General features: G+C 41.8%; 1 protein-coding gene across 4 annotated transcripts; it reads left to right on the top strand.

Annotated features, from left to right (window-relative positions):
* Nucleotides 1-21,570: 21,570 nt before the first annotated feature.
* Nucleotides 21,571-65,347, top strand: rfc3 (replication factor C (activator 1) 3). 4 transcript variants are annotated; one of them, XM_041198552.1, is made up of 11 exons: nucleotides 21,616-21,748; nucleotides 31,141-31,244; nucleotides 33,955-34,104; nucleotides 34,349-34,486; nucleotides 42,119-42,186; nucleotides 48,511-48,608; nucleotides 50,651-50,832; nucleotides 53,871-54,007; nucleotides 54,471-54,569; nucleotides 62,670-62,739; nucleotides 64,947-65,347. In XM_041198552.1, exons 3-11 carry the CDS (start codon nucleotides 34,069-34,071, stop codon nucleotides 65,136-65,138), a joined length of 1,020 nt encoding a protein of 339 aa, XP_041054486.1. In that variant the 5' UTR covers nucleotides 21,616-21,748; nucleotides 31,141-31,244; nucleotides 33,955-34,068; the 3' UTR covers nucleotides 65,139-65,347. The 4 variants fall into 4 exon arrangements, with proteins under 4 accessions (XP_041054488.1, XP_041054485.1, XP_041054487.1 ...); XM_041198554.1 differs by lacking the exon at nucleotides 33,955-34,104 and having other exon boundaries at nucleotides 21,571-21,748; XM_041198551.1 differs by lacking the exons at nucleotides 31,141-31,244; nucleotides 33,955-34,104 and having other exon boundaries at nucleotides 21,577-21,748.
* Nucleotides 65,348-72,089: the final 6,742 nt, after the last annotated feature.

Raw genomic sequence — 72,089 nt, 5'->3', positions numbered from 1 at the left:
ATACAGCATCGCTTCAGGGTTAAATAAAAAGTCAGAAGAGGAACAGTTGAACATGCTGTTTTACTTGGTAGGCCCAATTGTGGATAACATTATTGCAAGACAGGGAATTAATGAATCCTTCCCAAAATTCGAAGAGATACTAAAATCATTAGACATCTGTTTTAATCTAAGAAGCAATAAAATAATCAAGAGAACTTCAATAAGAGTCCAATAGCCAGGAGAGCTTGTTGATTCATTCAACAATGATCTGTACAGGATGGCAGAAGGTTGAAAGTATGGAGAATTAAAGTCAGAACTCAGCAGAGACAGAATAGCAGATGATGCACTCTCTTGCAAGCAAAGGAAGATCTAACTTTGAAAAAGGCAATCCAGATAGTTAGACGGTCAGAACTCTGAGCAGCACAGGACCATTTTAAGGGGAGAGAATAACTCATGGTGCAGAGGCCAACCCACCGTCAAGCTGGTTAAACAACAAAGACACGTGGACATTTTAAGCTAGGGAAAGAAATACCCAAACTGGCCAGCAGTGCAACCATGCCAACGCTGTGGAAAAAAGTGCACCCACCGGTGAGATTAATGTCCTGCGAGTGTAACCCAATGCTTCCAGTGTAATAGGATTGGACACCTGCAAACTGTGCAGGGCAAAAACTCTGAAATGCACAGAAGGCCCAAAGATTATCCATGAGGTCGAGGACTGCAAGCTCGGAAGACACAGAGCATGCTTCTTGGGTGAGGTCAAAAATCTCTCACTTTGGAATGCGGACATTTCAGTCAATGGTCATTTAAACAAATTTTAAATTAGATACAGGAACCAGTATAACAGAAGAATGGAAGAAAAGCTTGAAAACACACCAGATGCCAGGACAACCTCCAAGCCTACAGGAAGAACCAGCAACAACAGAGCCTACCACTCCTCTCGCAGTAGTGCAAACAAGATATGGAAGGTCACTCCAGATTGCCTGAACATTTTGACTTCTAGGACTTGTGCCTCTCCATGAGGGTCGCCGCTCTCTCAATGGAGGAAGCAACATGTTCACATGCCCAAGGCATGGCACCACTCATGGCATGAATGGATTCCTTCATCGTTTGCATATGGGAGTGTACAGCCTCTGGAAACTCTGACATATATTCACATTTCATGGTTTTGCTCCAGCATCTGTTGCTTTGCTGCTTAGCTTCATGTAGATGGCCTGCCATGAGCCACTTCTCCTTCCTCACGGGAAGTGGCCACTGCTGCCACTGCCTCCATTGTGTGTCTGTGCAGTGCTCACTAGCTGGTAAACATACAACAATGCCCACTGTCAGGTGCTGGTGGAGGGCATGCTGAACTGAAGTGATGTTGTGTCTTCAGATGGCAGTGGATCCTCAAGTGTTCAGTTGACCAGAAGCCCTCATTTCTGTCTCATCCACTGCTGCCAACTGCTGATGAGGCATCATTTACGTGAAAGACCTGCGCTTTCAACTGAACCCTGGATCAGGAGCTTCTAGGGGTGCAAAAGAGCCACAGGCACCATGTGTCCATCATTCCTTCAACCATTTATGACCTAACTATCTACTCACTCTCCATATGTTCCGTACCTGCTCACCCTTAGCGACAGGATATCCTGAACAACTCATCCGACCTCCACTGGCATGACCACAATAATGAATGGCACTTCACTCCTGTCTATTAAAACTCCTGGCATTGTAAGTGTGCTTCTCCTACAAGCACATACATACGCAGTGTCACTCTTAGCCAACTGTGCTACTCAATCAGAGGCACTGTACATGTACAGCAGCACACCACTTGGAAGACAGCAGCAGCCTGCCAAATAGCTACCTCAAAGCACCGCTCGCCTCTGATTGACCACAGTGTGTGGATGCATGGAACCTGGCTGCCTCAATGTGGATGGTGGTGCCTGGTCATGCTCTATGCATGGGTCAACCACCTGCCTTCATAGGTGCCTCTTCATTCATGCTGGCTTGCTAGTTTGCAATTATGAATGTCACTCACCTTTCCAGATCAGATCATTGAATCTCTTCCGGCACTGGGCCCATGTCCTTGCAACAACCTTGCTTCCTTCATGAGGTTTGGTGGCCCCTTCCCCCTGTCATTTGGAAAACAGCATCATTCTCTGTTCCCTTGCCTCCAGAGATACATCACTAAATCTTGGAGTGACCAATCCTCGCGCTGTAGCCATTGTTTCACAGGCTCCCTTACTTTCCCACCCACTTCTTACGGACCCTGTGTCTGCATCCCAACTTCTCTTTAAAGATGGCACCTTCAAAATTATTTTCCGGCACTAGCTCCTGCCTGCCACCCATAATGGGCCAGCTACCCCGCTTACCAGCTATTAATTTGTTCTCCATGGCAAGATTGGGGAGGATGCGTAACCAACCAGCTGCACAGCTGGATGACCCGGATACGACCCCGCCTTTGAGTCCTTCACACGAACAATTACATCTATTCATTGGGATGGATTTATGTGTGTTTGGTTAGGGAGTATACATACAAACATGCATACAAATTAGGGCAGGAGTAGGCCACTCAGCTCCTTGAGACTGCTCCACAGAGTATGGATCCAATGGGTGTAAGAAGCTCTCTTGGGGCTTCAGTTAATCACAATTTTCAGCACAAAGTGACTGTCAGCAGGTTATTCGACATTTTAAAGGCATCACAGCAGAGTTTGATCTCGTCTTCATGGCCAGAATTTTATGTCCCACAGGCGGGTGCCCAACCTGTCCGGCCACGAAATAACGCGAGATGACGCCAGGTGAGCATCCTGATGTCATCGTGCACTCATGTTATATCTCACTCGGTGGGCACGCGTGGCAGGCAGAAGCACACCCGCTGACAATTAAGCAGGCAATTAAGCCCATTGAGGCACTTGAAAGCAATTTTTCATGGCCCGTCCACTTTTATGGTTGGCCAGGCAGCTTTTGGCTCAAACCTCAATCCAGGGTGGAATTAAATCTCCATGGAGAAATAAAATAAAAAGATATCTGGGGGCTGTATTTTATGTGAGGGGTGCTTTCAGGTGCATTTTTGTTGTTTTGTTTATTCTGCTGAGGCCTGTAGCTCCCTGAGGCAGCTGTCTGCCTTCAGTAAGCTCACCTGGAAGTGCTCACCAGCACCCACAGTGACATCGGCACCCACTATCTTCCCACCCCCACCGAGAGTGCTGAGGCTTTCTTAGCAAGTGTTTCATGCTGGCCGGCTGTTAATTGACCAGCCAGCATGAGATCATGGCCGGGGGCCCATTTCCCTTCGCTCCCGCACCTGCCGATCATGCAGGCCCAACAAGTGAAAAATTCAGGCCCATCTGACAATCCTGACTATTTTACTCTTTAGCCTAAGGCTGCTGAGGTCTAATGCAGTGCCCTTACCACCACCCAGCTTGGGATTAAACCTAGAACTTTTTTGCCTCAGTACAGCAATTAGAAGTTATCAACAACATGGTGTTTAAAAAGGGGAAATGACAGAGTGGCAACACCCAGGAATAGTTGATGAGAAGCAGAAAGAAAGATGGTAAGTAAGCTAGGAGGTCTACAATTAGAATAAGAACCTTCCTGAGCTGTTACTAGCAGGTCCTTCTCAGTTCTGGAATATGAGGAATTGTTTAAGGATCAGTCTCCAGAAGAAGGAAGAAAATGGTTCTACAACTGGCAAACCAGAACCATATAGATGTGCAGCACAGAAGGAGGCCATTGTATCTATATCGACTCTTATTTAAAGCAAAAACTAATCCCAAAGCCCTGCTTTTTACTCTACCATGTATCTTCCACATCATATATTCACCCAATTTCCCATCGGAAGATGCAATAGTCTCTGTCTCAACCACCACCTGTGGCAATACAATGCATTTTCCAACAATGATTTATGTTTAAAAAAAAATAAATCCTAATGTCTTTCCCTGTTCTCTGATGCCCCCTCATCATTGCCTCAACTTGAAGAAATTCACTTTAAAAAGAACTCCTCCTAATTTTAAAAGTCTCTATTAAATCTACTTATACCATTTTCTATTCCAATGGAAACAGTTCTTGCATTTTAAGTGTCTTCTCATAAATATAGGGTAGAATCTTATGGAGGCAGAGATGATGAGAGACCTTTGTTGCCTCCTTTGGGAAAAGCTTGCTGAACCACAAGCCAATCAAGCAGTTAGAGTCCGCTGGTAGGCCTTCCCCAGGGGTGGGAAGCCTGCCTGCCAAGAGCTGCTGTCCAATTAGAAGTTGGCAGTTTTTATGATCAGCAGATCAAACAGTCTTAAGATGCCCAGGAAAGTGGAGCAATCGAGGCCTGGGAATTGCGGGAAGGGTTTTGTAGGGTGGGGATTACAGGGTAGGGGAGTGTGGGGGTGTCCCTCGATGAGACACTGAGTGCCTTTGAAGGAAGGATATCCCCCAGGAGACAACAAGCAATCGGCACAGGTTTACTCGTCGTGCTCCCTGCGTGATGATAGGCCCATTCGCAGCTGGGTTAATGCAAGCGGCAGCAGGATGAGGTCATCAAGTAGTCATTAATTATTTACAATTGGCGGTAAGGCGGGAAGGCCAAACATGGGCAGTCCTGCCCCAGGCTTAATTGGGTTGGAGGCGGGAAGGTGGCAGGATGCTCACCTGCCACCCTCCCGCCCAATTAAATGCCCTCCCACCTCCAAACATGCCACTAGAGAAGGCAGAAGATTCTGCCCATAGTTTCCTCCTACTGGCATTATACTGGTGAATCTGAATGCTCTCTCTGATTTTAATGCCCTTCCTATAACAGGGAGCCTAAAACTGCACACAATCATATGATGATGTAATGATAATTAGGCCACTTTTTCTCTTATGTCCCATAGCCCCAAATTCTATTGCCATTTTATTGCTCTATCCACCTGCATTCAAACTTTAAGGAGTATTTGAAACACTCAATCTTTTGGTTTAAAGAATGCCTTTCCATTGAGTCTACACTCCCATTCTTCCCCTTTTGTCAAAATGACTGCAGTAAAATAAACACAAACTTCTGGAGGATTTTCCACCATTGCACATGGCTTTAGGGTAAATGCAACAGCAATATGGGGCAGAAATCTCTTCTGCTGTTGGTTCTGTGTTGACTTCATGGCCCTGTATTACTGCACATTCTTCTGTTTTAGCTGCCATCTAACACTTATTGAACAAAGACTTATTGTATACAATCTTATTATAACCATGAATATGCAGGACAGTCACTTACCATTTCATTTTAGTCAGCCGAGGAAATGCTGAGAATTAACAGCTTAGCAGCTATTTCAGGAATATAGCTCAACTACAGACTTCTCCATCACTGTTGTCAATTTTGTTCCATTACTATCAACAAAAAATGTGCTTTATCAAGTAGAATAGGTCTGCATCCAGCTGATCACGGGTTCCATGCAGCAGTCCAACTGCCAATAAAGGTAGTTACAATCAAAATATGTCAAGTTGTTCCGATAAGCACTTCTTGGAATAGAGAAACTACAGTTCAGTGGTTTTCTTGATCTAAAAAGTAATTGCAAAAAGTTATCCATTTCAGATTCTCAATGTATAAAGTGTTCAAGATACAAATACCTTGCTGCTTCGTTATTCCCTAATAACAAGACACAGTATCTGTCAATTTTGTTGTCGCCTTAAGTGTGGAGGATGAGACTTCTGCTTGCCTATGTGAACTGTTGCTGACCCTGGCAAGTTTCCCAGGTTAGGCTTATAGAAATTATAGATGCTGGAAATCTGAAATTAAAACAGAAAATGCTGGGAAAAACTCAGCAGGTCTGGCAGCATCTGGGGAGAGAAACAGAGTTAACATTTCAAACCTGAATGACTCTTCTTCAGGGCTAAAAAGGAGAAATGTGATGGATTTTTATACAGTTTGAGAGGGTGGAGCAGGTGAAGCAAAATAGAAGGTCATGAATAGGTGGGAGTTCAGGGGAAATTTGACAAAGACGTCATGAACACAGGACAATGGGAATGTTAAAGGTAGTGTTAAAGGCTAAAGAAGGTGCTGATAGTGGCATAAAGGCAAGATAGCAGAAGGTGTTAATAGCAGAACAAAGGTCAGCGGTCTATAAAAGCAAAACTTAAGAACAAGTGACAGATGGCCCTGTGGGGGTGGGGTTGGGGGAAAATTATTAAAAAAAATAAAGAATTTTTTAAAATTGGATTAAAAATGGGGTAAAGGTGGAGAGTGTTTATGGTCTGAAGTTGTTGAACTCGATATTAAGTTTGGAAGGCTGTAAAGCGCCTAATTGGAAGATGTGCTGTTCCTCTAGTTTGCATTAAGCTTCACTAAAACATTGCAGCAGGCCAAGGATGGACATGTGGGCATGAGAGCAGACTGGGTGAACGCTTTGCGGAACACCTTCACTCAGTCCACAAGCATGACCCAGATCTTCCTGTTGCTTGCCATTTCAACTTACCATCTTGCTCTCATGCCCACACGTTCGTCCCTGTTCCAGTGAAGCCCAACACAAACTGGAGGAACAGCATCTCATCTTCCAATTAGGCACTCAACATTGAGTTCAAAAACCACAGACCATGAGCTTTCTCCTCTATCTTCACCACTTTTAAAAATTTTACTCTGACAGCCTCTCATTGGTGGTGGAAGAGTCATTGTATTGATCACACTGATCCCCAGTATTTACTGGGGTGGGCTACAAGTTTTTAATTCTCTCCACCAGTTCTAATTAAGTCAGTAAAATGTTGACGATTGGTGTCCAGTGTTGGTGGATAATGTAATGCTGTCACTCCAACATTACCACTTCATTTCAATTAACCTATTTCCAGCATCCAGTAAAAGTGACAGAATAAGATCTGTATGAGTATAGAAATAGGCAGGAACCTGGCAGCACTGGGCCCTGCCAATATCTGCATCAAGTTCCACCTGGAAAAGTGATGTAACAGGGGTAGAAAGTCCTGTCTAATTGCAGTAGTTAGTTATCCAGGAGCAGTATTGCAGGGCTAATCTGATCCAAAATAGTAAGAGGTATTTCACCTCTCAATTTCAATATACATTTAAAGGACCCCTTTAAAACTTAGGGATCTGTCCAAAAAATAATGTAGCCTATTTTGTTTAAACTATAATTGACATCCATTTTTACACTTTATTTAAAAATAACAACTTGCATTTCCTTAATTTTCTTCAGCTTTCTGAGCTACATCTGATGAAGATATGAGATGCAGCATAGAAAAAGAGAACTTGCGTTTGCACAGCACCATAAATGAAGTGAAACATCCCAAGGTGTTTCACATGATTCTTACAAAACAAAACGCAACACCAAGCCATATAAGAAGATATTATAGAGATAACCAAAAGTTTAGTCAAAGAGGTACATTTTCAGAGCATCCTAAAGGAGGAGAGAGAGGTCAAGTGGTAGAGAGTTTAAGGGAGGAAATTCAGACCTTAGGGCTTCGGCAGTTGAAGTGAAGTCTCTGACGTTAATGACTCTATTATTCATTGACGGAATATGGGCATTGCTGGCTCAGGCAAAATTTATGTTCCATCTCTAATTGCCCTTCAGAAGGTGCTAGCGAGCCGCCTTCTTGAACTGCTGCAGTCCATGGGGTGTAGGTACACCCACAATGTAGTTAGGTAGGGAGTTCCAAGATTTTGACCCAGTGACAGTGAAGAAATACCAATAAAGTTCCAAGTCAAGATGGTGCGCGGCTTGGAGGGAAACTTGCAGGTGGTCGTGTTCGCATGCATCTGCTTCACTTCCCCTTTGATGTGGTAGAGGTCGTGGGTTTGGAAGGTGCTGTCGAAGGAGCCTTGGTGAGTTGCTGCAGTGCATCTTGTAGATGGTACACACACTGCTTCCACTGTGCATCAGTGCTGGAGGGAATGAATGTGTAAGGGGATGGATGGAGTGCCAATCATGCAGGCTGCTTTGTCCTGGATGGTGTCATACTTCTTGAGTGTTGTCGGAGCTGCGCTCACCCAGGCGAGTGAAAAGTATTCCAGCAGACTCCTAATTTAAGCCTTGTAGATGGTGAAGAGGCTTTGGGGAGTCAGGAGGTGAGCGACTTGCCACAGGATTCCCAGCCTCTGGCCTGCTCTTATAGCCACAGTATTTGTAAGGCTGAACCAATTCAGTTTCTGGTTAATGGTAACTCCCTGGATGTTGACAAGGGTGGGATTCAGCGATAGTAATGCCATTGAATGTCAAAGAGAGATGGTTAGATTCTCTCTTGTTGGAGATGGTCATTGCCTGTCATTTGTGTGGCGTGAATGTCACTTGTCATTTATCAGCCCACGCCTGAATATTGTCCAGGTCTTGCTGCATACAGACACAGCCTGCTTCAGTATCTGAGGAGTTGCAAATGGTGCTGAACATTGTGCAATCATCAGTGAACATCCACAGTTCTGGTCTTATGGTGGAGGGAAGGTCATTAATGATACAGCTGAAGATGGTTGGGCCTAGGACTCCACCTGAGGAACACCTGCAGTGATGTCCAGGGGCTCAGATGATTGACCTCTAACAACGACAGCCATCTTCCTTTGTGCTAGATATGACTCCAACCAGTGGGGAGTTTATCCCATGATTCCAATTGACTCCAGTTTTGCTAGCACTCCTTGATACCACACTCTGTCAAATGCTGCCTTTATGTCAAGGGCAGTCACTCTCACCTCACTTGAGTTCAGCTCATTTGTCCATGTTTGGATCAAGGAGGTAATAAGATCAGGAACTGAAAGGCCCTGGCAGAATCTAAATTGAGTTGTAGGGAGCAGTTTATTATGAGTAAGTGCCACTTCATAGCACTGTCAACACTGTCTTCACTTTTCTGATGATCGAGAGTAGACCGATGGGGCGGTAACTGGCTGGATTTGATTTGTCCTGCTTTTTGTGGACAGGACATATCTGGGCAATTTTCCACATTCCAATGTTGCAACTATACTGGAAAGCTTTGCTTGCGGCCCAGCTAGCTCTGGAGTACAAGTCTTCAGTGCAATTGCAGGAATGTTGTCAGGGCCCATAGCCTTTGCAGTATCCAGTGCTTTTCAGCCTTTTCTTGATATCATACAGAGTGAATAGAAATGATGAAGACTGGCATCTGTGATGCTAGGACATCAAGCAGAGGCTGAGATGGATCATCCATTCGGCACTTCTGGCTGAAGATGGTTGTAAATGCTTCAGCCTTATCTTTTGCACTGATGTGCTGGGCTCTCCCAGTTGTGGATGTGAATATTTGTGGCACCTTCTCTTCCAGTTAGTTGTTAAATTGTCCACCACCATTCACGGCTGGATGTGGCAGGACTGCAGAGCTTAGATCTGATCCGTTGGTAGTGGGATCACTTAGCTCCGCCTATTGCATGCTGCTTCTGTTTAGCATGCAAATAGTCTTACCTCATGGCTTCATCAAGTTGACATCTCATTTTTAGGTATGCTTGGTGCCGCTCCTGGCATGCCCTCCTACACTCTTCTTTGAATTAGGCTTGATCCCCAACTTGATGGTAATCAAGAATCTGGGATATGCCAGGCCATGAGGTTATAGGTTGCGGTTGTACACAATTCTGCTGCTGCTGATAGTCCACAGCGCCTCATAGATTTGAGTTTTGAATTACTAGATCTGTTCAAAATAGGTCAAAGAAAATCAAAAATTGGTATATCATGTAATCATGTCATAATGTCCTAAGTACAGGCAACTACATGAAAAACAAAGCCACTATTGTAAGATAGGTTCAGAAAAATTATTAATGGAATTTTGTAACTGATCTTCAATTTTCAAGAATTGTATTCTAGATTCAGCAATTTCCATTTTTAGCTCTAATTTGGGGGAAATTAATTCTTGTTTTAATTAAATGCAATTTGGTTTCAATTCAGCAGATGATGATCCAAATTGGCCGAAAGTTGGAATTGCCTAAATTAGGGTGACCAACCTTTTAGATCACGAGGTTGGACCCACATGAAATAATAGCATAGCCAAACCATCTGCATCAGGCTGGAACTCAAATGAAAATAGAACTTGGGCTCTGTACTGCTGCGCTACAGCAGCCTTCAAAAGTGCGCATAGAGCTTTCTGCTGCTTCAGGTCCAGTGCACACAGTGCCCAATACTGAGTAGCGCTAGCATGGGCATGCCATGTGGGCACCAGAACTGGTCAGATAATGACTTTGAACAACCATTCCAGCTGTTTTGACACATGACCTTGAAATTTGGACTGCATAGGTCCACTGAATGCAACTGTGTAGGTCCACTGAATGCATGTGCTATCCAATCATAAAAGAACATTCATTCAGTCTCAAGAGGGACCTTCCAGTAGCACCAGTTAAACAGCTATTCATCTAACTTGCAGGTAAGGTGGTTTAGACTAACTTCTGCTAATGCAACATTGGTGAAAGTACTGTGGAGTGTTTTTGGAGCTGTTGTAGAAGTTGCTAGATTTGGCAAGGAGCGTTGCTTCATCCTCTCCTAGAGGGCAGGGGATTTGATGACTTATCGACACAAACACTGCAAAAGTTTGCAATTGCAGTGCCTCTGGATCTGCAACACAATGGAGATGGAGCAGAGGCTGTAAAGAGGGAAAGCTCTATGTGGAAGAAGGAGGAGGAGGAACAGAAGAAAGCGAGAAGGCCATCCAGAGCCTTTGCTTCAAACAGACTGCCTGTACGTGCTGACTCAAACTAGGGTTCCCTTAGGACAGGATCCATTCATCATCATTGCTCCATTATATCTATCTTCCCATTCACCTGTGATATCCCGTCGCAGAATTCTTTTGGCCAAAATTCTGTAATAAAAGCCACCAACAAAACCCTTGCCATAATATTTTTATCAACAACACATCCAACCATACAAGCAAAAATGAACTATTCATCTCTGTGCATTCCCTCACCTGTCCCAGTGTTCCTACATTGTGCTATTCCAGTGGCTGCAGCATGGCTGGTGGAAGGTTGCGCATTTGCTAGCAGAGACTCAGATGGCCTTGCAGGATGACCATGAGCAGCTCTCTACCTTGAGGGCACGGCTTCAGACTGCAACACTTCAGCAGGGCTCATGGATGTCTAAGTTGGTTGGCCGACGGGTGAGGGCATGAGTGAAGTGGCAGTGGTAAGAGCATGAACGCTGTCATCCTGAGAGAGGACAGCAGGTCTGTGCTCCACAATGCCACCACCATTCCACCAGGTCGGCACCTCAGCAGTTCTGCTAATCTGCTGGAGGGCAGAATGCTGTCAGAATCCGCTTGCCCATTTGACCACAGGGATTAGCAGCCACAACGGCAGCAGTCTGAATTTACACAGAAGCAAAAGGATCTCGCGACTTCAGTCTGAGCTTCCATCTCAGCATTTCGACATTAGATGGCTTCCGCCTGTGCTGTAATGGAAGCTGTTAGTGCAGACACCGGGGCAGGATTTACTAACGATATTGGCAACATGAACATTTTTATATTATGGGAAGGGTAAAGTTCCAAAGACATATGGAACAATGGAATTTACAGATTAAAGAGAGAGAAACATATATAAAGGAGAATGAAAGGTTATGTTGTGGGGGGGCCACATAAGATCTAATAGGAATATGTGAAACAGCCTAAGGGAAGCCTCCAGCCATTTGTGCATAATCTGCTATGCCCAGAAACTAAAGTTGGAGAAAAGTCTTTGAGAATTCTACTGTCAAGTGGGTACTGTGGTAACTTACTGGTTTGCTCTTTAAATTTAAAATCTATTTTAGACTGTTGCCTTAAATGGGGTGTAACTGGGTGTCAGTTTAATTAGGAATTTTAGGATTTGTTATATTATTAAGTAATTGTAGTCTTATGTATGTGCTTGAAATTTTTTCTTTTGTTAATAAATGTTTTATTTAATTTTTAAAATCTCTAAAGGTCCGAGTGGACTCATTACTTCCGAATTCAGTGCACACATCTTGTAATAAATGCAAATTGCAAAACCGTGTAACAGCATGTTCAAGTTTCCCTTGTGGATTTGGCCTGCCTGCCATGTTATAACACCCTTCAGAATATCTTGCAGCTGCTCAGTGACATCCTTGACCCTGGCATCCTGGTGTCGCATCTGTGGCCGAAGAAACATCTATCTGTTCCCCTTACGATAGAATCCCCTATCACTATTGCTCTCTTACTCTTTCTCCCCCTGAAACTTGTCCAGCTGAACCACTCATGGTGCCACAGATTTGGCTCTTGTTGCATTCCCCTGAGAAACCACCTCCCCCAACAATATCCAAAATTGAAAATTTGTTAGAGAGGAAAATGGACCCAGGGGAGCCTGCACTACCTGCCGAGTGCTTTTACTCTGTCTGTTGGTAACCCATTCCCTTTTTGCCTGTGTGCCCTTTACCTGTGGTGTGACCAGCTCACAGTACATGCTATCCACAAAGATGTCATCCTTGAGGATGCTCCACAGGGACTCCAGCTGCAACTCCAGCTGCAGCTCCAGCTCCAGCTCCAAAATGCAGATTTCAAACAGCTGCAGCTGGAGACACTTCCTGCACCTGGACACCAGAAGTGCCCCTGACTTCCTACATCGCACAGGAGGAGGGTTCCACTTGGCCGAACTATCCTGCCATGAATTACCCTTAAATTACTCTTTACTTCCTCTAATTTAGAGAATATTTAGATCAGAAAAATACTTAGCAGGTTCCACTTACCAAGGCCGTCTCTCTTCTTACTGAGGAAAGGTAGAAAATAAAAGGATCCCTCCTTCCTTCTTCACTGAGCTCCCTCTGTCATCAAACTCCAACTTAAGCACTCTAATGCAGCCCAAAGCAGCACTCCAGTACAGACAAGGCAGCACTCTAGATGGCCTGCTTTTATGGTGTCTGAATCTAGCTTCCAAAAACAATGGGAAAAGATGTGGGAAGATAGCAAATTGCAACCTCTATGCCTGACAATGGGCCTTTATGCATTTTTAGTCCAACATTTTGGAGAACCTTAGCAAAGTATTAGATTATATTATTTTCTTATCTATTTTAAGTAAATGAGAGGAGGTCATAAGGAGATATTCAGCCCATCATATACCTGTGCAAGATCTTAATGACTATTGAATTAATTCTGCTTCTCTGCCCTTTACTCTTAGCCCTCCAACTTTTTTCCCTTTTCAGTATTTATCCAGCACCCTTTTGAAAGTTATTTCTGAATTGGCTACCACCACCCTTACAGGCATTGGATTTTGTGATTTCATCAGTATTCTCTTCTAAACTATTCATTGTTTAAGTGTACTTTTTTTAAATTGTTCATGGGATGTGAGCGCCACTATAAAGGCTCATTCTTAATTGTCCTTGAGAAGCTGGTGGTAAGCTGTCTTCTTGAACCACTGCAGACGATGTGATGTGGGTACACCCACAGTGCAATTAGAGAGGGAGACCAAACACGGATTGGGCGACTGCTTTGCAGAGCACCTCGGCTAGTCTGCAAGCTCACCCTGAGCTATCGGTTGCTTGCTATTCTAATTCACCACCTTGCTCTCATTCTCATATTTCTATCCTCAACCTGCTGCAGTGTTCCAGTGAAGCTCAATGCACGATCAAGGAACAGCATTTCATCTTCTGATTAAGCACCTTACAGCCTCTGGACTCAACATTAAGTTCAACAATTTCAGACCATGAACTCTGTCCCCTATTTTGATTTTTTTTTTGCCATATGCCAGTCATGTTTATCATGTTTTTGCTATTGGACAGAGTTGTTCATTATTTGGGCATTTACACTGACTCTGAAGTAATGTTTTGTTGTTTTACTACAGCCATCACCACTCCGTCTTTTGTTCAATTACATAATTTCCACCTAACCTCTCACTTTTCCAGACCTTCCCTTTTGTTCTCTCCCCCCCGTTCAACTGCATATAACTCATCACATTTCCGCCCTTCTCTAGTTCTGAAGAAGAGTCATATTTGACTTGAAACGTTAATCTTGATTCTTTCTCCAGATTCTGCCAGACCTGCTGAGTATTTCTAGCACTTTCTGTTTTTATGTCAGATTTCCAGCATTTGCAGTATTTTGCTTTAATATAAGATCAAACATTATTTAACTGGCAAATAATACCTCAAACTAAAGAAAAGGGACTTCTGCATTGACTAATTAATTCAACCGGGATTCTTCTTTCAACTTTTTTCTATGCACCGCAAGTCTGGCAGATGAGTGCAATACAAAGTCTCAAGGTACTCTCAGTTTCAAACAGGCCATGCCAGGTTGAATCTTCCAATGTCCTTCCAAAATTGTTCCACTCAGACTGAGTATTCCAGGACAGACTTCCACCAGTAAGGCTCATCTCAGTGACTCCTTATTCTTTAAATCTCAAAGTCCCAGCAGTCCTGTTCCCTTCCTTTTGAACAGAAAACTAACTTTTACAAGCATTCTGTTTAGTTGTTAACACAGTAAATAGTTCATCCTGCTCTCATAGCAGAAGCTGCTGTGTCTCCCCCAAAACAGTAAAAATCTTTATTTCTCCCTTGCATCTACCTCTGTGTCTGTGTCCAAAAAGCAATCGTGTCTCTCTCTGTCAAGGTGTGAAATCTGTCACTTGATCTTAAATAGATTTTGGTTTAAATCACATGGACCTTCTCCGTGCATGGTTAGTAGGATCACCATTCCCCCATCAGGATCTTAAGTTAAAAGAGACATCTTAAAACATAACTGTCTTGTGAGGTCCTGCATTCATAACACTTGTAGATAGTGGACAGGCTTTGGAAAATCAGGAGATTAGTTATTGATGCAGAATACACACCCTTGACTTGCTCTTGTAGCCATAGTAATTACACGGCTAGTCAAGTTCAGTTTCTGGTCAATGTAACCTCCAGGATGTTGAAGGTGGAGGATTCAATCATGGTAATGCTTTTGAATGTCAAGGGGAAATGGTGAGAATCTCTCTTGTTGGGGATGGTAATTATCTGGTACATAAGTGACATGAATGTTACTTGCCACTTATCAACCCAAGCCAGAATGTTGTCCAGGTTTTGCTGTTTGTATCTGAAGCAGATTTGGACTGCTTTAGTATCTGAGGAGTTGTAAATGATACTGAATACTGTGCAAACATACTTACTTCTGACTTTATGCTAGAGAGAAGGTTATCAATGAAGCAGCTGAAGAGGCTTGGGTATAGGGCAGTACCATGAGGGACTCTTGCATGATGTGCTTAGTCTGAGATGATAGGCCTCCAACTACCATAACCATTTCCTTTGGTTGCAGTCATATCTAATACAATGGGGAGTTTTCTCTCCAATTCCCATTGACTTCAATTTTGCTCGGGCTCCATTTTGCCACACTCGATGAATTGCTGCACTGATGTCAAGGGCAGTCATTCTCATCTCGCCTCTGAAATTCAGTTCTTTTGTCCATACTTAGACCAAGGCTGCAATGAAATCTAGGGCCAAGTGGCCTGGTATAAACCAAACTGAGCATTGTGAGCTGGCTACTGCTGCATACTGCTTGATAACCACAACCGCACCTTCCAATATTTTGCTGATGATTGACAGTAAACTGATTGATTGAGAGGGAGGTGGTAATCATAAGAATGGTCACAGCACAGAAGGAGGCCTCCACCTGCTTGGCACCCGCACAATCACCACCCTTTTCATTCTGTCCTGCTTGCTGCCCTCCCCTAAGCCCTTGCTTACAGCGACGGCTCGAGAGAGGAGCAGTAAGTTAGGCAAGAAGAAGGATGGAGAGCAGGAAGCATCAAAGGGGTCGCTGAGCGGGAAGGGCCAGGAGAACTAGCAAGCTGGAGGGTGTCAAGAGCTTAGAGTGTGAGGAGATCGGGAGAGTCAATGAGTGAAACGGGAAACAAATGGGAAGGGGTCAGGAGAGCCAGCAAGCAGGAGGGGTCAGGAGTCTTGGAGTGGGAGGGGGAGAGCTGGTGAACGGGACGGGAAACAAATGGGAATGGGTCAGGAGGGCCAATATGCGGGATAGCCAACCAGCAGAAGAGAGTGAAGAGTACTGGAAAGCAGGAAGCAGCAAGAAGGCTAGCGAGTGGGAAACAGCAAGTAGGTCAGTGAACGGGAGGTAAGTGTAAACAATGGTAAGCAGTAATAGTAGTAAGTATAAAGAGGATTTTCAGGCCAGTTAGGTCAAGGCAGGCAATAGATTTTTAATATAAAAAATAGAGGTCAGGGACTCTTATTACATGGTTTCTTACATGAAATTGATTTTCGTTTAGCATGTTTTCATTTAGCAAGCCAATTTTTAGGAACACATTAGAGGCGCTAAACAATAGGTGGCTGTACTGCAGTTGAGGCCAAATAAGTGTTTTATGAAGGGTCAGCATAACTTCTTTGGTATTGTACTCAATGCCTCTATTGATGAAGCCATGGATCCCATATGCTTTGTTGATCCCTTCCCACCTTCAATTATATGTGCACATACACCCCCAGATCCCTCTCCTATATCCCCTTTAAAATTATACCCTTTATTTTATATTGTTTCTCCTCATTCTTCCTACCAAAATAAATCACTTCACGATTCTCTGCACTAAATTTCATCTGCCACATGTCCATCCATTCCACCAGCCTATCTGTGTCCTCTTGAAGTTTATGTCTGTCCTCTCACATTCACGATACTTAGAAGTTTTGTCTCATCCTCAAATTTTGAAATTGCGCCCCGCATACCCAAGTCTAAGAGTCAGACTTTTGTGAAGGAGGCAGGAATGTCAAGTCGGAAAACTTCCCAACACGGGAGACTGGTCTCCTTTAAGAAGATCCCGTCCACCATATTTTCATTTTGAGAAGGCAGAGACAGGAGGTTGTCAGGTCCACTGTCTCTGGAGGTAGGCCCAAGGTGACAACGGAGGTGAACGGATGGCCAGGCCAAGGTTGGAATGCCCACCTTCGTTTACTGGAACATTGGCCTGACTTTAATAATGAATGTCAGGCTCTCAAATCCTCATTTACCCTCCCCCAACCAACCCTCCTGCCCCTTTATATTCCCCATGCCCCTCCATGCTCCTTCATATTGCACATGCCCCCTTCATGCTCCCTCACATTCCCTAAGCCTCCTCATATGCCCCCATACCACCTCCATATCCCCATGCCACCTCCATGTCACTATACCAATTTGATGTGACCATAAAACTATCATTGATTATTGTAAAAACCCATCTGGTTCACTAATGTCCTTTGGGGAAGGAAATCTGCCATTCTTACCTGGTCTGGCCTACATGTGATTCCAGACCCACAGCAATGTGGTTGACTCTTAATTACCTTCTGAAATGACCTAGCAACCCACTCAGTTCATGGACAATTAGGGATGGGCAACAAATGCTGGCCTTGCCAGTGATGCCCACATCCCTAAAAGAATAAGAAAAAGCTCTCACTCAAACACACTTAATACTGAAAAAAACTGTCATTCATAAAACCCATTCAAAAATTTTAATCCCCTCAAGTGGTCAATTAGTTGTAAAAACAAATATCTTTTTCAATAGCCAAATTAAAGATATATAATCCTTTGAAAACCCCCTAAAACTGTCAATATGTGAACACAGCCCTGCTGAGATAAATAGTTCTGAACATTTTGTAACTTATCCAAGCATTCATAATGTGCTCAGCTATAATAACAAACACTGAGAAATGTAAACAGTGGAGTTTATTGGAACTGAACTACTTAAATTGAAAATCCCTTTTTTCTTATTTTTTCTAAGCTACACCAGATGTCCTGTCAATCAAAGCAGTCCAGGAGCAGGTTGGGCTTTCTGAAGGCTTTTTTCTATTTTAAAAAGACTCTGGGGATTTTACTCACTTCAGATTATTGCACTAGATGCAATCACTGCAGTAAAACACATTTTATTTACAGTACAGCACTTACCTATTGAAACTAAAAGAACTTTTTTAGTATTTCAAAGCTTGCTGAAAGAATTACAGCAACAGATTACTTTTTTTTTAGTTTCCGACTTGGGACTGGGGTTTCCCTTGCTTCACACTTCCTCTGAGAAGCTGTGAACTACGTCTACTTACTGAAAGGGCCCAGCTCCACTAAAATTGCAGGGGCGGGGGGGTGGGGGGAGGGTGGGTGTTAAACTGCTGCTTGTGGGCAGCCTAATCCCATGCCTAAACAGATCCTTGTTAGGCAAGGGAATCAAAGGTTATTAGGGGTAGTTGGTAATGTGGAAATCAAAACACAAGAAGATCAGCCAGAAGATCATTATTGAATGGTGGAGCAGGCCCAAGGGGCTAAATGGTCTATTTTTGTTCCTATTTCTCATGTTTTTATGCCAATGAAAATTGCCAGAAATGGGATTGGATCATGAATTCCAGAATTGGGCCTAGCCCACCATTTTTAACAGGCCCGACACTGCGAGAATCTGTGCCTAGGTCATTAATATAGATCAAGAAAGGCACTGCAGTCGTCCTGCCTTGCGAAACCCCAAAATATACTTAGCAACAGTCTGAAAAACAATTGTTCACCAAGATGGTACTCTGTTTCCTGGCACTCAGCTAACTTTGTATCTACACTTCTTCTGGACTCTTTATTCTATGCGTTTTAACTTTGCTGAAAGTCTATTATGTGGTGCTTCAAATGACTTCTGGAAGGTACATCACATCAACTACATTACCCTCATCAAGCATCAAGAATGAAGCCAGATGGACCACACTGCATCGACCTCGGCACCGGAAATGACAACAGCGATTGCAGCCCTGTCGACCCTGCAAAGTCCTCCTTACTAACAAATGGGGGCTAGTGCCAAAATTGGGAGAGCTGTCTCGTATATCAGTCAAACAACAACCTGACATTGTCATCCTCACAGAATTATACCTTACAGATAATGTCCCAGACTCCACCATCACCATCCCTGGGTATGTCCTGTCCCACTGGCAGCACAGACTCGGCAGAGGTGGTGGCACAGTGGTATACAGTCGGGAGGGAGTTGCCCTGGGAATCCTCAACATCGAATCCGGACCCCATGATGTCTCATGGCATCAGGTCAAACATGGAGTAGGAAACCTCCTGCTGATTATCACATACCGCCCTCCCTCAGCTGATGAATCAGTGCTCCTCCATGTTGAACGCCACTTGGAGGGAGCACTGAGGGTGGCAAAGGCGCAGAATGTTCTCTGGGTGAGGGACTTCAACGTCCATCACCAAAAGTGGCTCGGTAGCACCACTACTGACAGAGCTGGCTGAGTCCTAAATGGCAGTGCTGCTAGACTGGGTCTCCAGCAGGTGGTGAGGGAACCAACAAGAGGGAAAAACATACTTGACCACATCCTCACCAACCTGCCTGCCGCAGAGACATCTGTCCATGACATTATCAGTAGGAATGACCACCGCACAGTCATTGTGGAGACAAAGTCCCGCTTTCACATTGAGGATACCTTCCATTGTGTTGTGTGGCACTACCACCGTGCTAAATGGAATAGATTTTGAACAGATCTAGCAACTCAAGATTGGACATCCATGAGGCGCCGTGGGCCATCAGCAGCAGCAGAATTGCACTTGAACACGATCTGTAACCTCATGGCCTGGCATATTCCCCATTCTACCATTACCATAAAGCCAGGGGATCAACCCTGGTTCAAGGAATAGTGCAGGAGGGCATACCAGCAGCAGCACCAGGCATACCTAAAAATGAGGTGTCAACCTGGTGAAGCTATAACACAGGACTATTTGCGTGCCAAGCACCATAAGCAGCATGTGATAGACAGAGCTAAGTGATCCCACAACCAACGGATCAGATCTAAGCTCTGCAGTCCTGCCACATCCAGTCGTGAATGATGCTGAACAATTAAACAACTCACTGCAGGAGGTTGCTCCACAAATATTCATCCTCAATGTTGGAAGAGCCCAGCACAGCGGTGCAATAGTTAAGGCTGAAGCATTCGCAACAATCTTTGGCCAGAAGTGCCAAGTGGATGATCCATCTTGGCCTCCTCCAGAGATCCCCAGCATCACAGATGCCAGTCTTCAGCCAATTCAATTCACTCCAAGCAATATCAAGAAATGGCTGGAGGCACTGGGTACTGCAAAGGCTATGGGCCCCGACAACATTCGCGCAATAGTACTGATGACTTGTGCTCCAGAACTTTCCGTGCCCCTAGCCAAGCTGTTCCAGTACAGCTACAACACTGGCATCTACCCAGTTATGTGGAAAATTGCCCAGGTATGTCCTGTACACAAAAAGCAGGACAAATCCAACCTGGCCAAATACCGTCCCATCAGTCTACTCTCAATCAGCGGTAAAGTAATGGAAGGGGCTCATCAACAGTGCTATCAAGTGACACTTGCTTAGCAATAACCTGCTCACTAATACCCAGTCTGGGTTCTGCCAGGGCCACTCATCTCCTGACCTCTTTACTGCCTTGGTTCAAACATGGACAAAAGAGCTGAACTCCAGAGGTGAGGTGAGAGTGACTGCCCTTGACATCAAGGCAGCATCTGACCGAGTGTGGCATCAAGGAACCCTAGCAAAATTGCAGTCAATGGGAATCAGGTAATCTCCGCTGGTTGGAGTCATACCTAGCAGAAAGGAAGATGTTGTGGTTGTTGGAGGCCAGTCATCTCAGCTCCAGAACATGACTGCAGGAGTTCCTCAGGGTAGCGTCGTTGGCCCAACCATCTTCAGCTGCTCATCAATGACCTTCCTTCCATCATAAGGTCAGAAGTGGGGATGTTTGCTAATGATTGCATAATGCTCAGCACCATTCACGGCTCCTCAAATACTGAAGCAGTCCATGTCCAAATGCAGCAAGACCTGCACAATATCCAGGCTTGGGCTGACAAGTAGCAGGTGTCAGGCAATGACCATCTCCAACAAGAAAGAATCCAACCATCACTCCTTGATGTTCAATGGCATTACCATCACTGAATCCCTCACTATCAACATCCTGGGGGTTACCATTGACCAGAAACTGAACTGGGCTAGCCATATAAATACTGTGGCTACAAAGGCAGGTCAGAGGCTAGGAATCATGCGACAGGTAACTCGCCTCCTGACTCCCCAAAGCCTGTCCATCATCTACAGGGCACTTGCCTGGATGAGTGCAGCTCCTATGACACTGAAGAAACTTGACACTGTCCAGGACAAAGCAGTCCGCTTGATTGGCACCACATCCACAAACATTCACTCCCTCCACCACCGACACACGGTAGCAGCGGTGTGTACCATCTACATGATGCACTGCAGGAATTCAACTAGGCTCCTTCAACAGCACCTTCCAAACCCATGATCACTACCACCTAGAAGGCCAGGGCAGCAGATAGATGGGAACTCCACCACCTGGAAGTTCCCCTCCAAGTGACTCACCATCCTGACTTGGAAATATATCGCTGTTCCTTCACGGTCGCTAGGTCAAAATCCTGGAACTCCCTTCCTAAAAACCACATGGACTGGAGCAGTTCAAGAAGGAAGCTCACCACCACCTTCTCAAGGGCAACTAGGGATGGGCAATAAATGCTGGCCCAGCCAGTGAAGCCAACATCCCGTCAATGATTAAAAAAAGCTTCTGTTACCTTATCAAAAACTCAATCAAGTTAGTTAAACACAATTTGTCCTTCACAAATTTCTCAATTAATTCACTTTTGTCCAAGTTAGAAATTGGCCCGATTAGATTAGATTAGGGAGAGAGTCAGGTAATCTGTTCAGGTTTATATTCGTTATTAAAATAAAACTTTTGCATCAGTGAAAAGGATGCTGCAAGGAACAAGGAGCTGGTTGGCTATCGTCTGTCACATGGGCGCCGTGCTGAGGCTGTGCGCGCGGAAGCCCGTTTAAGAAGAAGCGCGCGGAGAGGCAGTTGGTGAGCGAGGCCCGGAGGGATTGATAATGACCCTATGGGTGGACAAATACCGGCCGACGGCCCTCGGCAAACTCGACTACCATAAGGAGCAGGCTAGCCAGCTCCGCAACCTGGTGAGTGACGGCACCCAACTGCGGGGACCGGGCCCTGGGCTCTTCGGCCTGGCGATTTAACCGCATCCCTTCCCTGCCCCCCAACCTATTGAGTTTAATATGGAGAGAGATCGAGCTACTTCTGAGCCGTGTGGTCACGCAGCAACTTTTAAACTCACAATATTGTTGCTGCAAAGAAGAAGCTGATGCGCTGTTATCTTCATTTTTGCTTCGTCCTGTTCTTGGGTTGCTGCATTGGATTGCTAGCATCCTTTTTAACTAAAGACATCTAACTCTTAATTTTATATTTTAAAATGTGGCTTGCTTAAATGCATCTTGGCCTTTCTCATTTTTCCCCTTTTATCGGCTTTCTCCTAATTTGGACAGGTGAATGCTGGTAGCCTGTATAACAGCACTAAGCGCAATACAGGTATCGAATTCACAAGCCTTAATATTAAAATTCTCCCACCCTACGACAGGCAGGGTTAAAGACTTAAGCATGGGACTTCAGCATGCTGCTGCTTTTTTAAATGGTGATGGATATCAAGACAAAAGGGACATGTCATTGATATATTCAGATTTGACTCCTGTAGTGTAACTGGGAGCCTGATTTAAAAATTTCGTTACTGCATCGGTTTTGTGGGAAAACTGGCAGTGAAAGGGAGGAAAGAGCTGCTGGTTCCACCAGTTTAGTAGTTTCTTAGTATTCCCGTGGGCCAGCAGGAACTCCAGTGCTGTCTTGGTTCCACAAAGGTGCTATTTCACCCACCAATTGCGGGCTGCTTTTCTACCCCGCCTCTCCACGGTGAACACAGACCTCCCTCAACCAGCCCTGATGGCCTTTCTTTCCCTCCATCCCTGATAGTCAATATCCTGTGAATGACCTTTTCTTCCAATCCACAATCTTCAGCCTTCCCCAATCCTGATTGCTGGGGATTGTCTCCAAGTGCCCCTGGCTGTGGCCTTTGCTGATTTTTTTTTTTGCAAAAATATACCTTATTCTTAAATCTTCAAAAACATTTCGAACCATTTCAAAATCACCATTACAAAAATACAATCAGGTTCAACTTTTACAACATGAATCACAAGGTGTACAAACAATGAATATTACAATCATTGGCAGACATTCATTTTAAGCTGTACAGCCTGAGGGGCTCTTTACAGTTCCCAGTCCCTCAGTGCATTGTGGCAGAAAGGTCTTAGGCAGCAACCCTTCCCCATTGCGCCTTTGTGGCAGCTGCCCCAAGCTTAACTGTGTCCCTCAGCACATAGTCCTGGAACTTGGAATGTGCCAGTCTGCAACACTTTGCTGATCATTTCCGCTCACTGATCAGGCTATCATTTTGAATGACTGTCAGGTGAGAAACAGAAGAAAAAAGTGATAATGGGGTCCTGACATTAAGGTCAGCCTTTTTGGCCTCTCCCTGTAAATATTGGAGCTTAAATTTCTAGTAGAGTCTGCTGGATTGAAATCGGGAACTGGAACCTCACTTGATTATGATGATTAGAAGTCTCCATAGCAAACTAATTAGAAATATGCACAGGCAGAGTTCTTGTTTGCATAATAAACACACCCACTAGAACCTGTATTAAAAGAACCTACTTTCAGGATGTGGGTGTTGTAGGCAGGGCAGAAATTTTTGATATCCAGTTGCACAGAGTAATTTTTAAATTCTTTCATGGGATATGGGTGTTGCTGGAAAGGCTGGCATTTGTTGCCCATCTTTAATTGCTCTTGAACTGTGTGGCTTGCTAGGCCATTTAAGAGTGCAGTCAAGAGTCAACGATATTACTATGGATCTAGAATGATGTGAGCCAGACCAGATAAGCATGGCAGTTTTCCTCCCCTCAAAGATATTGGTGAATCTGGTGGAGTAATGGCTTAATACAGCTAAGAAGCTGGTTCGGTCATGTCAGAGCAGTTAACCTAGTTTCAGAGACATTCAATAATAAGGTTTACCGAAGTATGTACAGGGATACTACTGCAGAATAACTAAAACGGTGCAAAATGAAAGACTTGCATTTATTCACATTTTCATGAGGACCGGACATCTCAAAGCACTTTATCGCCAATTAAGTAGTTTTGAAATATTGTCACTTATAATATAGGAAGCGTTGCAGCCAGTATGCGCATGGCAAACTCACAATAGGAATGTGATAATGACCAGATAATCCCTTTTGATTGAAGGATAAATATTGGCCAGAAAACCTGACATAACTCCCCTGCTGTTGAATATGAATATTGCTGAAAAGAGAGACATGTTGTCAAAGCTTTTCGCCTTGCACTCATCAGGGTAAATGCAAAAATACCAAATTTCAAAGGATTGCAACTATTTACATGATAGGAGAAAAGGATGCTGATTGATTGGCAAGCCCACTCTAGCTGAGGCATTGCCATGGAGAAAGCAGTGGGACACTAATGGTAATTTTAAAAGGTGTACATCTTGAACATATTCATTTTTGTTTGCAGAGAATGGGTCCGTGTATGAATATATGTTGCTTCTAGCAAGTGTACAATGAGCCACTTTGAGTTCAACTGATTATCTTAAATTGGTTGTTAGTGTAGCTGTTTGCATGCTCAGAATTAATCAGCCAGCGATGCCCAATCGTGGAATCACACCTAACTGCAAGTGTTTTGTTTTGGGCTTCGCAAATGTAGGCTGGTTGAGTACGGCTTGTATTCTGCTTATTATGAGCAACTGAAGGAACCTGCTGTTGTGATAGTTTGAAATTTGGCATTCTTGCATTGTCCTGATGAGTGCAAGATGAAAAGCTTCACAACGTGTCTCTTTTCAGCAATAGTCTGTTCTGTACTACCCAAGTGACTCCTGTGCTTTTCTTTGAAAAAGTGCCGTGAGATCTTATATGTCTATCCAAGTAGGCAGATGGGACCTCTGTTTAATGTCTCATCCAAAAATCGCACCTGCAATGCAGGAGCGCCTCAGAACTGCATTTAATGTAGTAACACACTACTGGTAAATTTCTTGCATATTTATCCAGAACACCATCAGTCCATATGGTCTGCCTATTGCTATCCTCGCAGTCGTAATTAATTTGTTTTTCAAGATACTTTTCAGATGACCTTGAAAAGATCCAAGTTACTTGCCCCAACAAGCTCCTGCAGCAGTACAAAAGCCAGTTAGCCTCTCTGTTATGTCATGCGTTTTTATACCGCACCTAAATCTACCCTTTTTTGCAATCCTGTACCAAATCAGCTAGTCCTGACTGCTGTCTGTGAGCCTTATTAATTTTATTCCTAAAGAAAAATCCCAGTTCTCATGCTTTATCCTCCTGGTCTTCTAAATATTTTATTGACTATTCCTCTCTACTCTTTCAAGTTCGGATACATTTCCCTCTTCTGAGGGTTCTAGAACTTCTCAAACTACTTCCAAGTACAGCTTTACCCACAGTACTGCAGCAGAATAGTCTCCTTAGATATATGTTTTATTCATCTTTCATATAGTTAAGACCTCATTTGCTTTCTTGACATTTTTTTGACGCCATGAGGGATATGTATAGAATATCAAATATTTTCACTGATTTACCTCTTATATTTCTTCAGTTCCATTGATCCTATATTTATTTTCATTTTCTTATCCCTCACGATGCAACTTTACATTTGCCTACATTAAACAGCACTTGCTACCTCCTGATCAGCTCAAGTTCTTCTGTAGTTTTCACCATCTGCTGTATTAACTACTCTTACATTAATGCCATCTGCAAGCTTTGAGATACAGAAAGAACTTCCATTTATATAGTTTCTTTCACGCTCGACAAACAGCATTTTAAGATAATAGATCATTTAATTTGGCAGTGTTGCTGAAGGTTAGATTTTGGTCAGGACACTGGGAAACTCATCTATAGGATTTTTTACATGAACCTCAGAGGGCAGATGGGGCCACAAAGATGGCATTTCCAACAATGCAACATTTTGTCAGTTCTGCACCTGAGTGGAGTTTGAACCCGCAACTTTCTGACTCCGAAAGAACACCTACTGAGATGAAGCTACTGACACCTTTAAGAGAGTATCACTTCCACCACTGGCTGCTGAGAGCCTACTCACCATCTGCTTTCAAGGAAAGTACCTGTTTAACAGATCCTGTTTCTATTTCCCTGTTGTGATTTGATCTATTCCACCAAACCTCTGTTAACACCATTTCTGCTGATCCAACTAGTTTTTTGTGAGACCTTATTAAAAGCTTTACTAAATTCCACAAAAAAATGCTGTTGCATTTATCTACATTTTTACTTAGTGAAAACTTTCTATTGGTCTAGCATAAACTTATTGTACATCCATGCTGATTTCTGATGAATTAGTTGGTATTTCCCTAAATGGTCCACTAGCTTGTCCTTTACATCAGCACCAGGAAACAAAATGGATTGTAAGATTAACAGAACCATAGTTTCAGATATTCTTATAAATTAGGGTGATATATTTGCTGGCTGCCAGCCCTTTGGCACTATACACTTACACTTATCTAAGGAATCACTATTTATAAGCAGTTCTGTCAGCCCTCCTATGTACTTATCTGAATGTCTTTGCAATTTTAAATCCATACTCCTGCTTCACCATTTTAACTGTCCTTTTCAATTGAAGTTTTTCTTTCAACTGCTTCTATTATCTGTGGATAACTTGCTGTATTTAGTACATCCCTTTTATTCCTAATAACTTTAACTGCCATCCTGGACTTAACTTTGTCTCTCGCTGAAACTCCTAGTTACATATGCAATCACTGCATCCATTATTTGTTTTATATATTCTTAAGAACATATAACACTTAAAGGCAATATAGTACTGTATCATTAAATAACAAAGATGTCTGTGGTGTATAAATTGAATGTCATCATTAGCATTGTAAACAAAACTGAATAACAGCTGCAGGTAACTAGAACATGAGGCGGTGATCTGCACATTGATAATGCAGCCTGAAGGAGGCCTTTTCTGTTGGAAGATAACATTTAGTTTTGGAAAAACAGCTTTTGCTTATAGAATCTCGGCACACCACTCCCTTAAGAATAGAAATAGGATCAAGCTTTGTTCTGTTGCTCAGCAAAATTGCCGTGAAAAAAAAGCTTTTTGTTGTGACATTCCCTTGAGCTGGAGCTCATATTGTGATATAATTTTCTTTGATCACTTGAGTTTTAAGTAGTGCCAGATAAACTATTTGAAGATTAGAACCATAGAAAAGTAACGATGTAGAAATAGGCAATTCAGCCCATGTCTGCGCTGGCCAAAGAGATAAAAGAAATGAGCTGCTCATTTTAATCCCATTTTCCAGCACCTGGTCTGTAACCTTGCAGGTTACAGCACTTCAGATGCAGATCCAGGTACTTTTTAAATTAGTTGGGCTTTTAAGCCTCAAGCACCAACTTAGGCAGTGAATTTCAGACACGCACCAACCTCTGGGTGAAAGTTTTTCCTCATGTCCCCTCTAATCTTTCTACCAATCACCTTAAAATCTATGCCTCCTGATAATTGACCCCTCAGTTAGGGGAAACAAGTCTTTCCTGTCTACCCTATCTAGGCCCCTCAATTTTGTACACCTCAATTAGGTCATCCCTTAGTCTCCTCTGTTCTAAAGAAAATAACCCTAGCCTATCCAATCTCTCATCATAGATGCAATTTTCAAGCCCTGGAAACATTTTTGTAAATTTGCTCTGCACTCCAGAGCAATTTTGTCCTTCCTGTAATGTAATGACCAGAACTGTACACCAAAATTTCAGCTGTGTCCTAACCATTTTATACAGTTCCATCACTACATCCCTGCTTTTGCATTCAATACCTCACCCAATAAAGGAAAGCATTCTACATGCCCACCTGTCTTGCACCTTCAAGGACCTGTGGCCATACCCTCTTAAGGTCTCTCACTTCCCCAACCCCCTCAATAGCTTCCTGTTTATTGAGTATTCCCTTGCTTTGTTTGCCCTCCCCAAATGCATTTTCCTGACGTTCTTCTGGATTGAATTCCATTTGCTACTTCTCCACCCACTCAACCAAACCCATTGATATCATTCTAGAGTTGAAAAGCTATCCTCTTCACCATCAACTACATGGCCAATTTTGTGTCATCTGCAAATTTCCAAATCATGCCTCCCACATTTAAGCCTAAATCATTAATATATACAACAAACAGCAAGGGCCTCAATACTCAGCCCTGTGGAACACCACTGGAAACTGTTTTCCATTTGCAAAAATATCCATTGACCATTACTTTGTTTCCTGTCACCGAGCCAATTTTCGATCCAACCTGCCACCTCCCCAAGTATCCCACGAGATTTCGCTTTCCTGACCAGTCTGCCATGAGGGACCTTATCAAAAGCCTTACTGAAATCCATGTAGACGACATCCACTGCTCTGTCCTCATCAATCATCCTTGTTACTTCTTCAAAAAATTCTATTAAGTTAGTAAGACACGATCTTCCCCTCACAAAACCATGCTGACTATCCCTGATCAATCTGTGCCTTTCTGAGTAACAGTTTATCCTGTGTCTCAGAATTGTTTCCAAAAATTTGCCCACCACCGAAGTCAGACTGACCGGCCTATAATTTTCAGGCCTAACCCTCGCACCCTTTTTAACTAATGGGGTACAACGCATGCAGACCTCCAGTCCTCTGGGACCATGCCTGTATCTAGTGAGGATTGGAAAATGATCCTCAGAGCATCAGCTATTTCTTCCCTGGCTTCCTTCAACAGCCTGGGATACAATCCATCTGGCCCTGGTGATTTATCCATCTTCAAGGATGCCAGTCCCTCCAGTACTTCCCCTCTCACTATGCTTATTGTATCTAATATTTCACAATCCTATTTAACTAGAATGTCTGCATCATCTCTCTGCTTAGTGAAGTCAGAAGCAAAGTACATGTTGAGAACCCTGCCTACGTTTTCTGTATCAACCCACAAATTACCATGTACATCTCTGATAGGCCCTACCTTTTCCTTAGTTATTCTCTTGCTCTTAATGTACTGGTGAAACATCTTGGGATTTTCTTAATTTTAGCTGCCAATACTTTTTTGTATCCTTTTTGCTTTTCTAATTTTTATTTTTGCTTCACCCCTATACTTTATATACTCCTCAAGGCTTTCTACATTATTAAGTCTTGTGACTGTCATAAGCTTTCTTTTTCTGCTTTATCTTGGCCTGTATGCTTCTGGGTAACCAGGGGCTCTAGATTTGGCAATACCATGCTTTTTCTTTGTGGGGACATGTCTACACTGTTGCTGTAGAATCTTGCCTTTGTCTCCGACTAATTTGACAGCTTTTCCTTCTAATAGCTTATCCAGTCTACTCTCACCAGCTCACCCCCCAGCTTTGTAAAATTTGTCTTCCCCCAATTTACAACTTTTACTCCTGTTCAATCGTTGTCCTTTTCCATAATGATGTTAAATCTAACTATATTATGGTCATTTATCTCCCAAATGGTCCGTCATTTATCTCCCAAATGGTCCCCATTGCTATTTAATCCACTTGCCCAGCTTCATTTCCTAAGACTAAGCCCCTCTTGTTGGGCTTGTTACATGCAGGCTCAAAGTTCTCTTAAATGCTGTTCAAGAATTTTGTGCCCTTCACACTGTTTGTATCCCAATTGATATAAGGGTAGCTGAAGTCCCCAAGGATTGCTGCCCTTTTTTTGCACTCAGAAATCTGTCTACATATTTGCTCATCTAACTGCCTTCCACTATTTGTGGGTCTGTAGTATAGTCCAACAGTGTGGCTGCTCCTTTACTAAGCTCAACCAATTTGGCCTCATTTGATGCTTCATTTAGTAAATCATCCCTCCTCACAGCTGAGATTAATTATTTAACCAATAATGCTGCACCCCCCCCCACCATTTTTTAAATCCCCCTCCCTATTCTGTCTGAAAACGCTATCCAAAGATGTTGAGCTGCTATTTTTGCTCCTCATCCGCTATGGCGATGATATTGTGCTGCTATGTGTCTGTGTGTGCCTCCGCTCATTTTCTTTATTCGTTCATGGGATGTGGGCATTGCTGGTTGGGCCAGCATTGATTGCCCTTCCCATTCTTATTTACTATACTTCTTGCATTTACATTTATACCTTCTAACACTGCCAAATTCCTGTGCTGTACTCTTTTTAACCTGAGCTACTTATGTCTTTCAGAGTCATTCACTAATTCTCCATCTCCCGTTCCCTGCTCTGAATTTGCCCTTAGGTTCTTATCCCCTGCCAATCTAGTTTAAACCACCCTATCAGCACTAGGAAATCCCCCTGCGAGGACATTCTTTCCAATCCTGTTCAAGTGTACACCGTCCATCTTGTACAGGTCCCACCTTCTTCAGAATCGATACCAATGCCTCAGAAATCTGATGCCCTCCCTCCTACACCAGCTTTCCAGCCATGTGTTTATGCACTCAATTCTCCTATTTCTACACTTGCTTGCACATGGGATTGGGAGTAATCCTGCGATTTCTGCTTTAGAGGTCCTGCTTTTCAATCTCCTTCCTAGCACCCTAAAGTCTGTTTTAAGGACCTCACCCCCTTTCCTACCTAAGTCATTGGTACCAATGTGGGCCATGACCTGTGGCTGATCACCCTCCCCAAGAAAAATGTCCTGCAGCTGCTCTGTTCAATCCTTGAACCTAGCACGAGGAAGGCAACATACCATATTGGAGTCATGCCTATGGCTACAGAAACACCTGTCCCTTGCCCTAACTAACTGCTACTACTACTGCTGTTCCCCTCATCTTTTTCCCCACTTTTGTACAGCAGAGCTGCCTCTGGTGCCACAAACTTGGCTCTGACTGCACTCCTCTGAAGAACCAACACCCTCACCAGTATCCAAAAGGAAGAACTGGTGAGCAGGACCCCAGGGGATTCCTTCATTACCTGTCTAATTTTCTTGGACTGCCTGGAAGTAACTCATTCCCTTTCTTCCTCCAGGCTTCTAAGCTGCAGTATGACCACCCCTCTGAACGTGCTATCCACATAGCTCACAGCTTCAAGGATGTGCCACAATGACTTTTGCTGCTTCTTGAGCTCCGAAACTTGGAGCTCTAGGTTCTACAGCTGGTGACACTTTCTGCACATGTGGCCATCTAGGACACTGTTAGCACCCAGAGCTTTCCACATATTATAAGACACGAATTCCACAGGACTGAGCTGTCCTGCCATGGTTTTAATTTACCTCCCTTGCACTAACTTTATTTTACTTTGGTTTGTTTATGCAACTTTATTTTACCTGGCCTTGACTTAACTTTATTTCCCTATTGCTTGTGTTTCTTTCTTAAATGCAAGTAACGTCTTTTAAAAATGTGTTTTTCTAATTCTCAGCTATTCACTGACACTCCCTAATAGCAGTTTCTCACCAACCAGTGAACTTATTTTTGTCCTGTAATGCTAGGAGGTGGTGCTGACTGCCTGGTACAGGGACCTCATTTTGCACTCTCCTCTAGGTGCTGCTGACTGCTTGTGCCAGGGTAGTCCTCTCGCACTCCTAGGTGCTGCTGACTGCCTGTCCCAGGGTCCTCTTCGTGCACTCTCCAAATAGAGTTTGAAGGTATGAATTTTTCCAGCATGACATTTTGCTGTACTGGGTCAAGAATTATTTAATCAAAACATTATCACAGCCCTAAAGTACAAGGTAAAGAAAGAAACCTACATGTGCCAGAAATGACTTGAAATTAACCTTGATCAAGCAGTTGTACTCAATTCTAAAGAATGAAACACATTTATTTGATTGCCATTGTATGAAGATACTTTTATTTGTTAGTCATCTTTCTCCCTATCCCCTTTCCTCAAACATAGAACATGCTCAGCCCTGGCCAAGAGACACCTTATATTCTAGAAGGTTTAGCTTTTCACAGAATTTGTTCCAGCACGCACACAGTATTACAACAGAATTTGCATTTGTATAGCACCTTTTAATATAGTTCCAAGGCACTTCACAGGAGCATTACTGGATAAAATTTGACACAGCCATGTAGAGGGGAAAGGAAAGGTGACCAAAATCTTGATGAGCAAGGTAGGTCTTAAGCAATGGGCATAATGCAGAATGTATATATCTGCATTTGTAGCAGTGACCACTGTTTCAGAAGAATTTAGGACATTAATTGATCAACTTTATCACAACCTAGAATTAAGACAAGACAAGTGTAGCTGAGCTTGGTACCCACTCCCATTCTGTGTGCCAAGACTCACTTTGCAGTGCTCTTGTCCCCAAGCTGTAATGTGGGAGGTTCCATTTGGAGGTGTGGTTGCAGATTCCCAACTTTGGGCAATGATATTTTCCAAGGTATTTGATTTTTAGAAAAGATAGACAAATTGGAAATGGAGGTGGGGTAAGTCCTGATGATTAAGGTCACAGTAAGCAAAGATTTTAGCCCAGAAAGTCAGGATGTATAATCAGTATGGGTAAAACTCGGGAATAACAAAGGGCACAGAACTGGTGGGAGTAGTTTATAGGTTCCCTAACAATAATCGTAGTGTTGGACAGAGTACAAGTCAGGAAATTAGAGGTACATGTAATTGTGGGAAGCTTTAATTTTAATCTTCATGTAGGCTGGGAAAACCAAATTAGCAAAGTAGCTTGGAGAACTAGTTCACGAAATACATTCAAAGACAGTTTAAGGAACCCAACTAGCAACAGGCTATTTTAAATTTGTGTAATGAGACAATTCATTGGTAATTTTGTATTAAAAGGTTCGCTTGGGAAATGTGATAATTGAATTTCATATTTAAGTTCGAGTGATATGGTTAAGTTCAAAACTAGGTGTTAAATTTCTTGTATATCCTCCTTTCCCTTTGTTGCACTGTGAATCTCTTAACCTTCCATCAACTTTTTACATATTTTGGGGGGCAAGTATGAGACCAGAGGAATACCCCCTCACCCAATTTCTAACCTGCACCTCCATCTTTCCTTGAAGAGACTTTTTTTCAAAATTAATAGTTTTTGTAAAAAAAAATCCAATTGGGAGGAAAGAAACGGGATCTGCCTTTTGCCTTCTTCCCCAGCCACTGTTTCATAGATATTTAAAAAATAAAATCTTTCAGCAGGTATAAGCCATTGTTATGATGTGGCAGGTGATATGTGCCAGGCAGACAAATCCACAAGAGAAATTTGGCCATGCTATCATAACAGTTTTGCAATTTGTATTTATTACAAAAGATTTATGCACTGAATTCTGAAGTAATAAGCCCACCAACACCTTTAGTGATTTTAAAAATTAAATTAAAACATGCATTAACAAAATAAATTAATTTAACACATACATAAGATTACAGTTACTTGATATTATAACAAATCCCAAAATTCCTAGTTAACCTGACTCCCAACTACTCACCCACTTTAAGACAACAGTCCAAAATAGATTTTAAATTGAAATAAGCAATCCAGCAAGATTACCACAGCACCCACTCGGCAATGGAATTCCAAAGGCTTTTAACACAACTTCATTTACTGGACACAGTCGACTTCTGCAAATGTGGCTAGAGGCTTTTCCCCAAGGCTGCTTTGCACAGTGTACCTTTCAAGATGTTACCCGGCCACACCCTCATAACCTTTCATCCTTCTTTCATATATGTTTCCCTTTCTTTAACATGTAAAATCCCAATGTACTGCATGTCTTCAGAAATTTACCTTTCCCGTAATATAAAAATCTTTCGTGTTGTCGGTATGGCCTCTTTCCTTTTGGGGGAAAAATACACATCATAACCTTGCCCTATTTATCTTGTTAGTTGTAAACATCCTACAACTATCCCTTTTGAAAATCAAGCAACTCCCCACTTCTCTTTTTTAAAAAAAATGCAAATTTCATTCACATCTCATCTGTGGAACCCTCATCCTTGCTTGTCCATCTCCAATTCAAAAGTCTGCTTTATACCTAAATTCTTGATGATTTCAACCTTGCAATTTATCTGGCTCTAATTCAATTAAATCAGTCTCATAGACAGAACCATCCATACTCACAACCATAAACCTATCTTACAATATCCCACAGTACTAGTATGAAAAATATGATAGTTTTGTAATAATTGGCAATGACTTGAGTGAAACATGGGTAAGATAATTAGTTTGTTTAAACATTCAACATTAAAATGCCTCTGCCCAATAGTCTATTTTCTTTGAATCTCATTCCTATCTTCCAATGTGTTGACCATCTTTGTTATTTTGGTGTAATTCTCAAGTTTGTGAGATAAACAAAGAACTTGCAATTTATAGTATGTTTCGCAGCCTCAGGACCTCCCCAAATGTTTTGTTCCCAATGCAGGACGGTCATAATGGTGCCAAAACAGAAGTGGAAGCAAAATTGATGGCAACTTTAAAAAGGAAGTGGGCAAATATTTGCTAAAGTATAACTTGAAAGGTTTCGGGGTAAGGGCAGATGGATGTGACTAAAAATAGAGTGCTCTCAGAGCAGGTATGATAGGGTAACTTGCTTCATTCTCTGCTGAAAAAATGATTTTATTGTATTCCTAACCATCATTCATTACTGCCACCAAAAATTATGATTTTTTTGACTCGCTCTTTGTGGGACTTAATCTGCACAAATTGGCTGCCACTTTAGTTTATAACAGTGATTTCAAAAAATACTGATCAAAATACTACCTATATTTATCAAATAAAACTCTGGTTGGTTATGACCTTTGCTTTGTTCGTACCAGGTTCAATGTGGTGATTTCCCTCACTTGCTGGTGTATGGACCTTCAGGCTCCGGAAAGAAGACGAGGATAATGTGTTTGCTTCGTGAGCTTTATGGTGCAGGAATAGAGAAGCTAAGGATTGAACATCAAACAGTAACAGTAAGGAATTGGTTTGTGTGCTTAAAAGCATACTTCAGCAAAATGATGCTTTTGAGAACCGAAACACAATTTTCATCATTATCTGGAGTTTAAGGAATTTATCCGATCAGAGACTAACTTTAGTCTCTTGTATGCTTTTTGTGTTTATTGTGTATGTATAATGTTTTTCAGTTTCACTTGTGGTTTTGAGCTATTTAACAAAAAATACTCATCTGGAAGTTGTGAACTTTATGGAAAGTCCCTTGGGAACAATTATTTGTGCAAGTATTGTTACATGATAAAGTAACTGACTTCTATTTTTAGAAAATCAATATGGAGCACTGTACATTGATATCTATTCATCTCTCCCAGCCAGTGTGATTTTAAATTGAATCTAATAGGCAACCAATATGATACCTACTCATAAACCTAATGAGTGGTGTACTTAAAAATAATTGTTTTAAATTCTCCCAATTTGTAATTCTGCACATTATCTTCAGTGATCCCACCTGGCAGATTTCCTGATTCCTTTGGTATGCCTTTAGTCCACAACTTTCAGAATGCCTCCACCTCCCTCCAAATGGTAGAGGAATTTTAGTGTATATTTTATTATTGGGCAATTCAAGTTCAAACTGAATGCGAATGAAGTTTTGTTCCTAATAAATAGGAATGGAGCAGGAAAGTTGAAGTTCCTTTCTCATATCTCCTGACTATATCTAAGCATTACATTAGTGATTTTGAGGCTACCTGCTGATCTGTGTGCCCTTTTGGATTCCTTGCTTTTCTGTATGCCTCTATTTATAAAGCCCAGGATCCCATATTCCTTATTAACTGTTTTCTCAACCTGCCCTGCCACTTTCAGGTCCCTCTGCTCTGGGACCCCTTTTTAGAATTGTACCTTTGTATTAACTTTCCTTGTTTTTCCTACTAAAATGTACTCCTTCACACTTCTCTGAAATAAATTTTAACTGCCATGTGGCTGTTCATTTCAACAGTCCCTTTGAAGTCCATGCCTATCCTCCTCACATTTCACAATACTTTCAAGTTTAGTGATGTATGCAAATTTTGAAATTGTGCCCTTAATATAGATTCAAAATAAAGCAGCAGTCCTAACACTGGACTTGCTATATACCTTCCTCCGGTCTAAAAACCAACCATTCAGCGCTACTGTTTCCAGTTACTCAGTCAAATTTGTTAACGCTGCTGCTACTCCCTTTTATTCCATGGGCTTCAACTTTGCTAACAAGACTAGTGGTAGGCTCTTTGTGTCTGTTCCAGCTGAAAAAGGGCTATCTAGCCTAACTCCACTTTTCAGTTCTGCCTGTAGCCTTGTTGGTTACAACATTTCAAGTGCATACCCAAATATTTTTAAATGTGACTTGGGGTTTCAACCTCTACCACCTATTCAGGCCATGAGTTCCAGACATTCCCACCCTCTGGATAAATAGGTTTCTCCTCAAATTCCTTCTAATCAAATAACAAGGAGTTGACCACAAATCCTTCTTGCAATTCTTTCTCTGCCCTCACCACCCTGCCCTCTACCCCCAAGTTATTAACCACCTCTGCTAAGGGAAATAGGTCTTTCCTATCCGCTCTAGGCCCCTCAATCTTATACACCTCAATTTGATCTCTTATCTCCTGTTCCAAGTAAACAGCCCCTATTTATATATGATTGAATCTCTTGGCTTCAATGGTGCTCTTTTTAATTAAATGTTCTATAGCCCAGAACTTTATTTGCTTAAGGGGTTTTGGTGCTGCTTTTTGTGATTGGCATCTATAATCCATAGAAAGTTCTGATTTTTGTACTACTGAGGCAGTGGAAAGTAAACAATTTGTAGAATGATGAGTGAATGCTTTTTGGGGGAGAGATCTATTATTTTGCTAGGAGACAAGAATGCATTAAGCTTGACCTCCTGTGGGAAGTTGAACTTGCTTTTGTGCCATGTTCTCTACAGTAATAGTGAAATTAGAAATCATGTAGAGTTTTTTGGTGTGAAAATTGAGGCAGCCCTGTATTTCTATAACATTGTGTTGAGAGTTATGTACCACATGTCCACCACACAAATCTATTTGCAACTGCTATTTTATTGAGAAATATTCATGTTCTAAAATCATCTGGGGTCATGAACGTTTTCATGCACTTGGCTTTTATTTTTAAATCAGGCAAAACTTGTGTGTCTGTAAAATATTTTAATTTCAAGACTGCATAATCTTTCCTCTTATTTTAAGAGGTGGGGAGCTAAACCATCTAGTATCTTTATCATCTGCAGTTCATATACATAACTGTTGTGAAAAGGCCGAGATGTTCATTCTGTTTCCTGTTTTTAGGATACAAAAATGGATATAAGACATAACAGTATTATCTTGAATTTGGAAAAACTTATGAAACTTTTTTTTTTTAAAACTCTTCCAAGGAAGTGATTTGAATAGATTGGAAGATATGATAGCATAGTGGTTGTTACTGGGCTATTAATCCAGCTGCCTGAACTAATGATCCAGAGACATGTGTTCCGATCCCACAATGAACAGCCAGGAGGTTGAAATTCAGTCAAACAAATCTGGAATAAAAAGCTAGTCTCGGAAATGGTGGCCATAAATAAGAACATAAGAAGTAGGAGCAGACCATTCAGCCCATCAAGCCTGGATTGCCATTCAGCAAGATTATGGCTGATCTGATTCTGGCCTTAACTTCACTTTCCTGCCTGCCCTCCAGGGTAGCAACTGGATTATTGTAAAAACCCATCTGGTTGAACCTTTAGGTACTATTGAGGCAGTGGAAAGTAAACAATTTGTAGAATGATGAGTGAATGCTTTTTGGGGAAGAGATCTATTATTTTGCTAGGAGACAAGAATGCATTAAGCTTGACCTCCTGTCTGAAGTTGAACTTGCTTTTGTGCCATGTTCTCTACAGTAATAGTGAAATTAGAAATCATGTACAGTTTTTTTGGGTGTGAAAATTTTGCTGTCCTTACCTGGTCTGATCTATAGATGGCTTCAGATCCACAGCAATGCAGTTTATTCTTAACTTCCATCTGAAATGGCCTAGCATGCCACCATTCAGTTTCAGTTCACTGCACAGTAAACAAAACCACATGGACCACCTGTTACTAACCTGGGCACCAAACAGGACAAAGGCACACGCAGCCCAGCCGACCTTGCAAAGTTGTCCTCACTAACATCTGGGGACTTATGCCAAAGAGCTATCCCACAGACAAGCCATAAAACAACCTGAGATAGTCATACTTGCTGAATTATACTCTTCAGTTAGGTCCCAGACTTCTCCATCACTCCAGATGGTGACAGTGGTATGCACAAGTAGCAGCATCATGGCAACAGGTCAAACATGGGCAAGGAAAACTCCTCCTGTTGATTAGCACTTGCCACTCTCCCTCAGCTGATGAACCAGTGTTCCTCCATGTTGAACACCAGTTCAAAGTAGTATTGAGGGGAGCAAGGACATAGAACTCGAGGACATTGAATTCCCCCGCACCCCCAGAGTATGGGGGAATTCAATGTCCATCACCAAAAGTGGCTCAAAAGCCCTGAAGGACATAACAGCCAGATGAGACCTTTTTAGCAAGTGTTGAGAAAACCTACTTGACCTCTTATTTGCTAATCTACCTGTCACAAATGCATTTGCCAGTTGTATAAGCAGATGATCACTGCACTGTCCTTGCATTGAGGACATCCTCCATCATGCTGTGTAGCACTGCCATCATGCCTAGTTTCCAACTGCATCTGGTTGCAATACAGAGCTGAACATCCTAAGGTGCAGCTCACCGCCACCATCTCAAGGGTAATTGGGGGTGGGCAATAAAAATGCTGGCCTAGGCAGTGATGCCCCTGTCCCATGAATGAATAAAATAACATGTATGGTTGAGCTTCTTCAGTGTTGTTGGAGTGACACACTTCCTAGCAAGCAAAGAGCATTCAATCACACTTCTGATATGTGCTTTTTATACATTGGAAGGCTTTTGGGAGTCAGGAGGCTAGATGTCAGCTACAGAGCACCTAGCCTCTGACCTGCTCATGTAGCCACAGTATTTGTGGCTGGTCCAATTAAAGTTTCTGGTCAGTGCTGAGCCCCAGGATGTTGATGATAATGCAATAAAATATCAAGGGAAGGTGGTTAGACTCTGTTGGAAATTATTATTGCCTCGAGCTTATGTGACAAAAATGCCACTTGTCATTTACCAGCCCAGTGTTGTGCAGATCTTGCTGCACGCAGATACAAAGCACTTCTTTATATTAGAAATTGCAAATGGGAAAACAAATGAGCCCCGTGCTATCAATAAGCATCTCCGTTTTTAGCCTTAACGATTAACAAAAAAACAAATCTTTAACGCTTATAGCTGGGGTGTTAATGGGCCCATAGCCTTTGCTGCATCAAGCTCTTGATCATGGAAAGTGAATAAAATTTGTTGAAGACTGTCTTCTTTGGTAGGAAGAGACTGGGACGGTTCACCCACTTGGTGCTTCTGGCTGAAGATGGTTACAACTCTTCAGCCAACCAAGCAGCTTTATTTTACAATTATCTGCTGTGCTCTTCTATCAGTGAGTATGTAGGGGGCGGTGGTGTGTGTCAGCTTCACCTCTTGACTTCTGAGCGGTTCAAATCGCTCCCACTCCCTGGGTTCTAGACCTTGGACTAATTTGGGGGTTGTGACAAAGTGCAGCAGACAACTGGTTTTGGTGCAAGAAAAAAACTGAGTTTATTAAAGTCACAAATGAACTTATAACATTAGGATTACCCTGAGATTATACAGACTTACAAAGTACGCTTAGTTAAGAATGGGGAACACACGACATAACGAGGAAAAATCATGCTACTAATCCCCTAACCCTTGTCCCACCCCCAAAACCTAACTAAATTGAACTAGGAGAGGTCAGGGATCATGCTCACCAACCAGGGTTCCTTGACAGTTTGAAATCCAGCCAGGTAAGCCGGTTGCCATTTTGGGGTATGCTCTTTGTGTCCTCTGCAGCATGCCGTCCCTACGTGGTCCTGGTCTGTGGAATCTGCGAAGGTTCTTTAGTTGGGTGGAGGGCGCGGTTGTGGGTGGTTGATCTTCGTGGAGGGCTGCGGTTGCGGCATTGTCTTCGGTTGAGCCTGCCACCCCGTGCCCCTCACCGTGATGTTGCCTGTGGGCCTGCAAACCTCCAGATCTCCTTCCTCCACTTGGCTTAGCTCCCTGCTTAAACTCTGCAAAACCGCTCACCCTGCTCACTGCCCAAAACTGGTTTCAAAACTGCTCACCCTTCTGTGTCTCCCAAAAACTGCTCACTTCAGATCTCTTGGCTCAGTTATACTTTTTATTTTCGAATTTCTTATCACAATCCAAATCAATCTTAGTTCTGTTTGATTTTGGTGGGCTTCCCCAGGTGATTGTTGTCTTGTTGTTTTTAATGAGCTCACATGATGTTTATCATTGTCTTCCTGCCCCTGTAACTAGTCTTGAACTGAAAGCCATTGTATGTGTGGAGTATTGTTGGGTTCGCATTATTGCATTGATTGTGGTCTTCCTGTCCCCGTAGTTAGTAGCGATTATTTATGCAAGATTTTGATGGGCTTTACTTTCGTGTTGATTGTTTTAAAGAGAAGAATGTGTATTTTGTCTCCTTGTTGTCTGGTTTCAGGTAAAAGTCCAAAAGTCATATCCTTGTTGATATGAAAAATGTGGGAATTTTGAGAACCCTTCGAGTATGGGGGTGACCATGGAGCTATCACCTTCTCCAGCCCCTTCCATTTCCTGTTTAATTGTCCACTCAACCAAGGGGTATGAGTAGGTGGGAAAGTAGTTAAGGCTGACTATCATCCATGATTTTGAATGGTGCAGTAGGCTTGAGGGGCTTGTATTATCATGTCCTTTTTCTTACATTCTTAGGTGATGCATCCACTGTCTCTGCAGCTACCGCTTTTATAAACCCTAGGAGCACGCCATCAGGTCTTGGTGATTTGCCACCACTTAGTTCTATTAATTTCATTTTTATTCTTTATTTATACTGGTTTCTTCTAAGTTCCCCATTCTCATTAGGCACTTGGTTCCCCATTATATCTGGATTATTTTTGTTATCTTCTATGAAGCCAAATAGAAAGTGTGTTTAATGTCTCTGCTATTTCCTTCCCCATTTTGTTTGTCTTTGCTTATAAGGGGCCTACTTTCACTAATTTCCTAGTTACCTACCTAAAGAAACATTTACAATCTCTTATCTTCCATTTTACTAGTCTACTCTCGCTCTCTCTTTTCTTGTCAAATTTCGTGGTTCTCGTTTGCATTCTAAAATTCTCCAATCTCTTTTATTCATTCACAGGATGTGGGCTTCGCTGGCTGGGCCAGCATTTTTTGCCCATCCCTAGTTGCCCTTGAGAAGGTGCTGTTGAGCTGCCACCTTGAACTGCTGCAGCCCATACACCCACAGTGCTATTAGGAAGGGAGTTCCAGGATTTTGACCCAGTGACAGTAAAGGAATGGTAGCATATTTCCAAGTCAGGATGGTGAGTGACTAGGAGGGGAACTTTCCAGGTGGTGGTATCCCCATTTATCTGCTGCCCCTGTCCTTCTAGATGGTAGTGGTTCTGGGCCTGGAAGGTGCTATGGAAGGAGCCTTGGTGAATTTCTGCAGTGCACCTTGTAGATGGTGCACACTGCTGCCATTATGTGTTGGTGGTGGAGAGAGTGAATGGCACCACATCCACAAACAATCAAGCAGGCTGCTTTGTCTTGGATAGTATCGAGCTGCTTGTGTTTATGGGAGCTGCACTCACCCAGGCCATTGGGGAGTATTCCATCACATTCCTGACTTGTGCCTTTTGTAGATGGTGAACAGGCTTTAGGGTGTCAGGAGGTGAGTTACTCCTTGTACGATTCCTAACCTCTGACCTGCTCTTGTAACCACAGTATTTTATATGGCTAGCCCAGTTCAGTTTCTGATCAATGGTAACCCACAGGATGTTGATAGTGGAGGATTCAGTGATGGTAATGTCTTTGAACATCAAGTTGGATTCTCTCATGTTGGAGATGGTCATTGTCTGACACTTCTGTGGTGTGAACGTTACTTGTCACTTGTCAGCCCAAGCCTGGATTTTGTCCCGGTCTTGCTGCATTTGGACATGGACTGTTTCAGTATCTGAGAAGTCGCAAATGGTGTTGAACATTGTGCAATCACCAGCGAACATCCCCACTTCTGACCTTATGCAGGAAGGAAGACCATTGATAAAGCAGCTGAAGACTGTTGGGTCGAGGACACTCTCAACATCAAAGTCATTCCTTGATATTGCATCCAGTTGATGGTCTTGAGGTGGCTGAATTGTTGGATCCCAGATTGTTCTGCAACACCAGGGTGACAGGGTTGGACTCAGACAGGTCACAGCAATGATGCCTTTACAAGGGAAGTAAAGTGCTTCTAGACAGGCATAAAACATGTGAAGGATCCTTTCATGGACTCCAATGGTTCAAGAAGGTGGTTGACCACCACTGCAAGAGCAATTAAGGATGGGCAATGAAAGCTGCCCCTGCCAGCAAAATTAGCACCCCATAAACAAATTAAAAACTTGGTTAAATTAACAGTTGTAGTATTGAAGCCCTAACAAATTAAACTCTGTACAAAACTATTAATATTTAGATTTACTATTTTATTCTCTATCTTTATAGACACCATCCAAAAAGAAACTGGAAATAAGCACAATAGCAAGTAACTATCATCTTGAAGTTAATGCAAGGTAAGTGCTCTCAAAGGATGAGAATTTTGTTCAATAATCTTCAATTTTGAGTGTTAATCTAAAAAGGTGGAGCAGTATTGGCGATTGGAACGCACATTTTTCTTGATTTCAAATGTCAATTGATATATTGTTTCCTGCGCACTCTGGCCATATGGGGCCAATTTTCCAAGGTACCTGAGATGTACCAGTGAAAAGGGTGGAGGCTTCTGCTTTTATGCTCCTCTGATTTTGAGTGTCTCCAGGATGTGCGTGGCATGCACCTGCTTCTCAGTGGTTTCTATGTAAAAGATGCTCGAGTGACATTGGAATGTTTCCTTTGTCACCACTTAGGATCATATGCTGCAACAAGCACAGAAATTGGGCTTTTGAGGTTGTGCCTGGCATTCAAATCAGAAAATCTGAGAAAAGATTAACTTCCAAACAACTATTCCTGTGCAGGGAAAGGCTAATGACCTGCATCTGAAAATGTTAATGGATTTGGGCAAATTTTGTTTTGGGTGCATTCCACCCAACTTATACTCTAGCAGAGAGGGAAAGGGGGGAAAAAAAACTATCAAGTTTTTCTTTGAACGTCATGCTATGGAAGTATGACATTTCCAATATCCCCACACACTATCCTTAAAATCTGACTCATTTATTACTTGTTATTTATTGCTGCAGCAACTTTATTTTTTTTAAATGGCTTACTCTTGCACTTTTATTGGTGATTGTAAAGAAACATAACATTTATACAAAAGCAAAATACTGCAGGTGCTGATAACCTGAAATAAAAACAAAAGTTGCTGCAAATACTCAGCTGGTCTGGCAGTTTAGATGGATGGCTATCAACCTGAAGTATTAACTCTTTCTTTTGCCAAATGTTGCCAAATCTGAGTATTACCCGCATTTTATGTTAGAGACATTTGTCAGTCTTTTGGTCTAGATTTGAATCAATAGTCTGGCGGGTGAAAAGGCACTGAAGAGTACAATATTTCACTTTGCACCTCTAGAATATTATTAGAAAGCAATTTGGCACTGCCTTTATCTTTGGCCATCATGGTGCATGATATTGGTGCTTGGGAAAGGAATGCTTTTTGCTTTTAGTGCTCAGTGTGAATATCCCAGTTCAGTTATGTATAACAGTGCTAGATGCCAAGTATAAGTGTAGAATGGCATCATCATTGTTGAGGAATCAGAATTGTTAGAGCATGTCATAGGCTGAAAATTTTCCTCTTTGATATCCCACTTTACCGAGGGGTGTCTGTGCAACCTGCCATTATGGTTGGCTTTGTGAGAAGTGGAACATTGTAATAATCATTGGTAGCAGCATTCCAGTGGTATGCCATCTAATAAACATAACTCTGCCTCCCTTCTACCTCCCATTTCCCAGGAACTGCACAACCAGTTGTACTTGTATGATTTTTTTTATTTCCCACACCAACCATCCTCAAGACTCATCTGAATAACTTGCATTAATGTTAAATAACAGTTTTGTCTGGGATAAATAGTACAAGGAAATGGGTAAAACTTTCTGACAATTGTTTGGTAGTTCAGAACTTGAATATTACTGAAAAGAGAGATGTGTTGCTGAAGCTTTTCGTCTCTAGGCTCCCCATGATTCTGATTAATTTTTTAAAAAGACAAGGCTTGAGCGTATCCCTCTTGTTTGCAGTAAACAGGCTGCTGGGTACATATGTCATTTCTAGCGAGACTAAATGAGCCATGTTAAGAGCTTGACTGATTGATTAACTTAAAATGGTTGTTAACTGGTGCTATTAAGTGCTGCCCAATCTCAGAATCACATCCAACAGGAGACGTTTTATTTTGTTTTGCAAGTATGGGCTGATAGAGTATAGCCTATGCTCTACCTATTACGAGCAGCCAAAGGAACATATGATTCAATTAACCAATTATTGGAACGTATGGCCTACATACTTGACATTGCATGGAACCAAAATTCATACAGGACATTGCTCAATTGAGTGGTAAGTAGGCAATACATCATCTTTTTGGACTGACAACAGCATCCTGTTCATGGAAAATGCCACTCGTGTCACCACTGCATAGTAGCAGCTTGCTTAACATGTTGTTCAAATTTTTGAGATACTTTGCCTTTCCAGGGTAATTTTAACTAGCCCTGCCTCTTTAGGTCTGAAAGTGGTGACCTTTGGCCTGTTTTACAAGTTTGCGCAAAACACAGTGAACCATACCTAACCTGATCAGATCATTGTCTTGAAAGATAGCTGTGTTTGTTTTCTGCATAGAGCTCATGAGGTGAGTAAATGGCTAGGGCCCTATTTACAAGATTGCTGGTAAGGTCAATCTTATAGTGCATGGTGCTATACAAATCCCAAAGTGTATATTGACTGGTGAAGCTAGGTTTGCAGTATAGTAGTGGAGAAACCATTTGCTAATTTCTCAACTAGCACATCAGGAAAGGGAGTGTGTTAGACAGCTCCATCTCAAAAGTGAATGGGAGCATAGGATGGAGTGCAATAAGTGTGTAATGAAGTCCTTATATACTGCAGATGCAAATATAATACATTATCATCTACCTAGCAAAAATATGCATGGGCTAGGAAGTTGGGGCTCATTCCATCAAAAACACATTTCTTGTGGAAACTGATAAAAATGTTATCAAACGCTGGATCTTGGGATCCTATGACTACACCATCTATTTGGGCAAGCATGGTGTCATTAAAACTGAACCCAACTGCATGAGTTGCTAAGTTCATATGTTCAATGAATACAGATGCAGAAAATGGCCGTGCATCAAGAGTGTATAACAATGTGGCGCAAATGTTTTTGGTTTCCTTCAGCAACACATTGATAAATAAACTGACAATGTGGAATGAGCGCACATACAAGACATTGCCATCAATATGTAGGTCACACATATAGTCTTGGTGAAGGTGTCCTTCATTGAGTATGTGGAAAAACTGTCTGTAATAATTCATTGACCAACTCATGCTGTACAGAACTGGTCATTGATAAAATAGGGTGTAATGGGCTATCAGTTTTGTGTCTTAGGCAGCCCATATCTATGTGTATGTAGTGAGTTATGATGAATCTCATCATATCTGCCGCATGGCAACTTGTTACTCTTGCATAAGTTTTTGTAGCTTGCTTTCAAGTAAGGCTTTGTGATCATGCTTGGTGGTAGATCCAATAGATATGAATTAAGAACATTGTGCATTTTGTCAACATAATAGTTCTTGTTTAGAATGACTACTCTGGTTCCTTTGTCAGGCTTGCAAATGTGTGATTAAAAACAAAAAAACTGCAGATGCTGGAAATCCAAAACAAAAACAGAATTACCTGGAAAAACTCAGCAGGTCTGGCAGCATCATTTGGACTCACTCAAGTTCTGTCGAAGGTTCATGAGGACTCGAAACGTCAACTCTTTTCTTCTCCGCCGATGCTGCCAGACCTGCTGAATTTTTCTAGGTAATTCTGTATTTGTTTTGCAAATGTGTGTGTTTGGATTGGCCCTGAGGCCTCAAAATGCCACTACACATTCCTGCTGCATGTGAAAATCTGCATGTGCTAGATCCACTAGGTTCACTTTCAAGGACTTTGCATTTACATTGGACACTAGTTTGTGGCAGGATAGCTGAGTAGAGGAGTTCAAACTCCGAAGTATCTCCTCCTGTTTTTGAGAGTTGATAATTGTATGCCTAAGGCACAAAAGTGATGGCCCATTACACCCTATTTTATCAAAGACCTGGTTTTGTGCAGCATCAGTTGGCCAAATGGCTGGTTTGAATTACTGCAGTCAATTCTTAGCTTTCCCACATACACAGTGAAGGATTCCTTTGCTAAGACTACATGCAATCTCCATATTGATGGCAACGCCTTGATTGTTCATTCCAGATGGTTAGCTTATTTACAAATTTACTGCTGAAGGAAGCCATTGACATTTGTGCCATGTCACTATACCATGGCGATCTAGATGCACTGCCATTTTCTGAATCTATTCATTAAACTTATAAACTTAGCAACTTGTGCAGTCAAGTTCAGTTTAATGACGCCATGTATGCCTACCTAGATGGTGTAAGCATGGGATCCCCTTGAGGTGATATCCACTTGCAAACATTTGTGGTGTTTTCCACAAGAAATGCATTTTTGATGGAAGGAGCACTAACCTCCTACCCCATGCTATTTCCAATATTTGGATGATATGCACACCTTAAATGCACTGAGCTGGAGTGGTCTAACATGCTGCTTTTCCTTGATGTATAAGTTGAGAGCTCTCTGGTTTCTCCACTACCGTCTATTGCAAGCATACCTTCACCAGTCAGTGTATGGGTTGGGATTCATATGGCTCCACACTAAGATTGGCCTTACTGACAATCTTGTAAATAAGGCCCAAGCCATTTACTCACCTTGTGCCCTATTTCTGCATAGAGCTTGCATCTTGGCACCACATCCACAAACAAACATTCACTCCCTCCACCACCGATGCACAGTAGCAGCAGGAATTCACCAAGGCTCCTTTGACAGCACCTTCCAAACCCACAACCACCGCCATCTAGAAGGACGTGGGCAGCAAATAGACGGGGGTGCCACCACCTGGAAGTTGCCCTCCAGGTCACTCACCTTCCTGAGTTGGAAATATGTTGTCATTCCTTCACTGTCGCTGGGTCAAAATCCTGGAACTCCCTTCCTAACTGTGGGTGTACCTACACCACATGGACTGCAGCGGTTCAAGATGGCAGCTCACCACTGCCACCACCTCGAGGGCAATTGAGGATGGGCAATAAATGCTGGCCTAGCCAGTAAAGCCCACATCTCATCTCATGAATGAATTTTTTTTTAAAAATTAAAGCTATCTTGCACAACGATGGCTATCAGGTCTGATCATTGTTCACTATGTAGTACACAGCTCTCAAAGGGCCAAAGGTCACCACTTTGGACCTGAGAAATGGCCAGTCTACCTCAAATTACCCTGGAAAGGCAAGGTATCTCAAATTTGAACAACACATTAAACAAGTCACTTACACGATGCTACTACTTTGTACTGGTGACGCGAGAGGTATTTTCTACTGATATGATGCTGCTGTCAGTCCAAAAAGACATTCTGCCTACCACACAATTGAGCAACGTTGCTTATGAATTTCAGTGCGTGTGAGATGCCAGATACATGGGATGTACGGCCTAACAATTGGCTGATCAAATTCCTCTGGCTTTTTTTCATAATAGGCAGAGTACAGACCATACTCAACCAGCTCGCTCTTGCAAAACCCAAAACAAACTGTCTACTTTTAGATGTGATTCTGTAATTGGACAACACTTGGTGAACAATCCTGAGTGTGCTGATAGCTACACTAACCATTTTAAGATAACAAGTCGAGCTTGTAACTTGGTTATTTACGCTTTCTAGAAGCAGCATATGTTCATGCCCAGTGACTCATTTTCTGCAAAAGGAATATGTTGAAACCTTGTGCCTTTTTTGGAATTGCGCAGAAGCATGAAGAGCCTGTAGTTCCCCATTGCTTTCTCCACTGCAAAGCCTCAGCCAATCAGAGTTTACTTGCTTACCAATCAGCAGTCTTATTTCCTGTGGTATAAATTGTTGTTTGCTTGACATTTGACTTTTTTTGCTTTTGTCCTAATGATTGCAAGAGAAAAAGCTTCAGCTGCGTGCCTCTTACAGTGACATTCAAAAACTATCTGAACTAGTTTTACATGAGACCCCTAGAGATAGCAAAAGATAAATGTATTTTTGCTATCAATCTGGGCTAATTTTAAACAGCTCCAGAAAAGGCGAGTATTTTGACCTATTTTTCACATTACTTTGTTTTACTTCCTCTACACAGTGACACATATGACACTGAATATTTCTATTATTATATTGGTACTTGACATAACTGATAAGTGAATTGGTACTGCCTTATTATGCATTTTCAGATGTACTTTTTTCAACCAAGTATGTGTATGGCACTCTAGGAAGTTGTTTTATTCTGGTTCTCTAGTAACTAAACTGAGCCTAAGAAAATTAGTCAGAGGTGATGGTGCCTGGTTCGCCATTTGATCTCGTGTTGGTGCTCGGATTATTATGATTTGCATCAAAATTCCTGTGCTGGGAGGAGGAAAATCAGCTGGAATTCCTGTGCCTGTTTGCCATCCAGTGATACTGAATGGATGAGTGAGGGTTGGATCATCTTTGTTATAATGTAACCTTCCTATGTTTACTCATGCCCTCTGTCAAAGCTCATGAGAATAAAGGCTGCTTGGCTGGAATATTGGGAGTATTAGATTTGCTTGGCCTTCTGCATCCTCCAACCAACCGTCGTTTCCAATTTTAAAGCAGATCAGAATTCTAGAATTATATTTCTGTTACAGTGATGCTGGGAACAGTGACAGAGTGGTTATTCAAGAACTGATTAAAACAGTAGCACAGTCTCAACAACTTGAGACAAGTACACAGAGAGACTTCAAAGGTAAGCTACATTATTGAGACTGGAAAAGTAATCTAATTTATGGATTTCACTAATTTAAAAAGTATTGCATACACTTGTTACAATCCTCAGGGAGATCATCAAATCAAAAGAACTGAATTTACTGAACAAGCCCAATGAAAAAGTGGTCAAGATTTCACCTTTTATAACTTGTACTTAAGCAGTCTTACCAAAATAAACATAAATTAAACATGAATTAACAAAGAACTTGTGGTCAATATAAATTGCATATTAAATAGCACATACAATGAAGAGAGATCTCTCAGATGTATCAGATTAGTCCACTCAGCATATATGGCACCAGTTTCAGCCACAATGTCCTTCAAAGCTCTGATCAACTCCAGATTGAATTCCAGCTTTCCGTCACAAATTTAGCTACCGATTCCCATCAGATATCAGCTCCCTCTCAACCCAAGTTCCATGAGTATAGACTTCAACAAAATGGTGCATTTTTCCAGAGCCTCATCAGCTCTGCTCAAGACTGTGTCTTGATGGTGTGGATCTGCCAGTATCGCCTTTTTTATTTAAACTGTCAGGGACAACCCTGTGCATTGTGGCCGGGTTTTAGTCAATCAATTCCTTTTAAAATAACTGAAAAGGCCATAGCAACCTTTTTTCCCTCCATTCCCACTCCCGGATCCAGCCTTCGCATCTTTTTAAAATTGCACCACAACCATCTTCCTTGGGGGCCAGTTTTCACGCTACACCCGGGTAACGTGGGTCTGTTTCGTGCTTTTTTGAGGTTGAAGTCCTGAGAGAATTGGCTGCTGATCACTGCTCACATCTGAAGCCTCACCCAGCAAAATACCCACTTGTTCCAGAATAATTTCACTGGTGTTATCAAGCCCTGGGACAGGGACTGGTACAGGTGGCTGCTGCCTCTGGCCAAGTTTCAGCTGTTTGCACTCCCTGCATGTGCCCCTGTCGCCTCCAGCCGACTGGCATATAGCAACTTCACACACAATTGGCAACAGACACCATCACACTTTTTGTTTTGCTGACTAGAAAATAACATTTCTTAAAGCTAGAATAAAATGCCCTGATTGTGGTTGATCTAACCTCTGCTAATTTGTCACAGTGAAACAGTTTCCATAAAATATGTAAAACCAAAAGAGCTGCCCAACTATTGTATATTGCCCTTTAGTGCTAAGGTATATTTGGCTTCAAAGATGCCATTATATTTTGAACCTAAGTGTCAGCCAAAACTTTGAAATTCAAGCTGGCTTGACCATACCTTGACAAAACATTTGTTCATTTTCACCATAGCCTTAGTGGGGACCATTGTCTTGCTGCTTCTCTGGCTTCAAGCCTCCCTCTGTTCGCGTCTCAAATGTTATCCACCATTAGATTTTCTTTTTCTTGCTTTTCTGTTTTTACCCTCAATTTCTCCTTCAATCATTGTCTGGGATAAGGCTGTCGTTTCTTTGTTTCCAATGCCTGCACTTGGCTATCTTTCTCTAATTAACAATCCTTTGATTCCTGAATTTCTACTCTTGATCTAACTCCTTTTTTTTTGTCTTTCTGCCCATCCAGCTGATTTTGAACATCCTCTGCTATACTCATATTTTCTAGAATGCAACATTCCACACTTGTGACTGTACTAGACATTTTCTTTTCAGTTTCATGCTGATGCTTTTGGACTTCCAGAAGCTACTTAAGCTCATTGGTTGTGCCTCTTGTCATTGTTAATCTAACCTAGATTTTCATTCTTGGATGTAACTTTGTTTACCATTGAGTCAAGGTACTTGAATTAGTCCACTGCCCCTATCTCCGTGCTTCCAATCTTGACTTTGCCATTTAGAGCCATAATGTTGATCTTTGCCTCATTTATGCTCAATTCAAAAGACTCTCTGCCTTTTGACCAGGCCTACCTTAGTCTCTAGCTCTTCCTTTTTATTCTGGTAAAACAGTGCAGCACATTATAATAGTTATCGTAGACTTTGGTGCTCCACATATACAATGTAGGAAAGAAGCTATGCAACTAAACAACTAATGAAATGTTCTAATTTTAATGGTTCTGACAGTTGTGTTGCTGACAGAAGTTGACAGATTAACAAAGGATGCCCAGCATGCACTGAGGAGGACTATGGAAAAGTACATGTCTACTTGCAGATTAATTCTTTGCTGTAACTCGACATCAAAAGTTATTACTCCCATTCGTAGCCGATGTCTTGCAGTGCGAGTCTCTGCACCCAGCATTGAGGAAGTAGGTGTATTTGGTTTAATATAATGCTTAGTTTTAGCTTTTTAGTTAAGTGAATTCTTGAATGTCTTTTTTCTAATTGATTGAAATACATCTCTGGTAATGCATGCTATAATTCATTGCTTACAATGATTTCAACTTTACGTTATCAGAGCTCAGTCTAAGCTTCTGAGTCTCTGACCTGATTTTCTTTTTAATATTTCATCCTGTCTTCTGTAATGTGAATTCTGTGGCCCCAGTCTTCTGATTGAATGAGATCAAGTATTCTTATCTGCCCTTCATGTTGGCAAGAAGAAGTGAGGCTTGTAAATTGAGACAACTAAGATACATTTATAGTACAACTAAAGTCAGTTTTAGTGAGTGACCAAAAAATGATAATGCTCATTAAAAATTTGTTCTGCAATCTTGAGATTTTTTTTGAGAGAGAGAGACATGGAACTGAGTGTTTTCACTTTCATTGCAAGATGGTAAAGAATCAACTGCTTAATTTTTGTTTCCATTGAAATCAGCAGAAACAAAAACATCAGGCAGTGTATAATCAATCTCTCTCCCTCCCCGCTCTCTCCCTCTTCCCCCTCCCCCCACTCTCTCCCCCCACCTTCTCTTTTCCAATGTAACCCCATTTTTAATCATTTGAAAATTAAAGTACCCAGCATGCCAATTAAAAAAAATGCAATAAAGCAACATGGTAATATTCAGTATATAATTAAGTACACATTATGGAGCAACATGTATCACGTGAACATGAGAAACTTAAGTTTTTTTTTGAAGCCCTCAGTATATTCATGTAGGTTTCAGCCAAGGTTCTCCATATTCCCTGGTGACAGAAGACCGTGATACCCTCTTTTTCCCAGTCTCTTTCCCGCCTCCTGCCCCTCCACAAAACACACACACTGTAATCAATTCCCGCACTGCACAGGGGTTTACGCTCTCATCCCCTCTTCCCTACCTCCTTTCCCCCACAAAAACACAGCAGTCCCTTCTCCCAGCTTCCTCCCACCCTTTACTCGGCTGCCTTTCTCTTCTTGGCGCCCCGTCCCCCTCACTTGCTCTCAGCCCCTTTTGCCACCCCCACTTCCCCTTTCGGATTGGTGTCTGTGCAGCAGAGTTGCATTCCTGGGATGAGGAATCTGTACAACAGAGACAGGAGCAGAAATACAATAAAGTTTGAAGCTGCCACCTACCTCCCTGGCTCCATTTGGTTTACCTGCACTTTGGATGCTGTTATTGTTTGTCAAGGTGATTCTCAAACATTCTGAGCCCACTATAACTCATTGTTAAAAGTGCTCTATGACATTAAAGAACACTTGGGCTCACCATCAGCCCCTTGTCATATAGTGGCAACAAGTGGCGGGGGGGTCCAGAGCTGTCCCATCAGAGCCTCTGGACCTGGTCATCTCCTCTCCACATTTGGCATAGCTTGCAACCCCAAATGTGACCCCCATCCCTGCCATTGTGACCTACAGTTTGGGAACCCCTGAATTATAGAAACTAGAACTCTTTTCTTTAGAACAGACAATGTTTACAGGCATCTGATGTGTTCTGAGTTAAGAATTTTTGGCAAGGCAGATGGGGGGACAAAAACTTTCCTCTTATCAAACAGCCAGTAACTAGAGAATATGTATTCTTGTCCTGAGGTTTCGTAAGATGCTACATAAAAGTTTATTTGGGGTTTTGGGGGGAGAAAAATCACAATGAATCTAATATATCTACAAGGCAGAAGTTAAGAGTGTGATGGAATACTCTCCTTGCCTGAATGAATGTGGCCTCCAACACAAGAAACTGGACACCTAGAATTGAGTGGCACTCCATCCACCACCTTTAACACTCATTCCATCCCTCCAAAATTGACACACAGTGGCAACAGTGTGTACCATCTACAAGATGCACTGCAGCAACTCACCAAGGCTCTGACAACACATTCCAAACCCATGACCTCCACCATCCAGAAGGGCAAGGGCAGCAGATGTATGGGAACGCCACCACCTGCAAGTTCCCCTCCTAGTCACGCATCATTTGAACTATGTTGCCGTTCCTTCACTCCCTGGATCAAAATCCTGGAACTCCCTTTCTAACAGCAATGGGTGTACCTACAGCACATGGACTGCAACAGTTAAAAAAGGTGGCCCACCATAATCTTCAAGGGGATGGGGGTGGTATAGTGGTAATGTCACAGGACTAGTGATCCAGAGGCTCAGTCTAATGATCTAGGGATATGAGTTCAAATCCCATCATGGCAGCTGGTGGAATTTAAATTTAATTATTAAAAATCTGGAATATAAAGCTCATCTCCACATTAGTGGCCATGAAACTATAATTAATTGTTGTAAAAAACCCATCTGGTTTACGAATATACTTTAGGGGAGGAAATCTGCCATCATGGCCTACATGTGAATCCAGATCCACAGCAATGTGGATCTCAAATAGCCTAGCAAACCACCTAGTTCAAGGAAAATTGGGGACGAGCAATGGACTTGCTAACAATGCCCACATCCCATGAAAGAAATAATTTTTTAAAAAATTAGAGATGGGCAATAAATGCTGACCTAGCCAGTGACACCCCCATTCCATGAAAGAATAAAAGAATATATAATATTTAATGGTTTCACACAATAATGGAAATTCTAAAGCATCAGTAAAAATCCTGGTTTGCTATGTACTAGGAGGGAACTTGAATTATTCAGTTGCTCTAATGTTATCACTTAATGGCAGAAACATCCCTGTTATCAAACAGCAAAACAACTGACTTGCCATGCCATTGCAATCTTCAAAAATAAGACTTTACCAAAGATAGGTAACCATTGTCAATGCCCCTTGTATCTTCCCTTTAAAAGCATTCTCCTTAAATACTTCAAATTTAGTTATATTTCTGACAATTTGACCACTTAATAACAGCACTCGGTGACTGAAGTGGCATCCGAATGAAATTTTAGGAAAATTGTAGCCTGAATAATGAAATCACAGTATTTTCTGCAGCACAAAGTATTCTGTGAATTTAAGGCATTGAGAAAGAGTGACATTTGGAGTTTGTCTGTTCCCAGATTTGCCATGTGCTAAGTGGAGTATGCAAGAAAGAAGGTCTCTTACTTCCTCAAGAACTGGCCAAGAAAATTGCAGAAAAATCCAATCGCAACCTTAGAAAAGCACTGCTTATGTGTGAAGCCTGCAGGGTTCAACAGTAAGTAACAGATGAGAGTGGTGTTTTTTTTTAAATATATATCTAATTCATTCTTTGGTTATGGGCATCATTGGCAACACCAGCATTTTTTATTGTTTGTTCCTAATTCCCCTTGATGATTTATTTATTTAACTGAATTCAAATTCTCAAACTAATATGGTGGAATTTGAACTCCTGTTCTCTGGATTGTCTATGCCTGGTTTACTTGTCTGGTAATGTAACTTCTATGCCAGCATGCCCTTCAGGCTGTACTTTGCAAATTCATGCACATTGAACTTTCACAATCTTCATGAGTTTAAGAAGTAATTTGAAAATGTACAACATTTAAAATAAAATTGAAAATGCTCAAATTTCTACCATTTCCAGCTACTGGTCATTTGATCCTAAAAAATAGAAAGGAACTATGTGGCAAGAATATCTAGATTGCCTTGGTTTTTCTTGACTTCTTGACTTTGCTCTTTAGATATCCATTTTCAGCAGATCAAGATATTCCTGAGACCGACTGGGAAATATACCTCCGCGAAACTGCTAATGCTATTGTCAGCCAGCAAACGCCACAAAGGTAAACCCCATGGAATTTTGTTTTCCTGCTACCAAAAGTGGAAGGATATATGCTTGCATTTTAGCCTGCAATCTATTGGATGAGTTACGTGGAACTGAATTTTCCCACAATGGAAATTGCTTCCTCTCCCGGATCTTATTTCAAAGTTGTGATTGAGCTAATGGTTGACTATTCATTCTGAGGCTCAATTTGGTATTTAAACTTTCTTTTCTTCTCGGGAAAAGTTTCACTTGCTCTTAGCTGGGCCTCTAAAGCCAGCACTTGGAGCACTACATACAATGAGACAAATTAGGCAGAAATCATTCGCTCCATGCACCAGCTGATATGGGGGTGTCACAAAGAACCTACTGTACAAGGGTAGCAGTGAAAATGAGTAAATGTAAAGGGGTGGGGAAGACGGTCTAAGGTAGTCAATTGAGAAATTTGGGAGTCAGTGAGCAGAATTGGGTTTTAAGGAGAATTTTTTTTAAAAATGGAATTCTTAACGAACGAGAGCAATGTTGAGGCAAAGGTGGGGATGCAGTAGAGGCTGGAGTGAGAGCAGGTGAGGTGGTAGATCTAGAAGATTGAAGCTATACACAGTAAATACTAACTAATAGAAGACAGAGCTGGGATAAGGGTGGCATTTTCAGGATGGCAACCTGTAACTAGCGGAGTGCCACAGGGATCAATGCTGGGGCCACAATTATTTTACAATATATATATTAATGATTTGGATGAGGGAAATGAATGTACTATCACCAAGTTTGCAGATGACACAAAAATAGATAGGAAGGCAAGTAGTGAGGATGACAGTCTACAGAGGGATATAGACAGGTTAAGTGAGTGGGCGAAAACTCAGCAGATGGAATATAATGTGGGAAAGTTTGAGGGTATGCACTATGGTAGGAAGAATAGAAGAGCTGAATATTTAAATGGAGAAAGAGTTCAGAAAGCTGTAGCACAGAGGGATTTGGGGATCCCAAAATGCTAGCATACGAGTTCATCAGGTAATAGGGATGGCAAATGGAATGTTGGCCTTTATTTCAAAGGGAATGGAGTATAAAAATAGGGAAGTCTTGCTAAAACTATACAAGACACTAGTTAGACTACACCTAGAACACTGAAAAGTTTTGGTCCTCTTATCTAAGAAAAGATGTACTGACGTTGGAGGCAGTCAAGAGAAGGCTCACTAGGTTGATCCTGGGGATGGAGGGATTTTCTTATGACGAGTGGTTGACTTGGTTGGACCTATACTTATTAGAATATAGAAGAATGTGAGGCGACCTTATTGAAACATAAAAGATTCTTAGGGGGCTTGACAGAGTAGATACTGAGAAGTTGTTTTCCCTTGTGGGAGAGTCTAAGACCAGAGGGCATAATCTTAAGAGTAAGGAGTCACCCATTTAAGAAGAGATGAGGAGGAATTTCTTCTCAGGGTAGTTGATTTGTCATTCTTTACCATGGAGTACTGTAGAGGCCAAGTCGTTAAGCGTACTCAAGGCTGAGAGATTTTTAATCAGTGAAGGAATCAAAGGTTATAGGGAAAAGGCAAGAAAGTTGAGTTGAGGGTTATCAGGTCAGCCATGATCTCATTGAATGACGGAGCAGACTCAATGGGCCGAATGGCCTACTTCTGCCCCTATGTCTTTATAGTCTAAACCTATTTTCTTAAATTTTTGTTTGCCTTAAAGCAATACAGTTATAATGTAGAGTTCCACAGTTGAGGTCTGGAGAAAGATTAAATAGGATAATGTGCAATAAGTATTGATTTCATTGAAACAATCACTTGGAGCTCGAAAAACGGGTGGCATGGCAAATTTGGAATCTGCAAATTGAACAAACTTTTTCTGGTCCCTCTCTAGGAGTGTCTGGGAAATGCTAGAAGGCCACTCCCATATTCAGGAGCAAAATTCAATGGAATTCAAATAGGAATGAAACAGATGTAAGCTGCCACAAGGTCAAGTGGCATTGTTAGGCCTGAAATATTAATAGGCTAAGAAGGAGCATAGGTATAACCAGCCCACAATGAAAGGTAGTTTTTGCTTAGAATTATAAGAGACATGAAGAAACTGTCTTTGAAGAGTTCAGAAAATTGCTGCATTTAAAGAGAATTGAGACCATCAGCTATTACACTGCAAAGGATCAGTCGGCTATGAGCCCCTAATTTGTCTGCTACCAGTTTGCCTAATTGCAAGCTTTATCTTTATTCCTTGAACCTGGATGCTTATTTATGCTTCAACTGGTCCCCACCATGTCAGTAAAAAAAACTCCTCTTTTAACAATACCTGCTCCTTTCTTCCCTTTAGTCAATTCGTATCTATAGGAGTTTTACATTTAATTCCTATTTTCAATTCCATGAGCAGTCTTCATGGGAAATTTATCAATGATTTTCTTTGAGATCTAAGCACCACAGAATACTGTTTTCTAATGTCCTTGTGGTATGTAACTTCAAAAAAATCAAGAAGCTTCATTAAGCAGCACTTCTTCATGTAAAACAATGTCCGACTATTTATTAGATTATTCAAATATAAGCATTCTTTAATTTGCCTGGTGTGATAAATCCTGCTATGTTGCCAGGTACTGATATTAAACTGGGACTGTAGTTTGTCATTTTTTGTGTGCACTGATTTGTTTCCAATCTACTTTCTAATCTCAAGCCTTTGATTTAGAAGATCATGGATTCAAGCCCTGCTCCAGTATTTGAGCATATAACCTAGCCAGATGTTTGAGTACCATTTTTAGGTACAAACTGAGGTCACTTGTCCCCTCAGGTGAATTTCAAAAAATCCCATGGTGGTATTCCAAAAAACAGTGGTAAGCTCCCAAAGCTCACCTTCAGACATCCCCCCTCTGGCAGCCTTCCCTCTCATGAGATGATGGTTTGCACCTTTTTGATCAACTCTTGAATAAACAACGTTGCCTAATGTGGCTTAGAAGATCCATTCCAGTATGGCACTGTTACATTTTGCAGGACAAGACAGTGAGCTGAGAAGGTGCAAGACTGCTGGCCTCTTTTTTTCCCCCCTCTGGGCACTGTTCTTGGCCATCTGAACTTTCCATTTCTTCTCGACTCTTTCAATGCCCCTTCAGACAGTTGACCTCCACAATTCACTGCTATCAGCATCTGTTTCCCAGTTCTGAGTATCAATGTCAGTCACCTTCATCACCTTCTCAATTGCAGTGTCCTTGTAGCAGATGTGTGGGTGCCCAGCAGATTGTGACCCAGTGGCTTCTTCACATACAGAAGGTCTTTGGGTATACGGTTGTCATCCACCCAATGAATGTGGCCGAGCTAGCACAGACATTCATGGCTTAGTATTCCTGTATGCTGATGGAACTAGAATTCTCCAGGGCCTCGGAGTTGGTGCCTCTCCCTCCTATGAGATGCCAAGGATACATCTGGAACAGTGAATATGCAAGCTATTAAGCCATTTCTCTTGCCTACTATTAAGCCTTTTCTCTTGCCTAACTACTATAGAGGAGTGCACTGAGGCCATAGTCTTGGTAGATTCACAGTTTGATGCTCTTGGTTAGCTGCAGTTGTTCCACATTTTCTTCTCAGCCTGGGTATAACTGTAGCTTTTGCATGTTGATTTCAGCATCAAGTGACAGACTACTGGTAATTTTGAAATTGAGCCTCCAGCATCACATTGCCATTGCTGATTTGTGGTGATATGGCAACATCCTGTGCTTATGGTCAATCCAAACTCTACAGGCATGAATGCCTGTCCATTTGCTACTGATGGTGTTTGTTGGTATGGAATGCTGTTGTGACATGTCAGCATGGAGCAAATGAGGATTTGATGCATTTTTTGCCTTGGATCTCAGGAAGGCAAGGCTAAATAGTTTTTCTATTCTGGTATGTAAGTAGACACCTGCTGGAGATGAACTGAAGGATTGTCACAGAAGAATATGCCAGAGTGTCAGCACCATAAAGCAATCCTGTTTGACCCCACTGTGGTTTTTCAGGAGTTCAAGTGTTACCCATCACAACTTGCCTATCATCTTGTCATGGAAAGAGGAGATTACACTGAGCAGAATTTTCTTCAGTTTAAATAGGCTACTTCTGCTTACATGGTCGAATGCCTTGATGAGATCAGTGAAGCCAACGTATAGTGGTGGTCTTTGTTCACTGCATTTCCCTTGCAGTTGCTGTACTCAATCATGTCAACTCTCGATTTTCCAGTTCTGAAACAGCATTGGGATTTGGGATAAATGCATTCTGCCAAGACCTGCAGTCTGACCAGTGCAGTGGGGCCAGTACTTTCCCCACATATGCTTAGCAGTGAGATGCCCTGATAGTTGTCACAATTATTGCAGTCAGCCTTGTTCTTGTACAAGATCACAATCTTCGTGTATCTCACATCCTGAGGCACTGCCCCCTCATGTCACCAGAGGCACCAGTTCGTAGAGATGCAGAAGTGCCGATTTTCTGTGCTTGATGTTCAGATAGTATAGCATCACCTGAAGCTTTGCCAGTGGCAAGCAAGTCAATAACTTTGCTAAGCTCCTCCAATGTGGGTTTGATAGCCAACTCATTCATGGCAGGCAGACCCCCTATGGTGTCCACAACCTCCTTGGTGACTGTTTTCTCAAGTTAGTGTTCCACCCTTCTCTCCAACTGTTTATTGCAATCAGTGATGATTCCCCTGTCTTTGTTCTCAGTGGGATTGTTTTCTTGGCTGATGGACCTGTTGCTTTTTTAATCCAATAATGCATGTCTCTAGCATTCCATATGTTGGAGGACATCTGGATATTCTGGCAAAGTTGTAATTAGCAATCATTGATAGAGCACCTAGCAGCTTGTTGGGTTTTACTTCAAGTAGTTCTTAGTGCGTTATGCATTTTCTTGCTTGATCTCACTCACAGTATTGTAAATGTTGTCCCAAAACATGTTCCACTTTGCTTCCCCATTGTGTGGGAATGCTAGAAGTGCCTGTTTGATCAAGTTGAGGAACTGTTGTTTCTTAGCTGCATAAGCAGTATGGCCGATGTTGATCTGAGGATGGCCTTTCTGCTTTGAATCAAAAAGCTTCAAGGATTACATCCTAACCCTGGTGCACACGAGTGATCTGGCAGTTAGTGCATTGGTAGCTGTCTGTGTTGAGAATGCTGTTGAGTGGTCTGAATGATCAGGTTCAGTGTTGCTAATGTCCTGATCTTTGGATACCTCCAGAACACAGGTACGATTTGTTCTGAAAATGGTGTTGGTTAGACAAAACTCTAGTCTCTGTCTATTTCATTTATCTTTCCTGAGCCATGATGTTTGAGGCAGGAGAGCCGTGCCTCATGGTCTGAGCCCACTCTTGCATTGAAATCCACTAGTGGGTAAAGATGTTCCATCTAGACATTCTAGTGGCAGTGTCAAGCTCCTCGTAGAACTGGTATTTCATCTGTAGTGGACCACTGAGTTGGAATATTAAGCATTTGTGATGTTTACTGGCCCTGTTGAGAGCTGAGAGAGACCACATATGAACCATTTCTGCGGGGTTCTAATTATCGAGAGCAGCAGGTTCCTTATAGCAAAGCCTAAAGCCTGCTCACCCATTTCCTTTGAACTTATCTGCTGCCGGATGAACATGTAATGCTTTTTCTTTGTGATCTTTGAGTGAGCCTTGTCTCTTGTAGGTATGCTATGTCAATGTTCAGCCAGTTAAGTTCCATATTGATCAGTGTGCATTATTGACCAGCTGCAAGTCATCTTACTCCTGTGCACGTGATTCTGACATTTCAGTTTGCCAGTCAGAGTTGGCATCCTTTTGTTGCCCCAGATTGTGGTCAGCAGTGAACGACACTCGTTGGGTCATTGGATGTCTGAAGTTACCTCTATAGGGGAACTGACAGTTTTGTGAACAGAGCAAAGAACAGCATGTCTTCAACCAATCAGATTGCAGAATCCTGAGACCTAAGAAGTGTATGTAAATGTAAATCATGTGCAGGAAGTGAAAGAGAGGGAGAGAGATGAGGTGAGGAAAAAGTCAAAATGAATTACTTTTGTTAAATCTGCAAGACTTCAAAATGTGAATATTGAATCTCTCCTGAGGTACTGATATAAAACAGATTTTGGAAGAGCCCAGCAAATTGGACACCAGCTTCCTGATTTTCATGTTTTACTGCAGGTGAGCGGATGCCAAAAGCACTTGTCCTTCCTATTGTGTTTCCTACTGTAAAATCAGGCCTATTGACTAGTCATTTATCACATTGTTTATGGAACTTTGCTGTGAAAATTAGTTGTTTGTCTATATCGCAAAGATCACTTCTCCAAAAGTAATTGATTGCTCATGAACAACAAGCTGAGGTATCTTAAGAATTTGAAAGGTACAATAATCTTTAAATTTTGTTTTCCCTTTTGTTTTCCTTTATTTCCTTTCCTGGCAACTCCAACATTTATTGGCTCCATTTCGGTGATGTTAGCACTAGACAAATTTTTATTCCTAGGGTCTTGATATTCTGGAGGTGGGAAGGTATTACCATAGATCCATAGAAAAGTTCCAGCACAGAAAGAAGCCATTCAACCCATGTCTGCATCAACCGATAGAGGGAAAAAAACTAACTGCCCATTTTAATCCCACCTTCCAGCACCTGGTCCGTAGCTGTGCGGGCTACAGCACTTTAGGTGCAGATCTAGGTGCCTTTTTAAATGAGTTGAGTTGAGGGTTTCTACCTCCACCTCCAAACCAGGCAGTGAATACCAAACACCTGCCACCCTCTGGGTAAGGAAGTTTTTCCTCATGCCCCCTCGAATCATTCTACCAATCACCTTAAATCTGTGCCCCCTGGTAATTGACCCCCCACCCCCTTCAGGGGAAACTGGGCATCCCTGTCTACTTTATCTAGGCCCCTCATAATCTTGTACACCTCAATCATGTGACCCCTTAGTCTTCTCTTTTCCAAGGAAAACAACCTCCGCCCATCCAATCTTTCCTCCATAGCTGCAATTTTTCAAGCCTTGGCAACATTCTTTAAATCTCTTCTCTACTCTCTCCAGAACAATTATGTCCTTCCTGTAATGTGGCAACCAGAACTGTGTACACTTCCAGCTGTGGTCTAAGTGTTTTATACAGTTCCATCATTACATCTTAGCTTTTATAATCTACACCTCGTCCAATAAAGGAAAGTGATTTTTTCTAATTCTTTCCTCATTTCTCCTTACCTCCCCTTTCCCTGCCCCTGCATCACAGAGTCACATTTTTGTGTGTCTGTAGTAATGGTAGATGATATACTTGTACAGTAAATTTCATAGATATGTGAATACGGGGAAGCGGTGTTATAGTGACTGGACGGGTAATGTCTGGGGACCAGGTTCGAATCCCACCACGGCAGACGGTGGAATTTGAATCCAACAAAATTCTGGAATTAAAAGTCTGATGATGACCATGAAACCATTGCTGATTGTCATAAAAACCCATCTGGTTTGCTAATATCAATTAGGGAAGGAAACCTGCCATCCTTACCTGGTCTGGCCTACATGTGACTCCAGACCCACAGCAGTGCAGTGTGATTACTCTTAAATGCCCTCTGAAGGGCAGTTGGGGAGGGGCAATAAATGCTGCCTAAACCAGCGATGCCCACAACCCATGAACAATTTTTTTTTAAAAAGCTAAGTAGAAAATGTTTTAAATGTACATAACTGGCTCACTAATGATTTTACAAATTACCTTCTCTGCAGGGTGCTTTTTTTATATAGTATTCCTCATCCTTCTGGTTTGGCAATGTTATTTAACTGCAAAATATGTCATGGTATCAGTAAGATTTGTAATTAAATTTTGTAAAGTCTAGTCAAATAAAATATACATATAAATGCTATACTGTTTTGGATAAAACTTTCTTTACAAAATGCCTCAAAAAAAGTATATGTAGTGAAGCAATGAAGGAAATAGTTAAAAACAAAAAACTGCAGATGCTGGAAATCCAAAACAAAAACAGAATTACCTGGAAAAACTCAGCAGGTCTGGCAGCATCGGCGGAGAAGGAAATAGTGTTGCCTCCATTTGTCATAGCATGTTGATTAGGATATATTTCTTCAATCTAGTGCTAACATTACGTTTTGCTCCTAATACCAATAACTGTTGATGTTTCATTGAATTTATTGTATCTACGATATTTCTCCTCTTTTAGGCTGCTTGAAGTACGTGGACGGTTGTATGAGCTTCTGACCCACTGCATACCCCCTGAGATAATAATGAAGGTATATTACAGAAGACCTTTTCATCCTATCATTCTGTCACACCATATTTTAGAAAAAATGTGGGCCATAATCTATTCCCCAGTGTTGACTAAATAAAATTGCTGGTATAGTTGAGCAACTTGGCCATCCTATAAAGTTTATTTCTGGAACTTTTTTTTTCACTCAGAAGGTCTCGACTCTTTGAAACTCTCTTCCTAAAACAGTGGTGGAAGCAGAGTCTTTGAATATTTTTAAGGCAGAGGTGGATAAATTCTTGGTAAGCAAAGAGGCGGTTATTGGGGTTAGGTGGGATACAGATTTCAGGTTACTATCAGATCAGCCATGATCTTATTTAATGGCAGAGCATGCTCAATGCTGAATGGCTTACTCTTGTTCCTTGTTCGCATGTTTGCAGAATGATGGTACAATATGTTGGGTGGGGAAGGAAAGACTTTAAAGTACTTTTACTGTGTCTCAGAGTACTTCATAATTGATGAGTTGCTCTGTGGCCCATTATTTTTACATATCACAAGCAAGAAAAAATAATCTAAGATTTTGCTGCTGTTGGAGAAAGGGTAGGACATAACTTCCTGCCATGGGATTTTTAAATGCTCACCTGAATCATTAGCATGTCAAGGCCCATGGTTTAACATCATAACTGAGCCTAAAAAGATGAGTGTATTAGCATTGATTTGACACAGTTTAGAATGGAGTTGAATTACAAGCTTCTGGTTCAGACAAGAAAGTCTCCCATTGAAAAGAGCTCTATCGGTATACTAGCATGTTATTCCACAGAGTAATGGAATATAGATGCTAATCTACCATGTAACACAGCAAATTACTGATTTTCTGGAAGCTGGGTAGGTGGAGGAAAGAGGGTGGAAATGAAATTTTGAAGGGAATCAACTTTTTGCATTTTGATGCCCAAACAGATCAGTAAAAATTCTCACCTAATTTGGTCAAGGAGCGATGTAAAGAAAATTCTCACTTATTTAAGAATGTATAATGAGGTACATTAATTTTATGATTTCAGTTCTGAGGGTGCTGCTTAGAATTTTTCCAAAAATGTAAATACTAAATTTGAAAATTCTTTAATGTTGCAATAGGATCACAACAGAATTTTATCAATCTAAGGGTAATGTTAATAACCCTGACATGCAATTGTCCAACTTTTTACTTCAGCAAGATCACGTTGCTACTCGACTGCTTAATTAAATAGAGACTCATATGTTGTACCATGTACTACAAAACAACAGTGCATTGGTGGCATCAACCAAAATTAATAAAATTCTTCTAACATTTATTGACCAATGTTTGATTTGTTTTCCATGATTGCAAAGTGGCTTGTCTATGTAAACAACAACCACTATACATGCTGTTTACCTAAAACAAAAAAATGCTGAACACAAGGTCACTTTTGTTGCCATGTAGTTCAGTTGAATAAAATTAATGATCCATAAAACAGTTTCTCTGAAATTTTTTCTTTCAATCATGTTGATTGGAGGATAACCAAGACCCCATTTTAAATTGCAATTTCCTACATCAAATATATTGTGCACTACATGTTTATAGTGTGATGTAGAAAAATAGCAAATGCAAAGATTTTATTGCAAAACAGTGCAGTGCTTTGTGGCATGATTTTTTTGATTGCAACACTGAACCGACAGTTATGGAATTGCCCTTTTTAGTTTGTGCTAGTCAGTAATATAGTGCAACGTGCCGTTATTGAAGTGATGACTTTGAGGAATAGAGATGTCTTTTATAGAATTGTATAAAATGTGCAATAAGGGATATTAATGTTGGATGTAAATGTCCAAATAGTATATTTATATTTGTTCATAGGCTGTGGGTGCTGCTGGCTATGCTAGCATTTATTGCCCATCCCTAATTGCCCATGAGAAGGTGGTGGTGAGCTGCCTTAGTCCATGTAGGAACACCAATTAGGAAAGGGGTTCTGGAATTTTGATCCAGCAACACTGAAGGAATTTATGCTAGCTTAACGAGAACAAATAATTGTGTAATGTGAAAAGGAAGAGGAAAATTAATTGAAATGACATCACTCGCGATATTGTATATTCAATCAAGTCAGAAATATGGATTACTCCAAGTTTGTCTTAAGTAATGTGACCCGGGTTGGAATAAATCATATAAAAATTATATATAATCAGGCTGAGTAAAGGTAGTGATATGTAAATTTTCACATTTCATTTGTTTAAATTTTGTTTTAGGGTCTCTTGTCAGAGTTGTTAAACAACTGTGATGGTCTCCTTAAAGGCGAGGTTGCACAGATGGCTGCCTATTATGAGCATCGTCTACAGCTTGGCAACAAGGCCATCTATCACCTGGAAGCATTTGTGGCCAAGTTTATGGCTATTTACAAGCAATTCATGGAAGATGGTCTGGAAGCTATGATGTTTTAATGAAATTTCTGTTCATAAAGATGTTCTCTGGTCATTTTGGGGAGGATGTGAGTATAACAGATGATTCTCTTTCTATGCTATAGAAACTCAGCTAAAACTTGTATAGCAATTTAGTTGACTGAACAAATCCTGTCTCTTTGCCCTATAACTTGATGATAAACCTGCTGTAAATAAATTGTCTGAATCAATAATAAACAATTCCTAATGAAGTATCTGTTTTATGTATGTTTTTAATCATGATTTGGGACTGCAAACAACCTTTTTGTTTATGAGGAAATGTGCAGTATCATATTCTTTGGTTTGAAAATATTTTTTATTGATTTCATGAACCGACATAAACGATAATAATGTTTTTAACATGACCTTCAAAAAATCAACAGAAGCCAAATACTGAAGGTTCTGGAAATCTAAAATGAAAAACAGTTTTGGAAATACTCAGTCTGACCACATCTGTGGAGAGACAAAGTTAATATTTCAGGTCAATAAGCTAGTTATGTAATCCCAATATCCACAAACAGGACTGTCCTGGTAGACCTGTTGTTTCAGCCTGCTCCTGCCCCATTGAACTGATTTTCTTCCTATCTTTTACTCTTTCCTTTCCTCCCCTTGTCCAATGTCTCCTCACCCACACCTTTAACAGTTTTGAATTTCCTAGCCCTAATTGTTTTCTCTTCATCGTGGAGGTCCAACCTCTACACCACCATTCCCTCACCAGAATGGCCTGAGGGCTCTGAACCTCCATTCAAGGAAGAAGCAATCAGCTTCCATCCATCACCACCCTCATCCTCCAGGCTAAATTTGTGTTCTTATTGAATAACTTCTCATTTAACACATTTCCTCAAAATAAAAGGTGCTGCAATAAGTACCTGGATGGGTCCTAGCAATGCCTTTCTTGTAGTGGGGTATGTGGGACACTACTTGTTCCAGTCTGACTGGGTGGGGTGGGGTGGCACCCCCCTGAACTCTTCCTCTATACATTGACTGCTGTGTGTTTATTTTTTTTTTGTTGGCCCTAAATTTGAAAACTTGATCAGGGTAAGGGGACAGGATAGAAACAATCTCATTCTTCCCTCCCATGACTTATTAGCCTATCCCCAGAAATGAAGATAACAAATGAAGATATTCATTTATCAGCCCACTGACTCCCACAACTACACTTCCTCACACCCAGTAAAGATTCCATTATATTTTCCCATTTGCTTCATTGTTATCGCATCAGTTCTGATGATGTAACCTCCATACCAGAGCTCCTGATATATCTTCCTTTTTCTTCAATTGAGGATCCCCCTTCCCCTGCCCCTGAGGTTGACGGGGCCCTCGACTACGTCCTTCACATTTCGGCTTCGGCTTAAACCCCTTTTCCCTCCTCCCCAGAACCATGATGGGGGTCTCCCTACCCTTGCATCCCACCAGCCATCATATTCAATGAATAATGCTCCACCATTTCTGCCATCTACATCTTGATGCTGCCACAACAACAACGCAACTTCCACTTCCACTCTCCTCTTAGTGTTCTGAAGGGATTGTACCCTCCATGACACCCTGGTCCATTCCTCAATCCCCTCCAACACTCCATCCCCTTCCCAAGGCATCTTTCCATTTAAATGCAGGAGATGTAACACCTGCCCTTTTGCCTCCTCACTGTCCCTGGCCTCAATCACTTCTTCAAAGTGAGGTAACAATTTTACGTGTATTTTCAATTTAGTATATCACATTCGCTGCTCACAATGTGGCATTGGGGAGACCAAGTGCAGGTTAGGTGACAGTTTTGTGGAACACCACTATTCTGTCGGCATGAAAACCCAGAGCTTCCGGTGGCCTACCGCTTTAACTCTCCGTCTTGCTCTTGCTGACATATGTCCTCTGCCTACTACCAATGAAGCTTAATGCAAGTTTGAGGATCAGCACCTCAGCTTTCAATTGGGTACTTTAGAACGTTCTGGATCGAACATTGAGTTTAATTACTTCTGACAATCTCTGGTCCCCCATTTTGCTCCCTTTACATACGTTGGTTTCAATCTTGATTCTCGTTTTTGCTTTCAGACAGAAGCTATTTATTATTCTGACATTTGCAGCTCCTTTGGACCCTCATCTTTTGTTTCTTTACTTGTCCCATTGTGACTCCCTTTGGCTCTGCTCCATCAACTCAATCATGGAATTTTAATGGCACGGGAGGCCATTCAGCCCATTGTGTCCGCACCAGTTCTCTAAATGAGCACTATGACATGGTGCCATTGCCCTGCATTTTCCCCATACCCTTGCACGTTATTTGAATAGAAACAATCATCTAATGCCCTCTTGAATGCCTCAATTGAACCTGCCTTCACCACATTTTCAGGCAGTGCATTCCAGACTTGAACCACTTGTTCTACTACCAAGGAGAAGGTGCTAGGAAAACTGAAAGGTTTGAAGGTGGATAAATCACCTGGACCAGATGGATTACACCCCAGAGTTCTGAAGGAGATAGCTGAAGAGATAGTGGAGGCGTTAGTGTTGATCTTTCAGGAATCACTCGAGTCAGGGAGGGTCCCAGAGGACTGGAAAATCGCTAATGTAACTCCCCCGTTTAAGAAGGGAGTGAGGCAAAAGATGGGAAATTACAGGCCGATCAGCCTGACCTCGGTCGTTGGTAAGATTTTAGAGGCCATTATTAAGGATGAGATTTCAGAATATTTGGAAGTGCATGGTAAAATCAGGCAAAGTCAGCATGGTTTCATCAAGGGGAAGTCATGCCTGACAAATCTATTAGAATTCTTTGGGGAGGTAACGAGTAGGTTAGGCAAAGGAGAGCCAATGGATGTTATCTACTTGGACTTCCAGAAGGCCTTTGACAAAGTGCCGTACAAGAGGCTACTCAATAAGATAAGAGCCCATGGTGTTAGAGGCAAGGTACTAGCATGGATAGAAGATTGGCTGTCTGGCAGGAGGCAGAGAGCGGGGATAAGGGGGTCCTTCTCAGAATGGCGGCTGGTTCTGCAGGGGTCAGCGTTGGGACCACAACTTTTCACTTTATAAATTAATGATCTAGATGAAGGAACTGAGGGCATTCTGGCTAAGTTTGCAGATGACACAAAGATAGGTGGAGGGACAGGTAGTATTGAGGCTGGGAGGCTGCAGAAGGATTTGGACAGGTTAGGAGAATGGGCAAAGAAGTGGCAGATGGAATACAGCATAGGCAAGTGTGAGGTCATGCACTTTGGTAGGAAGAATAGAGGCATAGACTATTTTCTAAATGGGGAGAGAATTCAGAAATCTGGAGTGCAAAGGGACTTGGGAGCCCTAGTCCAGGATTCTCTTAAGGTTAACTTGCAGGTTGAGTCGGTAGTTAGGAAGGCAAATGCAATGTTGGCATTTATTTCGAGAGGACTAGAGTATAAAAGCAGGGATATGCTATTGAGTCTTTATAAGGCTCTGGTCAGACCATATTTAGAATATTGTGAGAAATTTTGGGCCCCATTTCTAAGCAAGGATGTTCTGGCCCTGGAGAGGGTCCAGAGGAGGTTCACAAGAATGATTCCAGGAATGAAAGGCTTAACATATAAGGAACGTTTGAAGGCTCTGGGTCTATACTTGATGGAGTTTAGAAGGATGGGGGTTATCTGAAACTTACAGAATACTGAAAGGCCTGGATAGAGTGGACGTGGGGAAGATGTTTCCATTAGTAGGAGAGACTAGGACCCGAGGGCACAGCCTCACAATAAAGGGAAGACCTTTTAGAACAGAGATTAGGAGAAACTTCCTTAGCCAGAGAGTGGTGAATCTATGGAATTCATTGCCACAGAAGGCTGTGGAGGCCAGGTCATTGAGTGCATTTAAGACAGAGATAGGTTTTTGTTTGGTAAGGGGATCAAAGGTTACGGGAGAAGGTGGGAGAATGGGGTTGAGAAACTTATCAGCCATGATTGAATGGCGGAGCAGACTCGATGGGCCGAATGGCTTAATTTCTGCTCCTTTGTCTTATGGCTGTTATGGCTTTGTGTGAAAAAGTTCTTTCTCACGTCACGTTTGCTTCTTTTGCAAATCGCTTTAAATCTGTGCCGTCTCGCTTTTGATCCTTTTACAAGCGGGAACAGCTTTTCCCCATCTACTCTGTCCAGCCCCCTCATGATTTTGAACATCTCTATCAAATCTCCTCTTAGCTGCCTTCTCTCCAAGGAGAATAGTCCCAACCTCCAATCTATTCTAGTGGAAGTTTCTCATCCCTGGAACTATTCTTGTAAACCTCTCCTGCACTCTCTCCAATGTGTTCACTTCGTTCCTATAATGTGGCACTCTGGACTGTACACAATATTCCCTCTGAGGTCTAATGAGTGTCTTATATAAATTCAGCATAACCTCCCTGCTCTTGTACTTTATGCCCCTATTAATAAAGCCCAGGATACTATACACTTTACTAACTGCTCTCTCTGCCTGTCTTGCCATCTTCAATGATATATGCACCCAGGTCTTTCTACTCCTGCACACCCTTCAAAATTTCACCTCTTATTTTTTTATTGTCCATGTTCTTCATAAAAAATGCATCACCTCACAGGTCTCCTCATTAAACTTCATCTGCCACCTATCTGGCCACTCCATCAACTTGTCTATGTCCTCTTGAAGTTCCACACTATCGTCATCACAGTTCACAACACTCAAGCTTTGTATCATCCGCAAACTTTGAAATTGTCCCCTGCACACTGAAATGTAGATCACTAACATATATCAGGAAAAGGGTCCCAATACCAACCCATAGGGATCTCCACTACAAGCCTTCCTACAGCCCAAAAAATACTCATTTACCATTACTCTGCTTCCTATTTTGCAGCCAATTTTGTATCCACGTTGCTACTGTCACTTTTATTCCATGAGCAATAACTTTTCTCTCAAGCCTGTTGTGTGGCACTGTCAAATGTCTTTTCAAAGTCCATGTACACCACATCAACAGCATTACCCTCATCAACCTTTTCTGTTACCTCCTCAAAAAACACTCTTGTCAATTAATGTCTCCTGTCTTCTGCCCTTATGTTCTTTTTCCACCCTCCCCTCTTTCACCTACTAAACCTATTCTATTTCAAACTTTTCCCAGTCCTGATAAAGGTCATAATCTGAAAGGTTAACATTGTTTCTCTTTACACAGATGCTGCCAGATGTGATGAGTATTTCTGCATTTTCTGTTTTTAAATTACTTCTATTATAAATGAAATTGGGCCCTGGAAGACTGATTGTCATTCATTTAGAGTTGAACTGTTTCAAAGTACAAAAAGTAGACAAATAATCTAAAAGTAGGTTTCATTAACAGCCACTGAAACATAAATCCCTAATTTTGTACCAAGAGAATAAGGATCTATAGTAATTAATGGAGAGCTCATATTTAATATTGCAAATAGTCTAAAACCGTCATCTTCATATAACAATAACTTGTATTTATATAACACCTATAACAGATTTGCCATACTAGATGCTTTACAAAGGCAAGAGGGAGGGAAAGTCAGTTCTATTTAAAGTTGGGTTTGAAAGTAGATAAGAGTGCATCTAAAACAAGCACCAACCCTGTTAATGAAGAACATTGAGAAAGTCACATTGCCAGGTTGCTTTTTTCCCTTTGGACATCTCAAAAACTCAAAAGACCTAATTCCATGCAGTTCTAGACATGTTGCTTTTGGATGCTCCTCCATGAAGCTATATTTATGTAAAAACGAAAATGCATTTGTGGAGGGTGCAATAGAGTTAACTTTTCAGGTCAATGACCTTTTAGCTATGGGAGCAGGGGCATTGGCCACTTCTGGGCATCAGTGCCACCTGCCCACCACCACACCCCCTACACATACACACAATCCGTTTACCAGTCTTTGAGGGTGCACAGCCATTGATGTACCCTCAACCTGCAGGTATATCCCCAGTAATGGCCACTGCTAGCAGTGGCACTGCTGAGCTGCCAGCCCCATGGGCCGACAATTCCTGGGGGGTTCCACTATTCTTAATAGGGATGATGGCCCCAGCAGCAGCTACTTCATTGGCTGCTGCTGGGGATAAGCCGCCTCAAATTTCATCATCAGCCAAAGCAGTCTTGTCTCCTGCTTTCGCCTTTGGCAGCAGGCTTTCAGCCTCTGTCACAAAATTTAACTTAATATCTCTTTTTCCCTCAATGGATGCTGCCTGACCTGAGTATTTTCAGCATTTTCTGTTTTCATTTATTTTCCAGCATCTGCAGTATTTTGCATATGTATCTGTGGTAGTGATGAGATGGTTTCCTCTTGAATTGCTTTGCTGTTTTAGTTGGCAGCTCAACCTCTGACTTTTCTCGAGTTAACTCTGGTTTCCTGAGGCTAATTATTGAACCTATCAGAACTTTCATCTGACATAACGCTTTACAATTAAGAGATTAATCTAATCACTAGCACTACAGAAAAAAAGTCACTGGAAAAATTAATGGGACTAAAAGCCGATAAGTCCCCGAGACCTGATGGCCTGTCTCCCAGGCCTTCCAGATAATGGAAGCATTAGTTATATTCTTCTAAAGTTCCCAGGTCCCAGCGGATTGGAAAACTGCAATTGCAACACTCTTATTCAAGAGGGAACAGAAAGCAGGAAACTAAAGGCCAGTTAGCTGGATATGCTGATAATACAAAAATAAATAAGAAAGGAAATTGTAAGGAGTACACAAAGAGTCTGAAAAGAGATATAGATAGGTTAAATAAGTGGGCAAAAATTTGGCCAACGGAGTATAATGTGGGGAAAAAAGTGAGGTTGTCCACTTTGACAGGAAAAATAGAAAAGCAAGTTAGTATTTGTCATGATATGGCAATTGGTAGTTGCTAGGCTGACCAAATCCCAAACGGAAACTTGGGGAAGAGTTTTTCCCTCGGTGGGGGGGGGGGGGGGATGTTCTGGAATGGGCGCGTGCAGGCGCACCTCCAATCGGCACCCCTGATTGGGGGCACACTGCCATTTTAAGTGGACAAGCCAATTAAG

Source organism: Carcharodon carcharias, chromosome 11, assembly GCF_017639515.1.
Source record: "Carcharodon carcharias isolate sCarCar2 chromosome 11, sCarCar2.pri, whole genome shotgun sequence".
In the NCBI taxonomy this organism is placed as follows: domain Eukaryota; kingdom Metazoa; phylum Chordata; class Chondrichthyes; order Lamniformes; family Lamnidae; genus Carcharodon; species Carcharodon carcharias.
Note: the sequence above shows the minus strand (reverse complement) of the source record. Positions and strands in the feature narration are given on the sequence as shown.

What these genes read in the sequence shown, in the direction of transcription:
- rfc3 (XM_041198551.1), top strand. Translation starts at nt 21,662, where the DNA reads ATGACCCTATGGGTGGACAAATACCGGCCGACGGCCCTCGGCAAACTC. An exon ending in TTGAACATCAAACAGTAACA is followed by an intron (nt 34,487 to 42,118) that starts GTAAGGAATTGG and finishes CTATCTTTATAG; the next exon opens with ACACCATCCAAAAAGAAACT. An exon ending in GAAGCCTGCAGGGTTCAACA is followed by an intron (nt 54,008 to 54,470) that starts GTAAGTAACAGA and finishes TTTGCTCTTTAG; the next exon opens with ATATCCATTTTCAGCAGATC.